Here is a 70,878-nt window from a genome sequence, read left to right on the forward strand (position 1 = left end):
CTACCAAGAGAACTCTTTTCTGGCACCTTCCCCGGTGGAGTTGTGCATGGGGTGTGTTTGGAATATTTTGTCACCAGCCGAGTCCAAAATTCAGCAGTACCCCATCTCAGCCCAGAAAGCAGGAAGAACAACTTTTGTGGTGCCTTTCAGCTGCCTACCGGAGCAATGTAAAAACTACCAAGAGAACTCTTGTCTGGCACCTTCCCCGGTGGAGTTGTGCATGGGGTGTGTTTGGAACATATTGTCACCGGCCGAGTCCAAAATTCAGCCGTTCCCCATCTCAGCCCAGAAAGCAGGTAGAACAACTTTTTTTGTGCTTTTCAGCTGCCTACCAAGGTAGTGTAAAAACTACCAACAGAACTCCTTTCTGGCACCTTCCCCGGTGGAGTTGTGCATGGGGTGTCTTTGGCACATTTTGTCACCGGCCGAGTCCAAAATTCAGCGGTTCCCCATCTCAGCCCAGAAAGCAGGAAGAACAACTTTTGCAGTGCCTTTCAGCTGCCTACCAGAGCACTGTAAAAAGGACCAACAGAACTCTTGTCTGGCACCTTCCCCGGTGGAGTTGTGCATGTGGTGTGTTTGGAACATTTTGTCACCGGCCGAGTCCAAAATTCAGCTGTTCCCCATCTCAGCCCAGAAAGCAGGAAGAACACCTTTTGTGGTGCCTTTCAGCTGCCTACCAAGGTAGTGTAAAAACTACCAAAAGAACTCTTGTCTGGCACCTTCCCCGGTGGAGTTGTGCATGGGGTGTTTTTGGAACATATTGTCTACCGGCCGACTCCAAAATTCAGCAGTTCCCCATCTCAGCCCAGAAAGCAGGAAGAACAACTTTTGTGGTGCTTTTCAGCTGCCTACCAAGGTAGTGTAAAAACTACCAAAAGAACTCTTGTCTGGCACCTTCCGCGGTGGAGTTGTGCATGGGCTGTGTTTGGAATATTTTGTCACCGGCCGAGTCCAAAATTCAGCAGTTCCCCATCTCAACCCAGAAAGCAGGAAGAACAACTTTTGTGGTGCCTTTCAGCTGCCTACCAAAGCAATGTAAAAACTACCAACAGAACTCTTGTCTGGCACCTTCCCCGGTGGAGTTGTGCATGGGGTGTGTTTGGAACATTTTGTCACCGGCCGAGTCCAAAATTCAGCGGTTCCCCATCTCAGCCCAGAAAGCAGGAAGAACAACTTTTGTGGTGCCTTTCAGCTGCCTACCAAGGTAGTGTAAAAACTACCAAAAGAACTCTTGTCTGGCACCTTCCCCGGTGGAGTTGTGCATGGGGTGTGTTTGGAACATTTTGTCACCGGCCGACTCCAAAATTCAGAGGTTCCCCATCTCAGCCCAGAAAGCAGGAAGAACAACATTTGTGGTGCCTTTCAGCTGCCTACCGGAGCAATATAAAAACTACCAACAGAACTCTTGTCTGGCACCTTCCCCGGTGGAGTTGTGCATGGGGTGTGTTTGGAACACTTTGTCACCGGCCGACTCCAAAATTCAGCGGTTCCCCATCTCAGCCCAGAAAGCAGGTAGCACAACATTTGTGGTGCCTTTCAGCTGCCTACCGGAGCAATGTAAAAACAATGAAGAAAACTCTTGTCTGGCTCCTTCCCCGGTGGAGTTGTGCATGGGGTGTGTTTGGAACATTTTGTCACCGGCCGACTCCAAAATTCAGAGGTTCCCCATCACAGCCCAGAAAGCAGGTAGAACAACTTTTGTGGTGCCTTTCAGCTGCCTACCGGAGCAATGTAAAAACTACCAAGAGAACTCTTGTCTGGCACCTTCCCCGGTGGAGTTGTGCATGGGGTGTGTTTGGAACATATTGTCACCGGCCGAGTCCAAAATTCAGCCGTTCCCCATCTCAGCCCAGAAAGCAGGTAGAACAACTTTTTTTGTGCTTTTCAGCTGCCTACCAAGGTAGTGTAAAAACTACCAACAGAACTCTTTTCTGGCACCTTCCCCGGTGGAGTTGTGCATGGGGTGTTTTTGGAAAATTTGTCACCATCCGAGTCCAAAATTCAGGGATTCCCCATCTCAGCCCAGAAAGCAGGAAGAACAACTTTTGTGGTGCCTTTCAGCTGCCTACCAAAGCAATGTAAAAACTACCAAGAGAACTCTTTTCTGGCACCTTCCCCGGTGGAGTTGTGCATGGGGTGTGTTTGGAATATTTTGTCACCAGCCGAGTCCAAAATTCAGCAGTACCCCATCCCAGCCCAGAAAGCAGGAAGAACAACATTTGTGGTGCCTTTCAGCTGCCTACCGGAGCAATGTAAAAACTATGAAGAGAACTCTTGTCTGGCACCTTCCCCGGTGGAGTTGTGCATGGGGTGTGTTTGGAACATATTGTCACCGGCCGAGTCCAAAATTCAGCGGTTCCCCATCTCAGCCCAGAAAGCAGGAAGAACAACTTTTTTTGTGCTTTTCAGCTGCCTACCAAGGTAGTGTAAAAACTACCAAAAGCACTCCTTTCTGACACCTTCCCCGGTGGAGTTGTGCATGGGGTGTGTTTGGAACATATTGTCTACCGGCCGACTCCAAAATTCAGCGGTTCCCCATCTCAGCCCAGAAAGCAGGAAGAACAACTTTTGTGGTGCCTTTCAGCTGCCTACCAAGGTAGTGTAAAAACTACCAAAAGAACTCTTGTCTGGCACCTTCCCCGGTGGAGTTGTGCATGGGGTGTGTTTGGAACATTTTGTCACCGGCTGACTCCAAAATTCAGAGGTTCCCCATCACAGCCCAGAAAGCAGGTAGGACTACTTTTATGGTGCCTTTCAGCTGCCTACCGGAGCAATGTAAAAACTACCAACAGAACTCTTGTCTGGCACCTTCCCCGGTGGAGTTGTGCATGGGGTGTGTTTGGAACATTTTGTCACCGGCCGAGTCCAAAATTCAGCCGTTCCCCATCTCAGCCCAGAAAGCAGGTAGAACAACTTTTGTGGTGCCTTTCAGCTGCCTACCAAAGCAATGTAAAAACTACCAACAGAACTCCTTTCTGGCACCTTCCCCGGTGGAGTTGTGCATGGGGTGTGTTTGGCACATTTTGTCACCGGCCGAGTCCAAAATTCAGCGGTTCCCCATCTCAGCCCAGAAATCAGGAAGAACAACATTTGTGGTGCCTTTCAGCTGTCTACCGGAGCATTGTAAAAACTACCAAAAGAACTCTTGTCTGGCACCTTCCCCGGTGGAGTTGTGCATGGGGTGTGTTTGGAACACTTTGTCACCGGCCGACTCCAAAATTCAGCGGTTCCCCATCTCAGCCCAGAAAGCAGGAAGAACAACTTTTGTGGTGCCTTTCAGCTGCCTACCAAAGCAATGTAAAAACTACCAACAGAACTCTTGTCTGGCACCTTCCCCGGTGGAGTTGTGCATGGGGTGTGTTTGGAACATTTTGTCACCGGCCGAGTCCAAAATTCAGCAGTTCCCCATCTCAGCCCAGAAAGCAGGAAGAACAACTTTTGCGGTGCCTTTCAGCTGCCTACCAGAGCACTGTAAAAAGGACCAAAAGAACTCTTGTCTGGCACCTTCCCCGGTGGAGTTGTGCATGGGGTGTGTTTGGAACATTTTGTCACCGGCCGACTCCAAAATTCAGCGGTTCCCCATCTCAGCCCAGAAAGCAGGAAGAACAACTTTTGTGGTGCCTTTCAGCTGCCTACCGGAGCAATGTAAAAACTACCAAGAGAACTCTTGTCTGGCACCTTCCCCGGTGGAGTTGTGCATGGGGTGTGTTTGGAACATATTGTCACCGGCCGAGTCCAAAATTCAGCCGTTCCCCATCTCAGCCCAGAAAGCAGGTAGAACAACATTTGTGGTGCCTTTCAGCTGCCTACCGGAGCAATGTAAAAACAATGAAGAGAACTCTTGTCTGGCACCTTCCCCGGTGGAGTTGTGCATGGGGTGTGTTTGGAACATTTTGTCACCGGCCGACTCCAAAATTCAGAGGTTCCCCATCACAGCCCAGAAAGCAGGTAGGACAAGTTTTGTGGTGCCTTTCAGCTGCCTACCGGAGCAATGTAAAAACTACCAAGAGAACTCGTTTCTGGCACCTTCCCCGGTGGAGTTGTGCATGGGGTGTGTTTGGAACATTTTGTCACCGGCCGAGTCCAAAATTCAGCGGTTCCCCATCTCAGCCCAGAAAGCAGGTAGAACAACTTTTTTTGTGCCTTTCAGCTGCCTACCAAGGTAGTATAAAAACTACCAAGAGAACTCTTGTCTGGCACCTTCCCCGGTGGAGTTGTGCATGGGGTGTGTTTGGAACATTTTGTCACCGGCCGACTCCAAAATTCAGCCGTTCCCCATCTCAGCCCAGAAAGCAGGTAGAACAACTTTTTTTGTGCTTTTCAGCTGCCTACCAAGGTAGTGTAAAAACTACCAACAGAACTCCTTTCTGACACCTTCCCCGGTGGAGTTGTGCATGGGGTGTGTTTGGCACATTTTGTCACCGGCCGAGTCCAAAATTCAGAGGTTTCCCATCTCAGCCCAGAAAGCAGGAAGAACAACATTTGTGGTGCCTTTCAGCTGCCTACAGGAGCAATGTAAAAACTACCAACAGAACTCTTGTCTGGCACCTTCCCCGGTGGAGTTGTGCATGGGGTGTGTTTGGAACACTTTGTCACCGGCCGACTCCAAAATTCAGCGGTTCCCCATCTCAGCCCAGAAAGCAGGAAGAACAACTTTTGTGGTGCCTTTCAGCTGCCTACCAAAGCAATGTAAAAACTACCAACAGAACTCTTGTCTGGCACCTTCCCCGGTGGAGTTGTGCATGGGGTGTGTTTGGAACATATTGTCACCAGCCGACTCCAAAATTCAGCCGTTCCCCATCTCAGCCCAGAAAGCAGGTAGAACAACTTTTTTTGTGCTTTTCAGCTGCCTACCAAGGTAGTGTAAAAACTACCAACAGAACTCCTTTCTGACACCTTCCCCGGTGGAGTTGTGCATGGGGTGTGTTTGGCACATTTTGTCACCGGCCGAGTCCAAAATTCAGAGGTTCCCCATCTCAGCCCAGAAAGCAGGAAGAACAACATTTGTGGTGCCTTTCAGCTGCCTACAGGAGCAATGTAAAAACTACCAACAGAACTCTTGTCTGGCACCTTCCCCGGTGGAGTTGTGCATGGGGTGTGTTTGGAACACTTTGTCACCGGCCGACTCCAAAATTCAGCGGTTCCCCATCTCAGCCCAGAAAGCAGGAAGAACAACATTTGTGGTGCCTTTCAGCTGCCTACCAAAGTGATGTAAAAACTACCAACAGAACTCTTGTCTGGCACCTTCCCCGGTGCAGTTGTGCATGGGGTGTGTTTGGAACATTTTGTCACCAGCCGACTCCAAAATTCAGCAGTTCCCCATCTCAGCCCAGAAAGCAGGTAGAACAACTTTTGTGGTGCCTTTCAGCTGCCTACCGGAGCAATGTAAAAACTACCAACAGAACTCTTGTCTGGCACCTTCCCCGGTGGAGTTGTGCATGGGGTGTGTTTGGAACATATTGTCACCAGCCGACTCCAAAATTCAGCCGTTCCCCATCTCAGCCCAGAAAGCAGGTAGCACAACATTTGTGGTGCCTTTCAGCTGCCTACCGGAGCAATGTAAAAACAATGAAGAAAACTCTTGTCTGGCTCCTTCCCCGGTGGAGTTGTGCATGGGGTGTGTTTGGAACATTTTGTCACCGGCCGACTCCAAAATTCAGAGGTTCCCCATCTCAGCCCAGAAAGCAGGAAGAACAAGTTTTGTGGTGTCTTTCAGGTGCCTACCAGGTTAGTGTAAAAACTATCACCAGAACTCCTTTCTGGCACTTTCCCTATTGGAGTTGTGCATGGGGTGTGTTTGGAATATTTAGTCACCGGCCGAGTCCAAAATTCAGCGGTTCCCCATCTCAGCCCAGAAAGCAGGAAGAACAAGTTTTGTGGTGCCTTTCAGCTGCCTACCAAAGCAATGTAAAAACTACCAACAGAACTCTTGTCTGGCACCTTCCCCGGTGGAGTTGTGCATGGGGTGTGTTTGGAACATTTTGTCACAGCCGAGTCCAAAATTCAGCTGTTCCCCATCTCAGCCCGGAAAGCAGGTAGAAAAAGTTTTCTCCTGCCTTTCAGCTGCCTACCAGAGCAATGTAAACAGTATCAAGAAAACTTCTTTCTGGCACCTTCCCTAGTGGAGTTGTGCATGGGCTGTATTTGGAACATTTTGTCACCAGCCGAGTCCAAAATTCAGCGGTTCCCCATCTCAGCCCAGGAAGCAGGTAGAACAACTTTTGCGGTGTCTTTCAGGTGCCTACCAAGGTAGTGTAAAAATTATCAACAGAACTCCTTTCTGGCACCTTCCCCGGTGGAGTTGTGCATGGGGTGTGTTTGGAACATTTTGTCACCGGCCGAGTCCAAAATTCAGCAGTTCCCCATCTCAGCCCAGAAAGCAGGTAGAACAACTTTTGTGGTGCCTTTCAGCTGCCTACCAAAGCAATGTAAAAACTACCAACAGAACTCCTTTCTGACACCTTCCCCGGTGGAGTTGTGCATGGGGTGTGTTTGGAACATTTTGTCACCGGCCGAGTCCAAAATTCAGCGGTTCCCCATCTCAGCCCAGAAAGCAGGTAGAACAACTTTTTTTGTGCCTTTCAGCTGCCTACCAAGGTAGTATAAAAACTACCAAAAGAACTCCTTTCTGGCACCTTCCCCGGTGGAGTTGTGCATGGGGTGTGTTTGGAACATTTTGTCACCGGCCGAGTCCAAAATTCAGCGGTTCCCCATCTCAGCCCAGAAAGCAGGAAGAACAACTTTTGTGGTGCCTTTCAGCTGCCTACCGGAGCAATGTAAAAACTACCAAGAGAACTCTTGTCTGGCACCTTCCCCGGTGGAGTTGTGCATGGGGTGTGTTTGGAACATATTGTCACCGGCCGAGTCCAAAATTCAGCCGTTCCCCATCTCAGCCCAGAAAGCAGGTAGAACAACATTTGTGGTGCCTTTCAGCTGCCTACCGGAGCAATGTAAAAACAATGAAGAGAACTCTTGTCTGGCACCTTCCCCGGTGGAGTTGTGCATGGGGTGTGTTTGGAACATTTTGTCACCGGCCGAGTCCAAAATTCAGCGGTTCCCCATCTCAGCCCGGAAAGCAGGTAGAACAAGTTTTCTCCTGCCTTTCAGCTGTTTACCAGAGCAATGTAAACAGTATCAAGAAAACTTCTTTCTGGCACCTTCCCTAGTGGAGTTGTGCATGGGGTGTGTTTGGAACATATTGTCTACCGGCCGACTCCAAAATTCAGCAGTTCCCCATCTCAGCCCAGAAAGCAGGTAGAACAACTATTGTGGTGCCTTTCAGCTGCCTACCGGAGCAATGTAAAAACTACCAAGAGAACTCTTGTCTGGCACCTTCCCCGGTGGAGTTGTGCATGGGGTGTGTTTGGAACATTTTGTCACCGGCCGAGTCCAAAATTCAGCGGTTCCCCATCTCAGCCCAGAAAGCAGGTAGAACAACTTTTTTTGTGCCTTTCAGCTGTCTACCGGAGCATTGTAAAAACTACCAACAGAACTCTTGTCTGGCACCTTCCCCGGTGGAGTTGTGCATAGGGTGTTTTTTGAAAATTTGTCACCAGGCGAGTCCAAAATTCAGCAGTTCCCCATCTCAGCCCAGAAAGCAGGAAGAACAACTTTTGCGGTGCCTTTCAGCTGCCTACCAGAGCACTGTAAAAAGGACCAACAGAACTCTTGTCTGGCACCTTCCCCGGTGGAGTTGTGCATGGGGTGTGTTTGGAACATTTTGTCACCGGCCGAGTCCAAAATTCACCAGTTCCCCATCTCAGCCCAGAAAGCAGGAAGAACAACTTTTGCGGTGCCTTTCAGCTGCCTACCAGAGCACTGTAAAAAGGACCAACAGAACTCTTGTCTGGCACCTTCCCCGGTGCAGTTGTGCATGGGGTGTGTTTGGAACATTTTGTCACCAGCCGACTCCAAAATTCAGCAGTTCCCCATCTCAGCTCAGAAAGCAGGTAGAACAACTTTTGTGGTGCCTTTCAGCTGCCTACCGGAGCAATGTAAAAACTACCAACAGAACTCTTGTCTGGCACCTTCCCCGGTGGAGTTGTGCATGGGGTGTGTTTGGAACATATTGTCACCATCCTAGTCCAAAATTCAGCCGTTCCCCATCTCAGCCCAGAAAGCAGGTAGAACAACATTTGTGGTGCCTTTCAGCTGCCTACCGGAGCAATGTAAAAACAATGAAGAAAACTCTTGTCTGGCTCCTTCCCCGGTGGAGTTGTGCATGGGGTGTGTTTGGAACATTTTGTCACCGGCCGACTCCAAAATTCAGAGGTTCCCCATCACAGCCCAGAAAGCAGGAAGAACAACTTTTGTGGTGCCTTTCAGCTGCCTACCGGAGCAATGTAAAAACAATGAAGAGAACTCTTGTCTGGCACCTTCCCCGGTGGAGTTGTGCATGGGGTGTGTTTGGAACATTTTGTCACCGGCCGACTCCAAAATTCAGAGGTTCCCCATCTCAGCCCAGAAAGCAGGAAGAACAACATTTGTGGTGCCTTTCAGCTGCCTACCGGAGCAATATAAAAACTACCAACAGAACTCTTGTCTGGCACCTTCCCCGGTGGAGTTGTGCATGGGGTGTGTTTGGAACACTTTGTCACCGGCCGACTCCAAAATTCAGCCGTTCCCCATCTCAGCCCAGAAAGCAGGTAGAACAACTTTTGTGGTGCCTTTCAGCTGCCTACCAAAGCAATGTAAAAACTACCAACAGAACTCCTTTCTGACACCTTCCCCGGTGGAGTTGTGCATGGGGTGTGTTTGGAACATTTTGTCACCGGCCGAGTCCAAAATTCAGCGGTTCCCCATCTCAGCCCAGAAAGCAGGTAGAACAACTTTTTTTGTGCCTTTCAGCTGCCTACCAAGGTAGTATAAAAACTACCAAAAGAACTCCTTTCTGGCACCTTCCCCGGTGGAGTTGTGCATGGCGTGTGTTTGGAACATTTTGTCACCGGCCGACTCCAAAATTCAGCCGTTCCCCATCTCAGCCCAGAAAGCAGGTAGAACAACTTTTTTTGTGCTTTTCAGCTGCCTACCAAGGTAGTGTAAAAACTACCAACAGAACTCCTTTCTGACACCTTCCCCGGTGGAGTTGTGCATGGGGTGTGTTTGGAACATTTTGTCACCGGCCGAGTCCAAAATTCAGAGGTTCCCCATCTCAGCCCAGAAAGCAGGAAGAACAACATTTGTGGTGCCTTTCAGCTGCCTACAGGAGCATTGTAAAAACTACCAACAGAACTCTTGTCTGGCACCTTCCCCGGTGGAGTTGTGCATGGGGTGTGTTTGGAACACTTTGTCACCGGCCGACTCCAAAATTCAGCGGTTCCCCATCTCAGCCCAGAAAGCAGGAAGAACAACATTTGTGGTGCCTTTCAGCTGCCTACCAAAGTAATGTAAAAACTACCAACAGAACTCTTGTCTGGCACCTTCCCCGGTGCAGTTGTGCATGGGGTGTGTTTGGAACATTTTGTCACCAGCCGACTCCAAAATTCAGCAGTTCCCCATCTCAGCCCAGAAAGCAGGTAGAACAACTTTTGTGGTGCCTTTCAGCTGCCTACCGGAGCAATGTAAAAACTACCAACAGAACTCTTGTCTGGCACCTTCCCCGGTGGAGTTGTGCATGGGGTGTGTTTGGAACATATTGTCACCATCCGAGTCCAAAATTCAGCCGTTCCCCATCTCAGCCCAGAAAGCAGGTAGAACAACATTTGTGGTGCCTTTCAGCTGCCTACCGGAGCAATGTAAAAACAATGAAGAAAACTCTTGTCTGGCTCCTTCCCCGGTGGAGTTGTGCATGGGGTGTGTTTGGAACATTTTGTCACCGGCCGACTCCAAAATTCAGAGGTTCCCCATCACAGCCCAGAAAGCAGGAAGAACAACTTTTGTGGTGCCTTTCAGCTGCCTACCGGAGCAATGTAAAAACAATGAAGAGAACTCTTGTCTGGCACCTTCCCCGGTGGAGTTGTGCATGGGGTGTGTTTGGAACATTTTGTCACCGGCCGACTCCAAAATTCAGAGGTTCCCCATCACAGCCCAGAAAGCAGGTAGGACAAGTTTTGTGGTGCCTTTCAGCTGCCTACCGGAGCAATATAAAAACTACCAAGAGAACTCTTGTCTGGCACCTTCCCCGGTGGAGTTGTGCATGGGGTGTGTTTGGAACATATTGTCACCGGCCGACTCCAAAATTCAGCAGTTCCCCATCTCAGCCCAGAAAGCAGGTAGAACAACTTTTGTGGTGCCTTTCAGCTGCCTACCAAAGCAATGTAAAAACTACCAACAGAACTCCTTTCTGACACCTTCCCCGGTGGAGTTGTGCATGGGGTGTGTTTGGAACATTTTGTCACCGGCCGAGTCCAAAATTCAGCGGTTCCCCATCTCAGCCCAGAAAGCAGGTAGAACAACTTTTTTTGTGCCTTTCAGCTGCCTACCAAGGTAGAATAAAAACTACCAAAAGAACTCCTTTCTGGCACCTTCCCCGGTGGAGTTGTGCATGGCGTGTGTTTGGAACATTTTGTCACCGGCCGACTCCAAAATTCAGCCGTTCCCCATCTCAGCCCAGAAAGCAGGTAGAACAACTTTTTTTGTGCTTTTCAGCTGCCTACCAAGGTAGTGTAAAAACTACCAACAGAACTCCTTTCTGACACCTTCCCCGGTGGAGTTGTGCATGGGGTGTGTTTGGAACATTTTGTCACCGGCCGACTCCAAAATTCAGCCGTTCCCCATCTCAGCCCAGAAAGCAGGTAGAACAACTTTTTTTGTGCTTTTCAGCTGCCTACCAAGGTAGTGTAAAAACTACCAACAGAACTCCTTTCTGACACCTTCCCCGGTGGAGTTGTGCATGGGGTGTGTTTGGAACATTTTGTCACCGGCCGACTCCAAAATTCAGCAGTTCCCCATCTCAGCCCAGAAAGCAGGTAGAACAACTTTTGTGGTGCCTTTCAGCTGCCTACCGGAGCAATGTAAAAACTACCAACAGAACTCTTGTCTGGCACCTTCCCCGGTGGAGTTGTGCATGGGGTGTGTTTGGAACATATTGTCACCATCCGAGTCCAAAATTCAGCCGTTCCCCATCTCAGCCCAGAAAGCAGGTAGAACAACATTTGTGGTGCCTTTCAGCTGCCTACCGGAGCAATGTAAAAACTACCAAGAGAACTCTTGTCTGGCACCTTCCCCGGTGGAGTTGTGCATGGGGTGTTTTTGGAACATATTGTCTACCGGCCGACTCCAAAATTCAGCAGTTCCCCATCTCAGCCCAGAAAGCAGGAAGAACAACTTTTGTGGTGCTTTTCAGCTGCCTACCAAGGTAGTGTAAAAACTACCAAAAGAACTCTTGTCTGGCACCTTCCGCGGTGGAGTTGTGCATGGGCTGTGTTTGGAATATTTTGTCACCGGCCGAGTCCAAAATTCAGAAGTTCCCCATCTCAACCCAGAAAGCAGGAAGAACAACTTTTGTGGTGCCTTTCAGCTGCCTACCAAAGCAATGTAAAAACTACCAACAGAACTCTTGTCTGGCACCTTCCCCGGTGGAGTTGTGCATGGGGTGTGTTTGGAACATTTTGTCACCGGCCGAGTCCAAAATTCAGCGGTTCCCCATCTCAGCCCAGAAAGCAGGAAGAACAACTTTTGTGGTGCCTTTCAGCTGCCTACCAAGGTAGTGTAAAAACTACCAAAAGAACTCTTGTCTGGCACCTTCCCCGGTGGAGTTGTGCATGGGGTGTGTTTGGAACATTTTGTCACCGGCCGACTCCAAAATTCAGAGGTTCCCCATCTCAGCCCAGAAAGCAGGAAGAACAACATTTGTGGTGCCTTTCAGCTGCCTACCGGAGCAATATAAAAACTACCAACAGAACTCTTGTCTGGCACCTTCCCCGGTGGAGTTGTGCATGGGGTGTGTTTGGAACACTTTGTCACCGGCCGACTCCAAAATTCAGCCGTTCCCCATCTCAGCCCAGAAAGCAGGTAGAACAACTTTTGTGGTGCCTTTCAGCTGCCTACCAAAGCAATGTAAAAACTACCAACAGAACTCCTTTCTGACACCTTCCCCGGTGGAGTTGTGCATGGGGTGTGTTTGGAACATTTTGTCACCGGCCGAGTCCAAAATTCAGCGGTTCCCCATCTCAGCCCAGAAAGCAGGTAGAACAACTTTTTTTGTGCCTTTCAGCTGCCTACCAAGGTAGTATAAAAACTACCAAAAGAACTCCTTTCTGGCACCTTCCCCGGTGGAGTTGTGCATGGCGTGTGTTTGGAACATTTTGTCACCGGCCGACTCCAAAATTCAGCCGTTCCCCATCTCAGCCCAGAAAGCAGGTAGAACAACTTTTTTTGTGCTTTTCAGCTGCCTACCAAGGTAGTGTAAAAACTACCAACAGAACTCCTTTCTGACACCTTCCCCGGTGGAGTTGTGCATGGGGTGTGTTTGGAACATTTTGTCACCGGCCGAGTCCAAAATTCAGAGGTTCCCCATCTCAGCCCAGAAAGCAGGAAGAACAACATTTGTGGTGCCTTTCAGCTGCCTACAGGAGCATTGTAAAAACTACCAACAGAACTCTTGTCTGGCACCTTCCCCGGTGGAGTTGTGCATGGGGTGTGTTTGGAACACTTTGTCACCGGCCGACTCCAAAATTCAGCGGTTCCCCATCTCAGCCCAGAAAGCAGGAAGAACAACATTTGTGGTGCCTTTCAGCTGCCTACCAAAGTAATGTAAAAACTACCAACAGAACTCTTGTCTGGCACCTTCCCCGGTGCAGTTGTGCATGGGGTGTGTTTGGAACATTTTGTCACCAGCCGACTCCAAAATTCAGCAGTTCCCCATCTCAGCCCAGAAAGCAGGTAGAACAACTTTTGTGGTGCCTTTCAGCTGCCTACCGGAGCAATGTAAAAACTACCAACAGAACTCTTGTCTGGCACCTTCCCCGGTGGAGTTGTGCATGGGGTGTGTTTGGAACATATTGTCACCATCCGAGTCCAAAATTCAGCCGTTCCCCATCTCAGCCCAGAAAGCAGGTAGAACAACATTTGTGGTGCCTTTCAGCTGCCTACCGGAGCAATGTAAAAACAATGAAGAAAACTCTTGTCTGGCTCCTTCCCCGGTGGAGTTGTGCATGGGGTGTGTTTGGAACATTTTGTCACCGGCCGACTCCAAAATTCAGAGGTTCCCCATCACAGCCCAGAAAGCAGGAAGAACAACTTTTGTGGTGCCTTTCAGCTGCCTACCGGAGCAATGTAAAAACAATGAAGAGAACTCTTGTCTGGCACCTTCCCCGGTGGAGTTGTGCATGGGGTGTGTTTGGAACATTTTGTCACCGGCCGACTCCAAAATTCAGAGGTTCCCCATCACAGCCCAGAAAGCAGGTAGGACAAGTTTTGTGGTGCCTTTCAGCTGCCTACCGGAGCAATATAAAAACTACCAAGAGAACTCTTGTCTGGCACCTTCCCCGGTGGAGTTGTGCATGGGGTGTGTTTGGAACATATTGTCACCGGCCGACTCCAAAATTCAGCAGTTCCCCATCTCAGCCCAGAAAGCAGGTAGAACAACTTTTGTGGTGCCTTTCAGCTGCCTACCAAAGCAATGTAAAAACTACCAACAGAACTCCTTTCTGACACCTTCCCCGGTGGAGTTGTGCATGGGGTGTGTTTGGAACACTTTGTCACCGGCCGACTCCAAAATTCAGCCGTTCCCCATCTCAGCCCAGAAAGCAGGTAGAACAACTTTTTTTGTGCTTTTCAGCTGCCTACCAAGGTAGTGTAAAAACTACCAACAGAACTCCTTTCTGACACCTTCCCCGGTGGAGTTGTGCATGGGGTGTGTTTGGCACATTTTGTCACCGGCCGAGTCCAAAATTCAGAGGTTCCCCATCTCAGCCCAGAAAGCAGGAAGAACAACTTTTGTGGTGCCTTTCAGCTGCCTACAGGAGCAATGTAAAAACTACCAACAGAACTCTTGTCTGGCACCTTCCCCGGTGGAGTTGTGCATGGGGTGTGTTTGGAACACTTTGTCACCGGCCGACTCCAAAATTCAGCGGTTCCCCATCTCAGCCCAGAAAGCAGGAAGAACAACTTTTGTGGTGCCTTTCAGCTGCCTACCAAAGAAATGTAAAAACTACCAACAGAACTCTTGTCTGGCACCTTCCCCGGTGGAGTTGTGCATGGGGTGTGTTTGGAACATATTGTCACCAGCCGACTCCAAAATTCAGCCGTTCCCCATCTCAGCCCAGAAAGCAGGTAGAACAAGTTTTTTTGTGCTTTTCAGCTGCCTACCAAGGTAGTGTAAAAACTACCAACAGAACTCCTTTCTGACACCTTCCCCGGTGGAGTTGTGCATGGGGTGTGTTTGGAACATTTTGTCACCAGCCGAGTCCAAAATTCAGAGGTTCCCCATCTCAGCCCAGAAAGCAGGAAGAACAACATATGTGGTGCCTTTCAGCTGCCTACAGGAGCAATGTAAAAACTACCAACAGAACTCTTGTCTGGCACCTTCCCCGGTGGAGTTGTGCATGGGGTGTGTTTGGAACACTTTGTCACCGGCCGACTCCAAAATTCAGCGGTTCCCCATCTCAGCCCAGAAAGCAGGAAGAACAACATTTGTGGTGCCTTTCAGCTGCCTACAGGAGCAATGTAAAAACTACCAAGAGAACTCTTGTCTGGCACCTTCCCCGGTGGAGTTGTGCATGGGGTGTGTTTGGAACACTTTGTCACCATCCGAGTCCAAAATTCAGGGATTCCCCATCTCAGCCCAGAAAGCAGGAAGAACAACTTTTGTGGTGCCTTTCAGCTGCCTACCAGAGTAATGTAAAAACTACCAACAGAACTCTTGTCTGGCACCTTCCCCGGTGCAGTTGTGCATGGGGTGTGTTTGGAACATTTTGTCACCAGCCGACTCCAAAATTCAGCAGTTCTCCATCTCAGCCCAGAAAGCAGGTAGAACAACTTTTGTGGTGCCTTTCAGCTGCCTACCGGAGCAATGTAAAAACTACCCGAAGAACTCCTGTCTGGAACCTTCCCCGGTGGAGTTGTGCATGGGGTGTGTTTGGAACATATTGTCACCAGCCGACTCCAAAATTCAGCCGTTCCCCATCTCAGCCCAGAAAGCAGGTAGCACAACATTTGTGCTGCCTTTCAGCTGCCTACCGGAGCAATGTAAAAACAATGAAGAAAACTCTTGTCTGGCTCCTTCCCCGGTGGAGTTGTGCATGGGGTGTGTTTGGAACATTTTGTCACCGGCCGACTCCAAAATTCAGAGGTTCCCCATCACAGCCCAGAAAGCAGGTAGAACAACTTTTGTGGTGCCTTTCAGCTGCCTACCGGAGCAATGTAAAAACTACCAAGAGAACTCTTGTCTGGCACCTTCCCCGGTGGAGTTGTGCATGGGGTGTGTTTGGAACATATTGTCACCGGCCGAGTCCAAAATTCAGCCGTTCCCCATCTCAGCCCAGAAAGCAGGTAGAACAACTTTTTTTGTGCTTTTCAGCTGCCTACCAAGGTAGTGTAAAAACTACCAACAGAACTCTTTTCTGGCACCTTCCCCGGTGGAGTTGTGCATGGGGTGTTTTTGGAAAATTTGTCACCATCCGAGTCCAAAATTCAGGGATTCCCCATCTCAGCCCAGAAAGCAGGAAGAACAACTTTTGTGGTGCCTTTCAGCTGCCTACCAAAGCAATGTAAAAACTACCAAGAGAACTCTTTTCTGGCACCTTCCCCGGTGGAGTTGTGCATGGGGTGTGTTTGGAATATTTTGTCACCAGCCGAGTCCAAAATTCAGCAGTACCCCATCTCATCCCAGAAAGCAGGAAGAACAACATTTGTGGTGCCTTTCAGCTGCCTACCGGAGCAATGTAAAAACTATGAAGAGAACTCTTGTCTGGCACCTTCCCCGGTGGAGTTGTGCATGGGGTGTGTTTGGAACATATTGTCACCGGCCGAGTCCAAAATTCAGCGGTTCCCCATCTCAGCCCAGAAAGCAGGAAGAACAACTTTTTTTGTGCTTTTCAGCTGCCTACCAAGGTAGTGTAAAAACTACCAAAAGAACTCCTTTCTGACACCTTCTTCGGTGGAGTTGTGCATGGGGTGTGTTTGGAACATATTGTCTACCGGCCGACTCCAAAATTCAGCGGTTCCCCATCTCAGCCCAGAAAGCAGGAAGAACAACTTTTGTGGTGCCTTTCAGCTGCCTACCAAGGTAGTGTAAAAACTACCAAAAGAACTCTTGTCTGGCACCTTCCCCGGTGGAGTTGTGCATGGGGTGTGTTTGGAACATTTTGTCACCGGCTGACTCCAAAATTCAGAGGTTCCCCATCACAGCCCAGAAAGCAGGTAGGACTACTTTTATGGTGCCTTTCAGCTGCCTACCGGAGCAATGTAAAAACTACCAACAGAACTCTTGTCTGGCACCTTCCCCGGTGGAGTTGTGCATGGGGTGTGTTTGGAACATTTTGTCACCGGCCGAGTCCAAAATTCAGCCGTTCCCCATCTCAGCCCAGAAAGCAGGTAGAACAACTTTTGTGGTGCCTTTCAGCTGCCTACCAAAGCAATGTAAAAACTACCAACAGAACTCCTTTCTGGCACCTTCCCCGGTGGAGTTGTGCATGGGGTGTGTTTGGCACATTTTGTCACCGGCCGAGTCCAAAATTCAGCGGTTCCCCATCTCAGCCCAGAAATCAGGAAGAACAACATTTGTGGTGCCTTTCAGCTGTCTACCGGAGCATTGTAAAAACTACCAAAAGAACTCTTGTCTGGCACCTTCCCCGGTGGAGTTGTGCATGGGGTGTGTTTGGAACACTTTGTCACCGGCCGACTCCAAAATTCAGCGGTTCCCCATCTCAGCCCAGAAAGCAGGAAGAACAACTTTTGTGGTGCCTTTCAGCTGCCTACCAAAGCAATGTAAAAACTACCAACAGAACTCTTGTCTGGCACCTTCCCCGGTGGAGTTGTGCATGGGGTGTGTTTGGAACATTTTGTCACCGGCCGAGTCCAAAATTCAGCAGTTCCCCATCTCAGCCCAGAAAGCAGGAAGAACAACTTTTGCGGTGCCTTTCAGCTGCCTACCAGAGCACTGTAAAAAGGACCAACAGAACTCTTGTCTGGCACCTTCCCCGGTGGAGTTGTGCATGGGGTGTGTTTGGAACATTTTGTCACCGGCCGACTCCAAAATTCAGCGGTTCCCCATCTCAGCCCAGAAAGCAGGAAGAACAACTTTTGTGGTGCCTTTCAGCTGCCTACCGGAGCAATGTAAAAACTACCAAGAGAACTCTTGTCTGGCACCTTCCCCGGTGGAGTTGTGCATGGGGTGTGTTTGGAACATATTGTCACCGGCCGAGTCCAAAATTCAGCCGTTCCCCATCTCAGCCCAGAAAGCAGGTAGAACAACATTTGTGGTGCCTTTCAGCTGCCTACCGGAGCAATGTAAAAACAATGAAGAGAACTCTTGTCTGGCACCTTCCCCGGTGGAGTTGTGCATGGGGTGTGTTTGGAACATTTTGTCACCGGCCGACTCCAAAATTCAGAGGTTCCCCATCACAGCCCAGAAAGCAGGTAGGAAAAGTTTTGTGGTGCCTTTCAGCTGCCTACCGGAGCAATGTAAAAACTACCAAGAGAACTCGTTTCTGGCACCTTCCCCGGTGGAGTTGTGCATGGGGTGTGTTTGGAACATTTTGTCACCGGCCGAGTCCAAAATTCAGCGGTTCCCCATCTCAGCCCAGAAAGCAGGTAGAACAACTTTTTTTGTGCCTTTCAGCTGCCTACCAAGGTAGTATAAAAACTACCAAGAGAACTCTTGTCTGGCACCTTCCCCGGTGGAGTTGTGCATGGGGTGTGTTTGGAACATTTTGTCACCGGCCGACTCCAAAATTCAGCCGTTCCCCATCTCAGCCCAGAAAGCAGGTAGAACAACTTTTTTTGTGCTTTTCAGCTGCCTACCAAGGTAGTGTAAAAACTACCAACAGAACTCCTTTCTGACACCTTCCCCGGTGGAGTTGTGCATGGGGTGTGTTTGGCACATTTTGTCACCGGCCGAGTCCAAAATTCAGAGGTTTCCCATCTCAGCCCAGAAAGCAGGAAGAACAACATTTGTGGTGCCTTTCAGCTGCCTACAGGAGCAATGTAAAAACTACCAACAGAACTCTTGTCTGGCACCTTCCCCGGTGGAGTTGTGCATGGGGTGTGTTTGGAACACTTTGTCACCGGCCGACTCCAAAATTCAGCGGTTCCCCATCTCAGCCCAGAAAGCAGGAAGAACAACTTTTGTGGTGCCTTTCAGCTGCCTACCAAAGCAATGTAAAAACTACCAACAGAACTCTTGTCTGGCACCTTCCCCGGTGGAGTTGTGCATGGGGTGTGTTTGGAACATATTGTCACCAGCCGACTCCAAAATTCAGCCGTTCCCCATCTCAGCCCAGAAAGCAGGTAGAACAACTTTTTTTGTGCTTTTCAGCTGCCTACCAAGGTAGTGTAAAAACTACCAACAGAACTCCTTTCTGACACCTTCCCCGGTGGAGTTGTGCATGGGGTGTGTTTGGCACATTTTGTCACCGGCCGAGTCCAAAATTCAGAGGTTCCCCATCTCAGCCCAGAAAGCAGGAAGAACAACATTTGTGGTGCCTTTCAGCTGCCTACAGGAGCAATGTAAAAACTACCAACAGAACTCTTGTCTGGCACCTTCCCCGGTGGAGTTGTGCATGGGGTGTGTTTGGAACACTTTGTCACCGGCCGACTCCAAAATTCAGCGGTTCCCCATCTCAGCCCAGAAAGCAGGAAGAACAACATTTGTGGTGCCTTTCAGCTGCCTACCAAAGTGATGTAAAAACTACCAACAGAACTCTTGTCTGGCACCTTCCCCGGTGCAGTTGTGCATGGGGTGTGTTTGGAACATTTTGTCACCAGCCGACTCCAAAATTCAGCAGTTCCCCATCTCAGCCCAGAAAGCAGGTAGAACAACTTTTTTTGTGCCTTTCAGCTGCCTACCAAGGTAGTATAAAAACTACCAACAGAACTCTTGTCTGGCACCTTCCCCGGTGGAGTTGTGCATGGGGTGTGTTTGGAACATTTTGTCACCGGCCGACTCCAAAATTCAGCCGTTCCCCATCTCAGCCCAGAAAGCAGGTAGCACAACATTTGTGGTGCCTTTCAGCTGCCTACCGGAGCAATGTAAAAACAATGAAGAAAACTCTTGTCTGGCTCCTTCTCCGGTGGAGTTGTGCATGGGGTGTGTTTGGAACATTTTGTCACCGGCCGACTCCAAAATTCAGAGGTTCCCCATCTCAGCCCAGAAAGCAGGAAGAACAAGTTTTGTGGTGTCTTTCAGGTGCCTACCAGGTTAGTGTAAAAACTATCACCAGAACTCCTTTCTGGCACTTTCCCTATTGGAGTTGTGCATGGGGTGTGTTTGGAATATTTAGTCACCGGCCGAGTCCAAAATTCAGCGGTTCCCCATCTCAGCCCAGAAAGCAGGAAGAACAAGTTTTGTGGTGCCTTTCAGCTGCCTACCAAAGCAATGTAAAAACTACCAACAGAACTCTTGTCTGGCACCTTCCCCGGTGGAGTTGTGCATGGGGTGTGTTTGGAACATTTTGTCACAGCCGAGTCCAAAATTCAGCTGTTCCCCATCTCAGCCCGGAAAGCAGGTAGAAAAAGTTTTCTCCTGCCTTTCAGCTGCCTACCAGAGCAATGTAAACAGTATCAAGAAAACTTCTTTCTGGCACCTTCCCTAGTGGAGTTGTGCATGGGCTGTATTTGGAACATTTTGTCACCAGCCGAGTCCAAAATTCAGCGGTTCCCCATCTCAGCCCAGGAAGCAGGTAGAACAACTTTTGCGGTGTCTTTCAGGTGCCTACCAAGGTAGTGTAAAAATTATCAACAGAACTCCTTTCTGGCACCTTCCCCGGTGGAGTTGTGCATGGGGTGTGTTTGGAACATTTTGTCACCGGCCGAGTCCAAAATTCAGCAGTTCCCCATCTCAGCCCAGAAAGCAGGTAGAACAACTTTTGTGGTGCCTTTCAGCTGCCTACCAAAGCAATGTAAAAACTACCAACAGAACTCCTTTCTGACACCTTCCCCGGTGGAGTTGTGCATGGGGTGTGTTTGGAACATTTTGTCACCGGCCGAGTCCAAAATTCAGCGGTTCCCCATCTCAGCCCAGAAAGCAGGTAGAACAACTTTTTTTGTGCCTTTCAGCTGCCTACCAAGGTAGTATAAAAACTACCAAAAGAACTCCTTTCTGGCACCTTCCCCGGTGGAGTTGTGCATGGGGTGTGTTTGGAACATTTTGTCACCGGCCGAGTCCAAAATTCAGCGGTTCCCCATCTCAGCCCAGAAAGCAGGAAGAACAACTTTTGTGGTGCCTTTCAGCTGCCTACCGGAGCAATGTAAAAACTACCAAGAGAACTCTTGTCTGGCACCTTCCCCGGTGGAGTTGTGCATGGGGTGTGTTTGGAACATATTGTCACCGGCCGAGTCCAAAATTCAGCCGTTCCCCATCTCAGCCCAGAAAGCAGGTAGAACAACATTTGTGGTGCCTTTCAGCTGCCTACCGGAGCAATGTAAAAACAATGAAGAGAACTCTTGTCTGGCACCTTCCCCGGTGGAGTTGTGCATGGGGTGTGTTTGGAACATTTTGTCACCGGCCGAGTCCAAAATTCAGCGGTTCCCCATCTCAGCCCGGAAAGCAGGTAGAACAAGTTTTCTCCTGCCTTTCAGCTGTTTACCAGAGCAATGTAAACAGTATCAAGAAAACTTCTTTCTGGCACCTTCCCTAGTGGAGTTGTGCATGGGGTGTGTTTGGAACATATTGTCTACCGGCCGACTCCAAAATTCAGCAGTTCCCCATCTCAGCCCAGAAAGCAGGTAGAACAACTATTGTGGTGCCTTTCAGCTGCCTACCGGAGCAATGTAAAAACTACCAAGAGAACTCTTGTCTGGCACCTTCCCCGGTGGAGTTGTGCATGGGGTGTGTTTGGAACATTTTGTCACCGGCCGAGTCCAAAATTCAGCGGTTCCCCATCTCAGCCCAGAAAGCAGGTAGAACAACTTTTTTTGTGCCTTTCAGCTGTCTACCGGAGCATTGTAAAAACTACCAACAGAACTCTTGTCTGGCACCTTCCCCGGTGGAGTTGTGCATAGGGTGTTTTTTGAAAATTTGTCACCAGGCGAGTCCAAAATTCAGCAGTTCCCCATCTCAGCCCAGAAAGCAGGAAGAACAACTTTTGCGGTGCCTTTCAGCTGCCTACCAGAGCACTGTAAAAAGGACCAACAGAACTCTTGTCTGGCACCTTCCCCGGTGGAGTTGTGCATGGGGTGTGTTTGGAACATTTTGTCACCGGCCGAGTCCAAAATTCACCAGTTCCCCATCTCAGCCCAGAAAGCAGGAAGAACAACTTTTGCGGTGCCTTTCAGCTGCCTACCAGAGCACTGTAAAAAGGACCAACAGAACTCTTGTCTGGCACCTTCCCCGGTGGAGTTGTGCATGGGGTGTGTTTGGAACATTTTGTCACCAGCCGACTCCAAAATTCAGCAGTTCCCCATCTCAGCTCAGAAAGCAGGTAGAACAACTTTTGTGGTGCCTTTCAGCTGCCTACCGGAGCAATGTAAAAACTACCAACAGAACTCTTGTCTGGCACCTTCCCCGGTGGAGTTGTGCATGGGGTGTGTTTGGAACATATTGTCACCATCCTAGTCCAAAATTCAGCCGTTCCCCATCTCAGCCCAGAAAGCAGGTAGAACAACATTTGTGGTGCCTTTCAGCTGCCTACCGGAGCAATGTAAAAACAATGAAGAAAACTCTTGTCTGGCTCCTTCCCCGGTGGAGTTGTGCATGGGGTGTGTTTGGAACATTTTGTCACCGGCCGACTCCAAAATTCAGAGGTTCCCCATCACAGCCCAGAAAGCAGGAAGAACAACTTTTGTGGTGCCTTTCAGCTGCCTACCGGAGCAATGTAAAAACAATGAAGAGAACTCTTGTCTGGCACCTTCCCCGGTGGAGTTGTGCATGGGGTGTGTTTGGAACATTTTGTCACCGGCCGAGTCCAAAATTCAGCGGTTCCCCATCTCAGCCCAGAAAGCAGGAAGAACAACATTTGTGGTGCCTTTCAGCTGCCTACCGGAGCAATATAAAAACTACCAACAGAACTCTTGTCTGGCACCTTCCCCGGTGGAGTTGTGCATGGGGTGTGTTTGGAACACTTTGTCACCGGCCGACTCCAAAATTCAGCCGTTCCCCATCTCAGCCCAGAAAGCAGGTAGAACAACTTTTGTGGTGCCTTTCAGCTGCCTACCAAAGCAATGTAAAAACTACCAACAGAACTCCTTTCTGACACCTTCCCCGGTGGAGTTGTGCATGGGGTGTGTTTGGAACATTTTGTCACCGGCCGAGTCCAAAATTCAGCGGTTCCCCATCTCAGCCCAGAAAGCAGGTAGAACAACTTTTTTTGTGCCTTTCAGCTGCCTACCAAGGTAGTATAAAAACTACCAAAAGAACTCCTTTCTGGCACCTTCCCCGGTGGAGTTGTGCATGGCGTGTGTTTGGAACATTTTGTCACCGGCCGACTCCAAAATTCAGCCGTTCCCCATCTCAGCCCAGAAAGCAGGTAGAACAACTTTTTTTGTGCTTTTCAGCTGCCTACCAAGGTAGTGTAAAAACTACCAACAGAACTCCTTTCTGACACCTTCCCCGGTGGAGTTGTGCATGGGGTGTGTTTGGAACATTTTGTCACCGGCCGAGTCCAAAATTCAGAGGTTCCCCATCTCAGCCCAGAAAGCAGGAAGAACAACATTTGTGGTGCCTTTCAGCTGCCTACAGGAGCATTGTAAAAACTACCAACAGAACTCTTGTCTGGCACCTTCCCCGGTGGAGTTGTGCATGGGGTGTGTTTGGAACACTTTGTCACCGGCCGACTCCAAAATTCAGCGGTTCCCCATCTCAGCCCAGAAAACAGGAAGAACAACATTTGTGGTGCCTTTCAGCTGCCTACCAAAGTAATGTAAAAACTACCAACAGAACTCTTGTCTGGCACCTTCCCCGGTGCAGTTGTGCATGGGGTGTGTTTGGAACATTTTGTCACCAGCCGACTCCAAAATTCAGCAGTTCCCCATCTCAGCCCAGAAAGCAGGTAGAACAACTTTTGTGGTGCCTTTCAGCTGCCTACCGGAGCAATGTAAAAACTACCAACAGAACTCTTGTCTGGCACCTTCCCCGGTGGAGTTGTGCATGGGGTGTGTTTGGAACATATTGTCACCATCCGAGTCCAAAATTCAGCCGTTCCCCATCTCAGCCCAGAAAGCAGGTAGAACAACATTTGTGGTGCCTTTCAGCTGCCTACCGGAGCAATGTAAAAACAATGAAGAAAACTCTTGTCTGGCTCCTTCCCCGGTGGAGTTGTGCATGGGGTGTGTTTGGAACATTTTGTCACCGGCCGACTCCAAAATTCAGAGGTTCCCCATCACAGCCCAGAAAGCAGGAAGAACAACTTTTGTGGTGCCTTTCAGCTGCCTACCGGAGCAATGTAAAAACAATGAAGAGAACTCTTGTCTGGCACCTTCCCCGGTGGAGTTGTGCATGGGGTGTGTTTGGAACATTTTGTCACCGGCCGACTCCAAAATTCAGAGGTTCCCCATCACAGCCCAGAAAGCAGGTAGGACAAGTTTTGTGGTGCCTTTCAGCTGCCTACCGGAGCAATATAAAAACTACCAAGAGAACTCTTGTCTGGCACCTTCCCCGGTGGAGTTGTGCATGGGGTGTGTTTGGAACATATTGTCACCGGCCGACTCCAAAATTCAGCAGTTCCCCATCTCAGCCCAGAAAGCAGGTAGAACAACTTTTGTGGTGCCTTTCAGCTGCCTACCAAAGCAATGTAAAAACTACCAACAGAACTCCTTTCTGACACCTTCCCCGGTGGAGTTGTGCATGGGGTGTGTTTGGAACATTTTGTCACCGGCCGAGTCCAAAATTCAGCGGTTCCCCATCTCAGCCCAGAAAGCAGGTAGAACAACTTTTTTTGTGCCTTTCAGCTGCCTACCAAGGTAGAATAAAAACTACCAAAAGAACTCCTTTCTGGCACCTTCCCCGGTGGAGTTGTGCATGGCGTGTGTTTGGAACATTTTGTCACCGGCCGACTCCAAAATTCAGCCGTTCCCCATCTCAGCCCAGAAAGCAGGTAGAACAACTTTTTTTGTGCTTTTCAGCTGCCTACCAAGGTAGTGTAAAAACTACCAAAAGAACTCCTTTCTGACACCTTCCCCGGTGGAGTTGTGCATGGGGTGTGTTTGGAACATTTTGTCACCGGCCGACTCCAAAATTCAGCCGTTCCCCATCTCAGCCCAGAAAGCAGGTAGAACAACTTTTTTTGTGCTTTTCAGCTGCCTACCAAGGTAGTGTAAAAACTACCAACAGAACTCCTTTCTGACACCTTCCCCGGTGGAGTTGTGCATGGGGTGTGTTTGGAACATTTTGTCACCGGCCGACTCCAAAATTCAGCAGTTCCCCATCTCAGCCCAGAAAGCAGGTAGAACAACTTTTGTGGTGCCTTTCAGCTGCCTACCGGAGCAATGTAAAAACTACCAACAGAACTCTTGTCTGGCACCTTCCCGGGTGGAGTTGTGCATGGGGTGTGTTTGGAACATATTGTCACCATCCGAGTCCAAAATTCAGCCGTTCCCCATCTCAGCCCAGAAAGCAGGTAGAACAACATTTGTGGTGCCTTTCAGCTGCCTACCGGAGCAATGTAAAAACAATGAAGAAAACTCTTGTCTGGCTCCTTCCCCGGTGGAGTTGTGCATGGGGTGTGTTTGGAACATTTTGTCACCGGCCGACTCCAAAATTCAGAGGTTCCCCATCACAGCCCAGAAAGCAGGTAGAACAACTTTTGTGGTGCCTTTCAGCAGCCTACCGGAGCAATGTAAAAACAATGAAGAGAACTCTTGTCTGGCACCTTCCCCGGTGGAGTTGTGCATGGGGTGTGTTTGGAACATATTGTCACCGGCCGAGTCCAAAATTCAGCCGTTCCCCATCTCAGCCCAGAAAGCAGGTAGAACAACTTTTTTTGTGCTTTTCAGCTGTCTACCAAGGTAGTGTAAAAACTACCAACAGAACTCTTTTCTGGCACCTTCCCCGGTGGAGTTGTGCATGGGGTGTTTTTGGAAAATTTGTCACCAGGCGAGTCCAAAATTCAGCAGTTCCCCATCTCAGCCCAGAAAGCAGGAAGAACAACTTTTGTGGTGCCTTTCAGCTGCCTACCAAAGCAATGTAAAAACTACCAACAGAACTCTTGTCTGGCACCTTCCCCGGTGGAGTTGTGCATGGGGTGTGTTTGGAATATTTTGTCACCAGCCGAGTCCAAAATTCAGCAGTACCCCATCTCAGCCCAGAAAGCAGGAAGAACAACATTTGTGGTGCCTTTCAGCTGCCTACCGGAGCAATGTAAAAACTATGAAGAGAACTCTTGTCTGCCACCTTCCCCGGTGGAGTTGTGCATGGGGTGTGTTTGGAACATTTTGTCACCGGCCGAGTCCAAAATTCAGCGGTTCCCCATCTCAGCCCAGAAAGCAGGTAGAACAACTTTTGTGGTGCCTTTCAGCTGCCTACCAAGGTAGTATAAAAACTACCAAAAGAACTCCTTTCTGGCACCTTCCCCGGTGGAGTTGTGCATGGGGTGTGTTTGGAACATTTTGTCACCGGCCGAGTCCAAAATTCAGCGGTTCCCCATCTCAGCCCAGAAAGCAGGTAGAACAACTTTTTTGGTGCTTTTCAGCTGCCTACCAAGGTAGTGTAAAAACTACCAAAAGAACTCCTTTCTGACACCTTCCCCGGTGGAGTTGTGCATGGGGTGTGTTTGGAACATTTTGTCACCGGCCGAGTCCAAAATTCAGCGGTTCCCCATCTCAGCCCAGAAAGCAGGAAGAACAACTTTTGTGGTGCCTTTCAGCTGCCTACCAAGGTAGTGTAAAAACTACCAAAAGAACTCCTTTCTGACACCTTCCCCGGTGGAGTTGTGCATGGGGTGTGTTTGGAACATATTGTCTACCGGCCGAGTCCAAAATTCAGCGGTTCCCCATCTCAGCCCAGAAAGCAGGAAGAACAACTTTTGTGGTGCCTTTCAGCTGCCTACCAAGGTAGTGTAAAAACTACCAAGAGAACTCTTGTCTGGCACCTTCCCCGGTGGAGTTGTGCATGGGGTGTGTTTGGAACATTTTGTCACCGGCTGACTCCAAAATTCAGAGGTTCCCCATCACAGCCCAGAAAGCAGGTAGGACTACTTTTATGGTGCCTTTCAGCTGCCTACCGGAGCAATGTAAAAACTACCAAGAGAACTCTTGTCTGGCACCTTCCCCGGTGGAGTTGTGCATGGGGTGTGTTTGGAACATTTTGTCACCGGCCGAGTCCAAAATTCAGCAGTTCCCCATCTCAGCCCAGAAAGCAGGTAGAACAACTTTTGTGGTGCCTTTCAGCTGCCTACCAAAGCAATGTAAAAACTACCAACAGAACTCCTTTCTGGCACCTTCCCCGGTGGAGTTGTGCATGGGGTGTGTTTGGCACATTTTGTCACCGGCCGAGTCCAAAATTCAGCGGTTCCCCATCTCAGCCCAGAAATCAGGAAGAACAACATTTGTGGTGCCTTTCAGCTGTCTACCGGAGCATTGTAAAAACTACCAAAAGAACTCTTGTCTGGCACCTTCCCCGGTGGAGTTGTGCATGGGGTGTGTTTGGAACACTTTGTCACCGGCCGACTCCAAAATTCAGCGGTTCCCCATCTCAGCCCAGAAAGCAGGAAGAACAACTTTTGTGGTGCCTTTCAGCTGCCTACCAAAGCAATGTAAAAACTACCAACAGAACTCTTGTCTGGCACCTTCCCCGGTGGAGTTGTGCATGGGGTGTGTTTGGAACATTTTGTCACCGGCCGAGTCCAAAATTCAGCAGTTCCCCATCTCAGCCCAGAAAGCAGGAAGAACAACTTTTGCGGTGCCTTTCAGCTGCCTACCAGAGCACTGTAAAAAGGACCAACAGAACTCTTGTCTGGCACCTTCCCCGGTGGAGTTGTGCATGGGGTGTGTTTGGAACATTTTGTCACCGGCCGACTCCAAAATTCAGCGGTTCCCCATCTCAGCCCAGAAAGCAGGAAGAACAACTTTTGTGGTGCCTTTCAGCTGCCTACCGGAGCAATGTAAAAACTACCAACAGAACTCTTGTCTGGCACCTTCCCCGGTGGAGTTGTGCATGGGGTGTGTTTGGAACATATTGTCACCGGCCGAGTCCAAAATTCAGCCGTTCCCCATCTCAGCCCAGAAAGCAGGTAGAACAACATTTGTGGTGCCTTTCAGCTGCCTACCGGAGCAATGTAAAAACAATGAAGAGAACTCTTGTCTGGCACCTTCCCCGGTGGAGTTGTGCATGGGGTGTGTTTGGAACATTTTGTCACCGGCCGACTCCAAAATTCAGAGGTTCCCCATCACAGCCCAGAAAGCAGGTAGGACAAGTTTTGTGGTGCCTTTCAGCTGCCTACCGGAGCAATGTAAAAACTACCAAGAGAACTCGTTTCTGGCACCTTCCCCGGTGGAGTTGTGCATGGGGTGTGTTTGGAACATTTTGTCACCGTCCGAGTCCAAAATTCAGCGGTTCCCCATCTCAGCCCAGAAAGCAGGTAGAACAACTTTTTTTGTGCCTTTCAGCTGCCTACCAAGGTAGTATAAAAACTACCAAGAGAACTCTTGTCTGGCACCTTCCCCGGTGGAGTTGTGCATGGGGTGTGTTTGGAACATTTTGTCACCGGCCGACTCCAAAATTCAGCCGTTCCCCATCTCAGCCCAGAAAGCAGGTAGAACAACTTTTTTTATGCTTTTCAGCTACCTACCAAGGTAGTGTAAAAACTACCAACAGAACTCCTTTCTGACACCTTCCCCGGTGGAGTTGTGCATGGGGTGTGTTTGGCACATTTTGTCACCGGCCGAGTCCAAAATTCAGAGGTTTCCCATCTCAGCCCAGAAAGCAGGAAGAACAACATTTGTGGTGCCTTTCAGCTGCCTACAGGAGCAATGTAAAAACTACCAACAGAACTCTTGTCTGGCACCTTCCCCGGTGGAGTTGTGCATGGGGTGTGTTTGGAACATTTTGTCACCGGCCGAGTCCAAAATTCAGCGGTTCCCCATCTCAGCCCAGAAAGCAGGTAGAACAACTTTTGTGGTGCCTTTCAGCTGCCTACCAAGGTAGTATAAAAACTACCAAAAGAACTCCTTTCTGGCACCTTCCCCGGTGGAGTTGTGCATGGGGTGTGTTTGGAACATTTTGTCACCGGCCGAGTCCAAAATTCAGCGGTTCCCCATCTCAGCCCAGAAAGCAGGTAGAACAACTTTTTTGGTGCTTTTCAGCTGCCTACCAAGGTAGTGTAAAAACTACCAACAGAACTCCTTTCTGACACCTTCCCCGGTGGAGTTGTGCATGGGGTGTGTTTGGAACATTTTGTCACCGGCCGAGTCCAAAATTCAGCGGTTCCCCATCTCAGCCCAGAAAGCAGGAAGAACAACTTTTGTGGTGCCTTTCAGCTGCCTACCAAGGTAGTGTAAAAACTACCAAAAGAACTCCTTTCTGACACCTTCCCCGGTGGAGTTGTGCATGGGGTGTGTTTGGAACATATTGTCTACCGGCCGAGTCCAAAATTCAGCGGTTCCCCATCTCAGCCCAGAAAGCAGGAAGAACAACTTTTGTGGTGCCTTTCAGCTGCCTACCAAGGTAGTGTAAAAACTACCAAAAGAACTCTTGTCTGGCACCTTCCCCGGTGGAGTTGTGCATGGGGTGTGTTTGGAACATTTTGTCACCGGCTGACTCCAAAATTCAGAGGTTCCCCATCACAGCCCAGAAAGCAGGTAGGACTACTTTTATGGTGCCTTTCAGCTGCCTACCGGAGCAATGTAAAAACTACCAAGAGAACTCTTGTCTGGCACCTTCCCCGGTGGAGTTGTGCATGGGGTGTGTTTGGAACATTTTGTCACCGGCCGAGTCCAAAATTCAGCAGTTCCCCATCTCAGCCCAGAAAGCAGGTAGAACAACTTTTGTGGTGCCTTTCAGCTGCCTACCAAAGCAATGTAAAAACTACCAACAGAACTCCTTTCTGGCACCTTCCCCGGTGGAGTTGTGCATGGGGTGTGTTTGGCACATTTTGTCACCGGCCGAGTCCAAAATTCAGCGGTTCCCCATCTCAGCCCAGAAATCAGGAAGAACAACATTTGTGGTGCCTTTCAGCTGTCTACCGGAGCATTGTAAAAACTACCAAAAGAACTCTTGTCTGGCACCTTCCCCGGTGGAGTTGTGCATGGGGTGTGTTTGGAACACTTTGTCACCGGCCGACTCCAAAATTCAGCGGTTCCCCATCTCAGCCCAGAAAGCAGGAAGAACAACTTTTGTGGTGCCTTTCAGCTGCCTACCAAAGCAATGTAAAAACTACCAACAGAACTCTTGTCTGGCACCTTCCCCGGTGGAGTTGTGCATGGGGTGTGTTTGGAACATTTTGTCACCGGCCGAGTCCAAAATTCAGCAGTTCCCCATCTCAGCCCAGAAAGCAGGAAGAACAACTTTTGCGGTGCCTTTCAGCTGCCTACCAGAGCACTGTAAAAAGGACCAACAGAACTCTTGTCTGGCAACTTCCCCGGTGGAGTTGTGCATGGGGTGTGTTTGGAACATTTTGTCACCGGCCGACTCCAAAATTCAGCAGTTCCCCATCTCAGCCCAGAAAGCAGGAAGAACAACTTTTGTGGTGCCTTTCAGCTGCCTACCGGAGCAATGTAAAAACTACCAACAGAACTCTTGTCTGGCACCTTCCCCGGTGGAGTTGTGCATGGGGTGTGTTTGGAACATATTGTCACCGGCCGAGTCCAAAATTCAGCCGTTCCCCATCTCAGCCCAGAAAGCAGGTAGAACAACATTTGTGGTGCCTTTCAGCTGCCTACCGGAGCAATGTAAAAACAATGAAGAGAACTCTTGTCTGGCACCTTCCCCGGTGGAGTTGTGCATGGGGTGTGTTTGGAACATTTTGTCACCGGCCGACTCCAAAATTCAGAGGTTCCCCATCACAGCCCAGAAAGCAGGTAGGACAAGTTTTGTGGTGCCTTTCAGCTGCCTACCGGAGCAATGTAAAAACTACCAAGAGAACTCGTTTCTGGCACCTTCCCCGGTGGAGTTGTGCATGGGGTGTGTTTGGAACATTTTGTCACCGGCCGAGTCCAAAATTCAGCGGTTCCCCATCTCAGCCCAGAAAGCAGGTAGAACAACTTTTTTTGTGCCTTTCAGCTGCCTACCAAGGTAGTATAAAAACTACCAAGAGAACTCTTGTCTGGCACCTTCCCCGGTGGAGTTGTGCATGGGGTGTGTTTGGAACATTTTGTCACCGGCCGACTCCAAAATTCAGCCGTTCCCCATCTCAGCCCAGAAAGCAGGTAGAACAACTTTTTTTGTGCTTTTCAGCTGCCTACCAAGGTAGTGTAAAAACTACCAACAGAACTCCTTTCTGACACCTTCCCCGGTGGAGTTGTGCATGGGGTGTGTTTGGCACATTTTGTCACCGGCCGAGTCCAAAATTCAGAGGTTTCCCATCTCAGCCCAGAAAGCAGGAAGAACAACATTTGTGGTGCCTTTCAGCTGCCTACAGGAGCAATGTAAAAACTACCAAGAGAACTCTTGTCTGGCACCTTCCCCGGTGGAGTTGTGCATGGGGTGTGTTTGGAACACTTTGTCACCGGCCGACTCCAAAATTCAGCGGTTCCCCATCTCAGCCCAGAAAGCAGGAAGAACAACTTTTGTGGTGCCTTTCAGCTGCCTACCAAAGCAATGTAAAAACTACCAACAGAACTCTTGTCTGGCACCTTCCCCGGTGGAGTTGTGCATGGGGTGTGTTTGGAACATATTGTCACCAGCCGACTCCAAAATTCAGCCGTTCCCCATCTCAGCCCAGAAAGCAGGTAGAACAACTTTTTTTGTGCTTTTCAGCTGCCTACCAAGGTAGTGTAAAAACTACCAACAGAACTCCTTTCTGACACCTTCCCCGGTGGAGTTGTGCATGGGGTGTGTTTGGCACATTTTGTCACCGGCCGAGTCCAAAATTCAGAGGTTCCCCATCTCAGCCCAGAAAGCAGGAAGAACAACATTTGTGGTGCCTTTCAGCTGCCTACAGGAGCAATGTAAAAACTACCAACAGAACTCTTGTCTGGCACCTTCCCCGGTGGAGTTGTGCATGGGGTGTGTTTGGAACACTTTGTCACCGGCCGACTCCAAAATTCAGCGGTTCCCCATCTCAGCCCAGAAAGCAGGAAGAACAACATTTGTGGTGCCTTTCAGCTGCCTACCAAAGTGATGTAAAAACTACCAACAGAACTCTTGTCTGGCACCTTCCCCGGTGCAGTTGTGCATGGGGTGTGTTTGGAACATTTTGTCACCAGCCGACTCCAAAATTCAGCAGTTCCCCATCTCAGCCCAGAAAGCAGGTAGAACAACTTTTGTGGTGCCTTTCAGCTGCCTACCGGAGCAATGTAAAAACTACCAACAGAACTCTTGTCTGGCACCTTCCCCGGTGGAGTTGTGCATGGGGTGTGTTTGGAACATATTGTCACCAGCCGACTCCAAAATTCAGCCGTTCCCCATCTCAGCCCAGAAAGCAGGTAGCACAACATTTGTGGTGCCTTTCAGCTGCCTACCGGAGCAATGTAAAAACAATGAAGAAAACTCTTGTCTGGCTCCTTCCCCGGTGGAGTTGTGCATGGGGTGTGTTTGGAACATTTTGTCACCGGCCGACTCCAAAATTCAGAGGTTCCCCATCTCAGCCCAGAAAGCAGGAAGAACAAGTTTTGTGGTGTCTTTCAGGTGCCTACCAGGTTAGTGTAAAAACTATCACCAGAACTCCTTTCTGGCACTTTCCCTATTGGAGTTGTGCATGGGGTGTGTTTGGAATATTTAGTCACCGGCCGAGTCCAAAATTCAGCGGTTCCCCATCTCAGCCCAGAAAGCAGGAAGAACAAGTTTTGTGGTGCCTTTCAGCTGCCTACCAAAGCAATGTAAAAACTACCAACAGAACTCTTGTCTGGCACCTTCCCCGGTGGAGTTGTGCATGGGGTGTGTTTGGAACATTTTGTCACAGCCGAGTCCAAAATTCAGCTGTTCCCCATCTCAGCCCGGAAAGCAGGTAGAAAAAGTTTTCTCCTGCCTTTCAGCTGCCTACCAGAGCAATGTAAACAGTATCAAGAAAACTTCTTTCTGGCACCTTCCCTAGTGGAGTTGTGCATGGGCTGTATTTGGAACATTTTGTCACCAGCCGAGTCCAAAATTCAGCGGTTCCCCATCTCAGCCCAGGAAGCAGGTAGAACAACTTTTGCGGTGTCTTTCAGGTGCCTACCAAGGTAGTGTAAAAATTATCAACAGAACTCCTTTCTGGCACCTTCCCCGGTGGAGTTGTGCATGGGGTGTGTTTGGAACATTTTGTCACCGGCCGAGTCCAAAATTCAGCAGTTCCCCATCTCAGCCCAGAAAGCAGGTAGAACAACTTTTGTGGTGCCTTTCAGCTGCCTACCAAAGCAATGTAAAAACTACCAACAGAACTCCTTTCTGACACCTTCCCCGGTGGAGTTGTGCATGGGGTGTGTTTGGAACATTTTGTCACCGGCCGAGTCCAAAATTCAGCGGTTCCCCATCTCAGCCCAGAAAGCAGGTAGAACAACTTTTTTTGTGCCTTTCAGCTGCCTACCAAGGTAGTATAAAAACTACCAAAAGAACTCCTTTCTGGCACCTTCCCCGGTGGAGTTGTGCATGGGGTGTGTTTGGAACATTTTGTCACCGGCCGAGTCCAAAATTCAGCGGTTCCCCATCTCAGCCCAGAAAGCAGGAAGAACAACTTTTGTGGTGCCTTTCAGCTGCCTACCGGAGCAATGTAAAAACTACCAAGAGAACTCTTGTCTGGCACCTTCCCCGGTGGAGTTGTGCATGGGGTGTGTTTGGAACATATTGTCACCGGCCGAGTCCAAAATTCAGCCGTTCCCCATCTCAGCCCAGAAAGCAGGTAGAACAACATTTGTGGTGCCTTTCAGCTGCCTACCGGAGCAATGTAAAAACAATGAAGAGAACTCTTGTCTGGCACCTTCCCCGGTGGAGTTGTGCATGGGGTGTGTTTGGAACATTTTGTCACCGGCCGAGTCCAAAATTCAGCGGTTCCCCATCTCAGCCCGGAAAGCAGGTAGAACAAGTTTTCTCCTGCCTTTCAGCTGTTTACCAGAGCAATGTAAACAGTATCAAGAAAACTTCTTTCTGGCACCTTCCCTAGTGGAGTTGTGCATGGGGTGTGTTTGGAACATATTGTCTACCGGCCGACTCCAAAATTCAGCAGTTCCCCATCTCAGCCCAGAAAGCAGGTAGAACAACTATTGTGGTGCCTTTCAGCTGCCTACCGGAGCAATGTAAAAACTACCAAGAGAACTCTTGTCTGGCACCTTCCCCGGTGGAGTTGTGCATGGGGTGTGTTTGGAACATTTTGTCACCGGCCGAGTCCAAAATTCAGCGGTTCCCCATCTCAGCCCAGAAAGCAGGTAGAACAACTTTTTTTGTGCCTTTCAGCTGTCTACCGGAGCATTGTAAAAACTACCAACAGAACTCTTGTCTGGCACCTTCCCCGGTGGAGTTGTGCATAGGGTGTTTTTTGAAAATTTGTCACCAGGCGAGTCCAAAATTCAGCAGTTCCCCATCTCAGCCCAGAAAGCAGGAAGAACAACTTTTGCGGTGCCTTTCAGCTGCCTACCAGAGCACTGTAAAAAGGACCAACAGAACTCTTGTCTGGCACCTTCCCCGGTGGAGTTGTGCATGGGGTGTGTTTGGAACATTTTGTCACCGGCCGAGTCCAAAATTCACCAGTTCCCCATCTCAGCCCAGAAAGCAGGAAGAACAACTTTTGCGGTGCCTTTCAGCTGCCTACCAGAGCACTGTAAAAAGGACCAACAGAACTCTTGTCTGGCACCTTCCCCGGTGGAGTTGTGCATGGGGTGTGTTTGGAACATTTTGTCACCAGCCGACTCCAAAATTCAGCAGTTCCCCATCTCAGCTCAGAAAGCAGGTAGAACAACTTTTGTGGTGCCTTTCAGCTGCCTACCGGAGCAATGTAAAAACTACCAACAGAACTCTTGTCTGGCACCTTCCCCGGTGGAGTTGTGCATGGGGTGTGTTTGGAACATATTGTCACCATCCTAGTCCAAAATTCAGCCGTTCCCCATCTCAGCCCAGAAAGCAGGTAGAACAACATTTGTGGTGCCTTTCAGCTGCCTACCGGAGCAATGTAAAAACAATGAAGAAAACTCTTGTCTGGCTCCTTCCCCGGTGGAGTTGTGCATGGGGTGTGTTTGGAACATTTTGTCACCGGCCGACTCCAAAATTCAGAGGTTCCCCATCACAGCCCAGAAAGCAGGAAGAACAACTTTTGTGGTGCCTTTCAGCTGCCTACCGGAGCAATGTAAAAACAATGAAGAGAACTCTTGTCTGGCACCTTGCCCGGTGGAGTTGTGCATGGGGTGTGTTTGGAACATTTTGTCACCGGCCGACTCCAAAATTCAGAGGTTCCCCATCTCAGCCCAGAAAGCAGGAAGAACAACATTTGTGGTGCCTTTCAGCTGCCTACCGGAGCAATATAAAAACTACCAACAGAACTCTTGTCTGGCACCTTCCCCGGTGGAGTTGTGCATGGGGTGTGTTTGGAACACTTTGTCACCGGCCGACTCCAAAATTCAGCCGTTCCCCATCTCAGCCCAGAAAGCAGGTAGAACAACTTTTGTGGTGCCTTTCAGCTGCCTACCAAAGCAATGTAAAAACTACCAACAGAACTCCTTTCTGACACCTTCCCCGGTGGAGTTGTGCATGGGGTGTGTTTGGAACATTTTGTCACCGGCCGAGTCCAAAATTCAGCGGTTCCCCATCTCAGCCCAGAAAGCAGGTAGAACAACTTTTTTTGTGCCTTTCAGCTGCCTACCAAGGTAGTATAAAAACTACCAAAAGAACTCCTTTCTGGCACCTTCCCCGGTGGAGTTGTGCATGGCGTGTGTTTGGAACATTTTGTCACCGGCCGACTCCAAAATTCAGCCGTTCCCCATCTCAGCCCAGAAAGCAGGTAGAACAACTTTTTTTGTGCTTTTCAGCTGCCTACCAAGGTAGTGTAAAAACTACCAACAGAACTCCTTTCTGACACCTTCCCCGGTGGAGTTGTGCATGGGGTGTGTTTGGAACATTTTGTCACCGGCCGAGTCCAAAATTCAGAGGTTCCCCATCTCAGCCCAGAAAGCAGGAAGAACAACATTTGTGGTGCCTTTCAGCTGCCTACAGGAGCATTGTAAAAACTACCAACAGAACTCTTGTCTGGCACCTTCCCCGGTGGAGTTGTGCATGGGGTGTGTTTGGAACACTTTGTCACCGGCCGACTCCAAAATTCAGCGGTTCCCCATCTCAGCCCAGAAAACAGGAAGAACAACATTTGTGGTGCCTTTCAGCTGCCTACCAAAGTAATGTAAAAACTACCAACAGAACTCTTGTCTGGCACCTTCCCCGGTGCAGTTGTGCATGGGGTGTGTTTGGAACATTTTGTCACCAGCCGACTCCAAAATTCAGCAGTTCCCCATCTCAGCCCAGAAAGCAGGTAGAACAACTTTTGTGGTGCCTTTCAGCTGCCTACCGGAGCAATGTAAAAACTACCAACAGAACTCTTGTCTGGCACCTTCCCCGGTGGAGTTGTGCATGGGGTGTGTTTGGAACATATTGTCACCATCCGAGTCCAAAATTCAGCCGTTCCCCATCTCAGCCCAGAAAGCAGGTAGAACAACATTTGTGGTGCCTTTCAGCTGCCTACCGGAGCAATGTAAAAACAATGAAGAAAACTCTTGTCTGGCACCTTCCCCGGTGGAGTTGTGCATGGGGTGTGTTTGGAACATTTTGTCACCGGCCGACTCCAAAATTCAGAGGTTCCCCATCACAGCCCAGAAAGCAGGAAGAACAACTTTTGTGGTGCCTTTCAGCTGCCTACCGGAGCAATGTAAAAACAATGAAGAGAACTCTTGTCTGGCACCTTCCCCGGTGGAGTTGTGCATGGGGTGTGTTTGGAACATTTTGTCACCGGCCGACTCCAAAATTCAGAGGTTCCCCATCACAGCCCAGAAAGCAGGTAGGACAAGTTTTGTGGTGCCTTTCAGCTGCCTACCGGAGCAATATAAAAACTACCAAGAGAACTCTTGTCTGGCACCTTCCCCGGTGGAGTTGTGCATGGGGTGTGTTTGGAACATATTGTCACCGGCCGACTCCAAAATTCAGCAGTTCCCCATCTCAGCCCAGAAAGCAGGTAGAACAACTTTTGTGGTGCCTTTCAGCTGCCTACCAAAGCAATGTAAAAACTACCAACAGAACTCCTTTCTGACACCTTCCCCGGTGGAGTTGTGCATGGGGTGTGTTTGGAACATTTTGTCACCGGCCGAGTCCAAAATTCAGCGGTTCCCCATCTCAGCCCAGAAAGCAGGTAGAACAACTTTTTTTGTGCCTTTCAGCTGCCTACCAAGGTAGAATAAAAACTACCAAAAGAACTCCTTTCTGGCACCTTCCCCGGTGGAGTTGTGCATGGCGTGTGTTTGGAACATTTTGTCACCGGCCGACTCCAAAATTCAGCCGTTCCCCATCTCAGCCCAGAAAGCAGGTAGAACAACTTTTTTTGTGCTTTTCAGCTGCCTACCAAGGTAGTGTAAAAACTACCAACAGAACTCCTTTCTGACACCTTCCCCGGTGGAGTTGTGCATGGGGTGTGTTTGGAACATTTTGTCACCGGCCGACTCCAAAATTCAGCGGTTCCCCATCTCAGCCCAGAAAGCAGGTAGAACAACTTTTTTTGTGCTTTTCAGCTGCCTACCAAGGTAGTGTAAAAACTACCAACAGAACTCGTTTCTGGCACCTTCCCCGGTGGAGTTGTGCATGGGGTGTGTTTGGAACATTTTGTCACCGGCCGAGTCCAAAATTCAGCAGTTCCCCATCTCAGCCCAGAAAGCAGGTAGAACAACTTTTGTGGTGCCTTTCAGCTGCCTACCAGAGCAATGTAAAAACTACCAACAGAACTCTTGTCTGGCACCTTCCCGGGTGGAGTTGTGCATGGGGTGTGTTTGGAACATATTGTCACCATCCGAGTCCAAAATTCAGCCGTTCCCCATCTCAGCCCAGAAAGCAGGTAGAACAACATTTGTGGTGCCTTTCAGCTGCCTACCGGAGCAATGTAAAAACAATGAAGAAAACTCTTGTCTGGCTCCTTCCCCGGTGGAGTTGTGCATGGGGTGTGTTTGGAACATTTTGTCACCGGCCGACTCCAAAATTCAGAGGTTCCCCATCACAGCCCAGAAAGCAGGTAGAACAACTTTTGTGGTGCCTTTCAGCAGCCTACCGGAGCAATGTAAAAACAATGAAGAGAACTCTTGTCTGGCACCTTCCCCGGTGGAGTTGTGCATGGGGTGTGTTTGGAACATATTGTCACCGGCCGAGTCCAAAATTCAGCCGTTCCCCATCTCAGCCCAGAAAGCAGGTAGAACAACTTTTTTTGTGCTTTTCAGCTGTCTACCAAGGTAGTGTAAAAACTACCAACAGAACTCTTTTCTGGCACCTTCCCCGGTGGAGTTGTGCATGGGGTGTTTTTGGAAAATTTGTCACCAGGCGAGTCCAAAATTCAGCAGTTCCCCATCTCAGCCCAGAAAGCAGGAAGAACAACTTTTGTGGTGCCTTTCAGCTGCCTACCAAAGCAATGTAAAAACTACCAACAGAACTCTTGTCTGGCACCTTCCCCGGTGGAGTTGTGCATGGGGTGTGTTTGGAATATTTTGTCACCAGCCGAGTCCAAAATTCAGCAGTACCCCATCTCAGCCCAGAAAGCAGGAAGAACAACATTTGTGGTGCCTTTCAGCTGCCTACCGGAGCAATGTAAAAACTATGAAGAGAACTCTTGTCTGCCACCTTCCCCGGTGGAGTTGTGCATGGGGTGTGTTTGGAACATTTTGTCACCGGCCGAGTCCAAAATTCAGCGGTTCCCCATCTCAGCCCAGAAAGCAGGTAGAACAACTTTTGTGGTGCCTTTCAGCTGCCTACCAAGGTAGTATAAAAACTACCAAAAGAACTCTTGTCTGGCACCTTCCCCGGTGGAGTTGTGCATGGGGTGTGTTTGGAACATTTTGTCACCGGCTGACTCCAAAATTCAGAGGTTCCCCATCACAGCCCAGAAAGCAGGTAGGACTACTTTTATGGTGCCTTTCAGCTGCCTACCGGAGCAATGTAAAAACTACCAAGAGAACTCTTGTCTGGCACCTTCCCCGGTGGAGTTGTGCATGGGGTGTGTTTGGAACATTTTGTCACCGGCCGAGTCCAAAATTCAGCAGTTCCCCATCTCAGCCCAGAAAGCAGGTAGAACAACTTTTGTGGTGCCTTTCAGCTGCCTACCAAAGCAATGTAAAAACTACCAACAGAACTCCTTTCTGGCACCTTCCCCGGTGGAGTTGTGCATGGGGTGTGTTTGGCACATTTTGTCACCGGCCGAGTCCAAAATTCAGCGGTTCCCCATCTCAGCCCAGAAATCAGGAAGAACAACATTTGTGGTGCCTTTCAGCTGTCTACCGGAGCATTGTAAAAACTACCAAAAGAACTCTTGTCTGGCACCTTCCCCGGTGGAGTTGTGCATGGGGTGTGTTTGGAACACTTTGTCACCGGCCGACTCCAAAATTCAGCGGTTCCCCATCTCAGCCCAGAAAGCAGGAAGAACAACATTTGTGGTGCCTTTCAGCTGCCTACCAAAGCAATGTAAAAACTACCAACAGAACTCTTGTCTGGCACCTTCCCCGGTGGAGTTGTGCATGGGGTGTGTTTGGAACATTTTGTCACCGGCCGAGTCCAAAATTCAGCAGTTCCCCATCTCAGCCCAGAAAGCAGGAAGAACAACTTTTGCGGTGCCTTTCAGCTGCCTACCAGAGCACTGTAAAAAGGACCAACAGAACTCTTGTCTGGCACCTTCCCCGGTGGAGTTGTGCATGGGGTGTGTTTGGAACACTTTGTCACCGGCCGACTCCAAAATTCAGCCGTTCCCCATCTCAGCCCAGAAAGCAGGTAGAACAACTTTTTTTGTGCTTTTCAGCTGCCTACCAAGGTAGTGTAAAAACTACCAACAGAACTCCTTTCTGACACCTTCCCCGGTGGAGTTGTGCATGGGGTGTGTTTGGCACATTTTGTCACCGGCCGAGTCCAAAATTCAGAGGTTCCCCATCTCAGCCCAGAAAGCAGGAAGAACAACATTTGTGGTGCCTTTCAGCTGCCTACAGGAGCAATGTAAAAACTACCAACAGAACTCTTGTCTGGCACCTTCCCCGGTGGAGTTGTGCATGGGGTGTGTTTGGAACACTTTGTCACCGGCCGACTCCAAAATTCAGCGGTTCCCCATCTCAGCCCAGAAAGCAGGAAGAACAACTTTTGTGGTGCCTTTCAGCTGCCTACCAAAGCAATGTAAAAACTACCAACAGAACTCTTGTCTGGCACCTTCCCCGGTGGAGTTGTGCATGGGGTGTGTTTGGAACATATTGTCACCAGCCGACTCCAAAATTCAGCCGTTCCCCATCTCAGCCCAGAAAGCAGGTAGAACAAGTTTTTTTGTGCTTTTCAGCTGCCTACCAAGGTAGTGTAAAAACTACCAACAGAACTCCTTTCTGACACCTTCCCCGGTGGAGTTGTGCATGGGGTGTGTTTGGAACATTTTGTCACCAGCCGAGTCCAAAATTCAGAGGTTCCCCATCTCAGCCCAGAAAGCAGGAAGAACAACATTTGTGGTGCCTTTCAGCTGCCTACAGGAGCAATGTAAAAACTACCAACAGAACTCTTGTCTGGCACCTTCCCCGGTGGAGTTGTGCATGGGGTGTGTTTGGAACACTTTGTCACCGGCCGACTCCAAAATTCAGCGGTTCCCCATCTCAGCCCAGAAAGCAGGAAGAACAACATTTGTGGTGCCTTTCAGCTGCCTACAGGAGCAATGTAAAAACTACCAAGAGAACTCTTGTCTGGCACCTTCCCCGGTGGAGTTGTGCATGGGGTGTGTTTGGAACACTTTGTCACCATCCGAGTCCAAAATTCAGGGATTCCCCATCTCAGCCCAGAAAGCAGGAAGAACAACTTTTGTGGTGCCTTTCAGCTGCCTACCAGAGTAATGTAAAAACTACCAACAGAACTCTTGTCTGGCACCTTCCCCGGTGCAGTTGTGCATGGGGTGTGTTTGGAACATTTTGTCACCAGCCGACTCCAAAATTCAGCAGTTCCCCATCTCAGCCCAGAAAGCAGGTAGAACAACTTTTGTGGTGCCTTTCAGCTGCCTACCGGAGCAATGTAAAAACTACCCGAAGAACTCCTGTCTGGAACCTTCCCCGGTGGAGTTGTGCATGGGGTGTGTTTGGAACATATTGTCACCAGCCGACTCCAAAATTCAGCCGTTCCCCATCTCAGCCCAGAAAGCAGGTAGCACAACATTTGTGCAGCCTTTCAGCTGCCTACCGGAGCAATGTAAAAACAATGAAGAAAACTCTTGTCTGGCTCCTTCCCCGGTGGAGTTGTGCATGGGGTGTGTTTGGAACATATTGTCACCGGCCGAGTCCAAAATTCAGCCGTTCCCCATCTCAGCCCAGAAAGCAGGTAGAACAACTTTTGTGGTGCCTTTCAGCTGCCTACCAAAGCAATGTAAAAACTACCAACAGAACTCCTTTCTGGCACCTTCCCCGGTGGAGTTGTGCATGGGGTGTGTTTGGCACATTTTGTCACCGGCCGAGTCCAAAATTCAGCGGTTCCCCATCTCAGCCCAGAAATCAGGAAGAACAACATTTGTGGTGCCTTTCAGCTGTCTACCGGAGCATTGTAAAAACTACCAAAAGAACTCTTGTCTGGCACCTTCCCCGGTGGAGTTGTGCATGGGGTGTGTTTGGAACACTTTGTCACCGGCCGACTCCAAAATTCAGCGGTTCCCCATCTCAGCCCAGAAAGCAGGAAGAACAACTTTTGTGGTGCCTTTCAGCTGCCTACCAAAGCAATGTAAAAACTACCAACAGAACTCTTGTCTGGCACCTTCCCCGGTGGAGTTGTGCATGGGGTGTGTTTGGAACATTTTGTCACCGGCCGAGTCCAAAATTCAGCAGTTCCCCATCTCAGCCCAGAAAGCAGGAAGAACAACTTTTGCGGTGCCTTTCAGCTGCCTACCAGAGCACTGTAAAAAGGACCAACAGAACTCTTGTCTGGCACCTTCCCCGGTGGAGTTGTGCATGGGGTGTGTTTGGAACACTTTGTCACCGGCCGACTCCAAAATTCAGCCGTTCCCCATCTCAGCCCAGAAAGCAGGTAGAACAACTTTTTTTGTGCTTTTCAGCTGCCTACCAAGGTAGTGTAAAAACTACCAACAGAACTCCTTTCTGACACCTTCCCCGGTGGAGTTGTGCATGGGGTGTGTTTGGCACATTTTGTCACCGGCCGAGTCCAAAATTCAGCTGTTCCCCATCTCAGCCCAGAAATCAGGAAGAACAACATTTGTGGTGCCTTTCAGCTGTCTACCGGAGCATTGTAAAAACTACCAAAAGAACTCTTGTCTGGCACCTTCCCCGGTGGAGTTGTGCATGGGGTGTGTTTGGAACACTTTGTCACCGGCCGACTCCAAAATTCAGCGGTTCCCCATCTCAGCCCAGAAAGCAGGAAGAACAACTTTTGTGGTGCCTTTCAGCTGCCTACCAAAGCAATGTAAAAACTACCAACAGAACTCTTGTCTGGCACCTTCCCCGGTGGAGTTGTGCATGGGGTGTGTTTGGAACATTTTGTCACCGGCCGAGTCCAAAATTCAGCAGTTCCCCATCTCAGCCCAGAAAGCAGGAAGAACAACTTTTGCGGTGCCTTTCAGCTGCCTACCAGAGCACTGTAAAAAGGACCAACAGAACTCTTGTCTGGCACCTTCCCCGGTGGAGTTGTGCATGGGGTGTGTTTGGAACATTTTGTCACCAGCCGAGTCCAAAATTCAGCGGTTCCCCATCTCAGCCCAGAAAGCAGGAAGAACAACTTTTGTGGTGCCTTTCAGCTGCCTACAGGAGCAATGTAAAAACTACCAACAGAACTCTTGTCTGGCACCTTCCCCGGTGGAGTTGTGCATGGGGTGTGTTTGGAACACTTTGTCACCGGCCGACTCCAAAATTCAGCGGTTCCCCATCTCAGCCCAGAAAGCAGGAAGAACAACATTTGTGGTGCCTTTCAGCTGCCTACAGGAGCAATGTAAAAACTACCAAGAGAACTCTTGTCTGGCACCTTCCCCGGTGGAGTTGTGCATGGGGTGTGTTTGGAACACTTTGTCACCATCCGAGTCCAAAATTCAGGGATTCCCCATCTCAGCCCAGAAAGCAGGAAGAACAACTTTTGTGGTGCCTTTCAGCTGCCTACCAGAGTAATGTAAAAACTACCAACAGAACTCTTGTCTGGCACCTTCCCCGGTGCAGTTGTGCATGGGGTGTGTTTGGAACATTTTGTCACCAGCCGACTCCAAAATTCAGCAGTTCCCCATCTCAGCCCAGAAAGCAGGTAGAACAACTTTTGTGGTGCCTTTCAGCTGCCTACCGGAGCAATGTAAAAACTACCCGAAGAACTCCTGTCTGGAACCTTCCCCGGTGGAGTTGTGCATGGGGTGTGTTTGGAACATATTGTCACCAGCCGACTCCAAAATTCAGCCGTTCCCCATCTCAGCCCAGAAAGCAGGTAGCACAACATTTGTGCAGCCTTTCAGCTGCCTACCGGAGCAATGTAAAAACAATGAAGAAAACTCTTGTCTGGCTCCTTCCCCGGTGGAGTTGTGCATGGGGTGTGTTTGGAACATATTGTCACCGGCCGAGTCCAAAATTCAGCCGTTCCCCATCTCAGCCCAGAAAGCAGGTAGAACAACTTTTGTGGTGCCTTTCAGCTGCCTACCAAGGTAGTATAAAAACTACCAAAAGAACTCTTGTCTGGCACCTTCCCCGGTGGAGTTGTGCATGGGGTGTGTTTGGAACATTTTGTCACCGGCTGACTCCAAAATTCAGAGGTTCCCCATCACAGCCCAGAAAGCAGGTAGGACTACTTTTATGGTGCCTTTCAGCTGCCTACCGGAGCAATGTAAAAACTACCAAGAGAACTCTTGTCTGGCACCTTCCCCGGTGGAGTTGTGCATGGGGTGTGTTTGGAACATTTTGTCACCGGCCGAGTCCAAAATTCAGCAGTTCCCCATCTCAGCCCAGAAAGCAGGTAGAACAACTTTTGTGGTGCCTTTCAGCTGCCTACCAAAGCAATGTAAAAACTACCAACAGAACTCCTTTCTGGCACCTTCCCCGGTGGAGTTGTGCATGGGGTGTGTTTGGCACATTTTGTCACCGGCCGAGTCCAAAATTCAGCGGTTCCCCATCTCAGCCCAGAAATCAGGAAGAACAACATTTGTGGTGCCTTTCAGCTGTCTACCGGAGCATTGTAAAAACTACCAAAAGAACTCTTGTCTGGCACCTTCCCCGGTGGAGTTGTGCATGGGGTGTGTTTGGAACACTTTGTCACCGGCCGACTCCAAAATTCAGCGGTTCCCCATCTCAGCCCAGAAAGCAGGAAGAACAACTTTTGTGGTGCCTTTCAGCTGCCTACCAAAGCAATGTAAAAACTACCAACAGAACTCTTGTCTGGCACCTTCCCCGGTGGAGTTGTGCATGGGGTGTGTTTGGAACATTTTGTCACCGGCCGAGTCCAAAATTCAGCAGTTCCCCATCTCAGCCCAGAAAGCAGGAAGAACAACTTTTGCGGTGCCTTTCAGCTGCCTACCAGAGCACTGTAAAAAGGACCAACAGAACTCTTGTCTGGCACCTTCCCCGGTGGAGTTGTGCATGGGGTGTGTTTGGAACACTTTGTCACCGGCCGACTCCAAAATTCAGCCGTTCCCCATCTCAGCCCAGAAAGCAGGTAGAACAACTTTTTTTGTGCTTTTCAGCTGCCTACCAAGGTAGTGTAAAAACTACCAACAGAACTCCTTTCTGACACCTTCCCCGGTGGAGTTGTGCATGGGGTGTGTTTGGCACATTTTGTCACCGGCCGAGTCCAAAATTCAGCTGTTCCCCATCTCAGCCCAGAAATCAGGAAGAACAACATTTGTGGTGCCTTTCAGCTGTCTACCGGAGCATTGTAAAAACTACCAAAAGAACTCTTGTCTGGCACCTTCCCCGGTGGAGTTGTGCATGGGGTGTGTTTGGAACACTTTGTCACCGGCCGACTCCAAAATTCAGCGGTTCCCCATCTCAGCCCAGAAAGCAGGAAGAACAACTTTTGTGGTGCCTTTCAGCTGCCTACCAAAGCAATGTAAAAACTACCAACAGAACTCTTGTCTGGCACCTTCCCCGGTGGAGTTGTGCATGGGGTGTGTTTGGAACATTTTGTCACCAGCCGAGTCCAAAATTCAGCAGTTCCCCATCTCAGCCCAGAAAGCAGGAAGAACAACTTTTGCGGTGCCTTTCAGCTGCCTACCAGAGCACTGTAAAAAGGACCAACAGAACTCTTGTCTGGCACCTTCCCCGGTGGAGTTGTGCATGGGGTGTGTTTGGAACATTTTGTCACCAGCCGAGTCCAAAATTCAGCGGTTCCCCATCTCAGCCCAGAAAGCAGGAAGAACAACTTTTGTGGTGCCTTTCAGCTGCCTACAGGAGCAATGTAAAAACTACCAAAAGAACTCTTGTCTGGCACCTTCCCCGGTGGAGTTGTGCATGGGGTGTGTTTGGAACACTTTGTCACCGGCCGACTCCAAAATTCAGCGGTTCCCCATCTCAGCCCAGAAAGCAGGAAGAACAACATTTGTGGTGCCTTTCAGCTGCCTACAGGAGCAATGTAAAAACTACCAAGAGAACTCTTGTCTGGCACCTTCCCCGGTGGAGTTGTGCATGGGGTGTGTTTGGAACACTTTGTCACCATCCGAGTCCAAAATTCAGGGATTCCCCATCTCAGCCCAGAAAGCAGGAAGAACAACTTTTGTGGTGCCTTTCAGCTGCCTACCAGAGTAATGTAAAAACTACCAACAGAACTCTTGTCTGGCACCTTCCCCGGTGCAGTTGTGCATGGGGTGTGTTTGGAACATTTTGTCACCAGCCGACTCCAAAATTCAGCAGTTCCCCATCTCAGCCCAGAAAGCAGGTAGAACAACTTTTGTGGTGCCTTTCAGCTGCCTACCGGAGCAATGTAAAAACTACCCGAAGAACTCCTGTCTGGAACCTTCCCCGGTGGAGTTGTGCATGGGGTGTGTTTGGAACATATTGTCACCAGCCGACTCCAAAATTCAGCCGTTCCCCATCTCAGCCCAGAAAGCAGGTAGCACAACATTTGTGCAGCCTTTCAGCTGCCTACCGGAGCAATGTAAAAACAATGAAGAAAACTCTTGTCTGGCTCCTTCCCCGGTGGAGTTGTGCATGGGGTGTGTTTGGAACATATTGTCACCGGCCGAGTCCAAAATTCAGCCGTTCCCCATCACAGCCCAGAAAGCAGGTAGAACAACTTTTTTTGTGCTTTTCAGCTGCCTACCAAGGTAGTGTAAAAACTACCAACAGAACTCTTTTCTGGCACCTTCCCCGGTGGAGTTGTGCATGGGGTGTTTTTGGAAAATTTGTCACCATCCGAGTCCAAAATTCAGGGATTCCCCATCTCAGCCCAGAAAGCAGGAAGAACAACTTTTGTGGTGCCTTTCAGCTGCCTACCAAAGCAATGTAAAAACTACCAAGAGAACTCTTTTCTGGCACCTTCCCCGGTGGAGTTGTGCATGGGGTGTGTTTGGAATATTTTGTCACCAGCCGAGTCCAAAATTCAGCAGTACCCCATCTCAGCCCAGAAAGCAGGAAGAACAACATTTGTGGTGCCTTTCAGCTGCCTACCGGAGCAATGTAAAAACTATGAAGAGAACTCTTGTCTGGCACCTTCCCCGGTGGAGTTGTGCATGGGGTGTGTTTGGAAGATATTGTCACCGGCCGAGTCCAAAATTCAGCGGTTCCCCATCTCAGCCCAGAAAGCAGGAAGAACAACTTTTTTTGTGCTTTTCAGCTGCCTACCAAGGTAGTGTAAAAACTACCAAAAGAACTCCTTTCTGACACCTTCCCCGGTGGAGTTGTGCATGGGGTGTGTTTGGAACATATTGTCTACCGGCCGACTCCAAAATTCAGCGGTTCCCCATCTCAGCCCAGAAAGCAGGAAGAACAACTTTTGTGGTGCCTTTCAGCTGCCTACCAAGGTAGTGTAAAAACTACCAAAAGAACTCTTGTCTGGCACCTTCCCCGGTGGAGTTGTGCATGGGGTGTGTTTGGAACATTTTGTCACCGGCTGACTCCAAAATTCAGAGGTTCCCCATCACAGCCCAGAAAGCAGGTAGGACTACTTTTATGGTGCCTTTCAGCTGCCTACCGGAGCAATGTAAAAACTACCAACAGAACTCTTGTCTGGCACCTTCCCCGGTGGAGTTGTGCATGGGGTGTGTTTGGAACATTTTGTCACCGGCCGAGTCCAAAATTCAGCCGTTCCCCATCTCAGCCCAGAAAGCAGGTAGAACAACTTTTGTGGTGCCTTTCAGCTGCCTACCAAAGCAATGTAAAAACTACCAACAGAACTCCTTTCTGGCACCTTCCCCGGTGGAGTTGTGCATGGGGTGTGTTTGGAACATTTTGTCACCGGCCGAGTCCAAAATTCAGCTGTTCCCCATCTCAGCCCAGAAATCAGGAAGAACAACATTTGTGGTGCCTTTCAGCTGTCTACCGGAGCATTGTAAAAACTACCAAAAGAACTCTTGTCTGGCACCTTCCCCGGTGGAGTTGTGCATGGGGTGTGTTTGGAACACTTTGTCACCGGCCGACTCCAAAATTCAGCGGTTCCCCATCTCAGCCCAGAAAGCAGGAAGAACAACTTTTGTGGTGCCTTTCAGCTGCCTACCAAAGCAATGTAAAAACTACCAACAGAACTCTTGTCTGGCACCTTCCCCGGTGGAGTTGTGCATGGGGTGTGTTTGGAACATTTTGTCACCGGCCGAGTCCAAAATTCAGCAGTTCCCCATCTCAGCCCAGAAAGCAGGAAGAACAACTTTTGCGGTGCCTTTCAGCTGCCTACCAGAGCACTGTAAAAAGGACCAACAGAACTCTTGTCTGGCACCTTCCCCGGTGGAGTTGTGCATGGGGTGTGTTTGGAACACTTTGTCACCGGCCGACTCCAAAATTCAGCCGTTCCCCATCTCAGCCCAGAAAGCAGGTAGAACAACTTTTTTTGTGCTTTTCAGCTGCCTACCAAGGTAGTGTAAAAACTACCAACAGAACTCCTTTCTGACACCTTCCCCGGTGGAGTTGTGCATGGGGTGTGTTTGGCACATTTTGTCACCGGCCGAGTCCAAAATTCAGCTGTTCCCCATCTCAGCCCAGAAATCAGGAAGAACAACATTTGTGGTGCCTTTCAGCTGTCTACCGGAGCATTGTAAAAACTACCAAAAGAACTCTTGTCTGGCACCTTCCCCGGTGGAGTTGTGCATGGGGTGTGTTTGGAACACTTTGTCACCGGCCGACTCCAAAATTCAGCGGTTCCCCATCTCAGCCCAGAAAGCAGGAAGAACAACTTTTGTGGTGCCTTTCAGCTGCCTACCAAAGCAATGTAAAAACTACCAACAGAACTCTTGTCTGGCACCTTCCCCGGTGGAGTTGTGCATGGGGTGTGTTTGGAACATTTTGTCACCAGCCGAGTCCAAAATTCAGCAGTTCCCCATCTCAGCCCAGAAAGCAGGAAGAACAACTTTTGCGGTGCCTTTCAGCTGCCTACCAGAGCACTGTAAAAAGGACCAACAGAACTCTTGTCTGGCACCTTCCCCGGTGGAGTTGTGCATGGGGTGTGTTTGGAACATTTTGTCACCAGCCGAGTCCAAAATTCAGCGGTTCCCCATCTCAGCCCAGAAAGCAGGAAGAACAACTTTTGTGGTGCCTTTCAGCTGCCTACAGGAGCAATGTAAAAACTACCAACAGAACTCTTGTCTGGCACCTTCCCCGGTGGAGTTGTGCATGGGGTGTGTTTGGAACACTTTGTCACCGGCCGACTCCAAAATTCAGCGGTTCCCCATCTCAGCCCAGAAAGCAGGAAGAACAACATTTGTGGTGCCTTTCAGCTGCCTACAGGAGCAATGTAAAAACTACCAAGAGAACTCTTGTCTGGCACCTTCCCCGGTGGAGTTGTGCATGGGGTGTGTTTGGAACACTTTGTCACCATCCGAGTCCAAAATTCAGGGATTCCCCATCTCAGCCCAGAAAGCAGGAAGAACAACTTTTGTGGTGCCTTTCAGCTGCCTACCAGAGTAATGTAAAAACTACCAACAGAACTCTTGTCTGGCACCTTCCCCGGTGCAGTTGTGCATGGGGTGTGTTTGGAACATTTTGTCACCAGCCGACTCCAAAATTCAGCAGTTCCCCATCTCAGCCCAGAAAGCAGGTAGAACAACTTTTGTGGTGCCTTTCAGCTGCCTACCGGAGCAATGTAAAAACTACCCGAAGAACTCCTGTCTGGAACCTTCCCCGGTGGAGTTGTGCATGGGGTGTGTTTGGAACATATTGTCACCAGCCGACTCCAAAATTCAGCCGTTCCCCATCTCAGCCCAGAAAGCAGGTAGCACAACATTTGTGCAGCCTTTCAGCTGCCTACCGGAGCAATGTAAAAACAATGAAGAAAACTCTTGTCTGGCTCCTTCCCCGGTGGAGTTGTGCATGGGGTGTGTTTGGAACATATTGTCACCGGCCGAGTCCAAAATTCAGCCGTTCCCCATCACAGCCCAGAAAGCAGGTAGAACAACTTTTTTTGTGCTTTTCAGCTGCCTACCAAGGTAGTGTAAAAACTACCAACAGAACTCTTTTCTGGCACCTTCCCCGGTGGAGTTGTGCATGGGGTGTTTTTGGAAAATTTGTCACCATCCGAGTCCAAAATTCAGGGATTCCCCATCTCAGCCCAGAAAGCAGGAAGAACAACTTTTGTGGTGCCTTTCAGCTGCCTACCAAAGCAATGTAAAAACTACCAAGAGAACTCTTTTCTGGCACCTTCCCCGGTGGAGTTGTGCATGGGGTGTGTTTGGAATATTTTGTCACCAGCCGAGTCCAAAATTCAGCAGTACCCCATCTCAGCCCAGAAAGCAGGAAGAACAACATTTGTGGTGCCTTTCAGCTGCCTACCGGAGCAATGTAAAAACTATGAAGAGAACTCTTGTCTGGCACCTTCCCCGGTGGAGTTGTGCATGGGGTGTGTTTGGAAGATATTGTCACCGGCCGAGTCCAAAATTCAGCGGTTCCCCATCTCAGCCCAGAAAGCAGGAAGAACAACTTTTTTTGTGCTTTTCAGCTGCCTACCAAGGTAGTGTAAAAACTACCAAAAGAACTCTTGTCTGGCACCTTCCCCGGTGGAGTTGTGCATGGGGTGTGTTTGGAACATTTTGTCACCGGCTGACTCCAAAATTCAGAGGTTCCCCATCACAGCCCAGAAAGCAGGTAGGACTACTTTTATGGTGCCTTTCAGCTGCCTACCGGAGCAATGTAAAAACTACCAACAGAACTCTTGTCTGGCACCTTCCCCGGTGGAGTTGTGCATGGGGTGTGTTTGGAACATTTTGTCACCGGCCGAGTCCAAAATTCAGCCGTTCCCCATCTCAGCCCAGAAAGCAGGTAGAACAACTTTTGTGGTGCCTTTCAGCTGCCTACCAAAGCAATGTAAAAACTACCAACAGAACTCCTTTCTGGCACCTTCCCCGGTGGAGTTGTGCATGGGGTGTGTTTGGAACATTTTGTCACCGGCCGAGTCCAAAATTCAGCTGTTCCCCATCTCAGCCCAGAAATCAGGAAGAACAACATTTGTGGTGCCTTTCAGCTGTCTACCGGAGCATTGTAAAAACTACCAAAAGAACTCTTGTCTGGCACCTTCCCCGGTGGAGTTGTGCATGGGGTGTGTTTGGAACACTTTGTCACCGGCCGACTCCAAAATTCAGCGGTTCCCCATCTCAGCCCAGAAAGCAGGAAGAACAACTTTTGTGGTGCCTTTCAGCTGCCTACCAAAGCAATGTAAAAACTACCAACAGAACTCTTGTCTGGCACCTTCCCCGGTGGAGTTGTGCATGGGGTGTGTTTGGAACATTTTGTCACCGGCCGAGTCCAAAATTCAGCAGTTCCCCATCTCAGCCCAGAAAGCAGGAAGAACAACTTTTGCGGTGCCTTTCAGCTGCCTACCAGAGCACTGTAAAAAGGACCAACAGAACTCTTGTCTGGCACCTTCCCCGGTGGAGTTGTGCATGGGGTGTGTTTGGAACATTTTGTCACCGGCCGACTCCAAAATTCAGCGGTTCCCCATCTCAGCCCAGAAAGCAGGAAGAACAACTTTTGTGGTGCCTTTCAGCTGCCTACCGGAGCAATGTAAAAACTACCAAGAGAACTCTTGTCTGGCACCTTCCCCGGTGGAGTTGTGCATGGGGTGTGTTTGGAACATATTGTCACCGGCCGAGTCCAAAATTCAGCCGTTCCCCATCTCAGCCCAGAAAGCAGGTAGAACAACATTTGTGGTGCCTTTCAGCTGCCTACCGGAGCAATGTAAAAACAATGAAGAGAACTCTTGTCTGGCACCTTCCCCGGTGGAGTTGTGCATGGGGTGTGTTTGGAACATTTTGTCACCGGCCGACTCCAAAATTCAGAGGTTCCCCATCACAGCCCAGAAAGCAGGTAGGACAAGTTTTGTGGTGCCTTTCAGCTGCCTACCGGAGCAATGTAAAAACTACCAAGAGAACTCGTTTCTGGCACCTTCCCCGGTGGAGTTGTGCATGGGGTGTGTTTGGAACATTTTGTCACCGGCCGAGTCCAAAATTCAGCGGTTCCCCATCTCAGCCCAGAAAGCAGGTAGAACAACTTTTTTTGTGCCTTTCAGCTGCCTACCAAGGTAGTATAAAAACTACCAAGAGAACTCTTGTCTGGCACCTTCCCCGGTGGAGTTGTGCATGGGGTGTGTTTGGAACATTTTGTCACCGGCCGACTCCAAAATTCAGCCGTTCCCCATCTCAGCCCAGAAAGCAGGTAGCACAACATTTGTGGTGCCTTTCAGCTGCCTACCGGAGCAATGTAAAAACAATGAAGAAAACTCTTGTCTGGCTCCTTCTCCGGTGGAGTTGTGCATGGGGTGTGTTTGGAACATTTTGTCACCGGCCGACTCCAAAATTCAGAGGTTCCCCATCTCAGCCCAGAAAGCAGGAAGAACGAGTTTTGTGGTGTCTTTCAGGTGCCTACCAGGTTAGTGTAAAAACTATCACCAGAACTCCTTTCTGGCACTTTCCCTATTGGAGTTGTGCATGGGGTGTGTTTGGAATATTTAGTCACCGGCCGAGTCCAAAATTCAGCGGTTCCCCATCTCAGCCCAGAAAGCAGGAAGAACAAGTTTTGTGGTGCCTTTCAGCTGCCTACCAAAGCAATGTAAAAACTACCAACAGAACTCTTGTCTGGCACCTTCCCCGGTGGAGTTGTGCATGGGGTGTGTTTGGAACATTTTGTCACAGCCGAGTCCAAAATTCAGCTGTTCCCCATCTCAGCCCGGAAAGCAGGTAGAAAAAGTTTTCTCCTGCCTTTCAGCTGCCTACCAGAGCAATGTAAACAGTATCAAGAAAACTTCTTTCTGGCACCTTCCCTAGTGGAGTTGTGCATGGGCTGTATTTGGAACATTTTGTCACCAGCCGAGTCCAAAATTCAGCGGTTCCCCATCTCAGCCCAGGAAGCAGGTAGAACAACTTTTGCGGTGTCTTTCAGGTGCCTACCAAGGTAGTGTAAAAATTATCAACAGAACTCCTTTCTGGCACCTTCCCCGGTGGAGTTGTGCATGGGGTGTGTTTGGAACATTTTGTCACCGGCCGAGTCCAAAATTCAGCAGTTCCCCATCTCAGCCCAGAAAGCAGGTAGAACAACTTTTGTGGTGCCTTTCAGCTGCCTACCAAAGCAATGTAAAAACTACCAACAGAACTCCTTTCTGACACCTTCCCCGGTGGAGTTGTGCATGGGGTGTGTTTGGAACATTTTGTCACCGGCCGAGTCCAAAATTCAGCGGTTCCCCATCTCAGCCCAGAAAGCAGGTAGAACAACTTTTTTTGTGCCTTTCAGCTGCCTACCAAGGTAGTATAAAAACTACCAAAAGAACTCCTTTCTGGCACCTTCCCCGGTGGAGTTGTGCATGGGGTGTGTTTGGAACATTTTGTCACCGGCCGAGTCCAAAATTCAGCGGTTCCCCATCTCAGCCCAGAAAGCAGGAAGAACAACTTTTGTGGTGCCTTTCAGCTGCCTACCGGAGCAATGTAAAAACTACCAAGAGAACTCTTGTCTGGCACCTTCCCCGGTGGAGTTGTGCATGGGGTGTGTTTGGAACATATTGTCACCGGCCGAGTCCAAAATTCAGCCGTTCCCCATCTCAGCCCAGAAAGCAGGTAGAACAACATTTGTGGTGCCTTTCAGCTGCCTACCGGAGCAATGTAAAAACAATGAAGAGAACTCTTGTCTGGCACCTTCCCCGGTGGAGTTGTGCATGGGGTGTGTTTGGAACATTTTGTCACCGGCCGAGTCCAAAATTCAGCGGTTCCCCATCTCAGCCCGGAAAGCAGGTAGAACAAGTTTTCTCCTGCCTTTCAGCTGTTTACCAGAGCAATGTAAACAGTATCAAGAAAACTTCTTTCTGGCACCTTCCCTAGTGGAGTTGTGCATGGGGTGTGTTTGGAACATATTGTCTACCGGCCGACTCCAAAATTCAGCAGTTCCCCATCTCAGCCCAGAAAGCAGGTAGAACAACTATTGTGGTGCCTTTCAGCTGCCTACCGGAGCAATGTAAAAACTACCAAGAGAACTCTTGTCTGGCACCTTCCCCGGTGGAGTTGTGCATGGGGTGTGTTTGGAACATTTTGTCACCGGCCGAGTCCAAAATTCAGCGGTTCCCCATCTCAGCCCAGAAAGCAGGTAGAACAACTTTTTTTGTGCCTTTCAGCTGTCTACCGGAGCATTGTAAAAACTACCAACAGAACTCTTGTCTGGCACCTTCCCCGGTGGAGTTGTGCATAGGGTGTTTTTTGAAAATTTGTCACCAGGCGAGTCCAAAATTCAGCAGTTCCCCATCTCAGCCCAGAAAGCAGGAAGAACAACTTTTGCGGTGCCTTTCAGCTGCCTACCAGAGCACTGTAAAAAGGACCAACAGAACTCTTGTCTGGCACCTTCCCCGGTGGAGTTGTGCATGGGGTGTGTTTGGAACATTTTGTCACCGGCCGAGTCCAAAATTCACCAGTTCCCCATCTCAGCCCAGAAAGCAGGAAGAACAACTTTTGCGGTGCCTTTCAGCTGCCTACCAGAGCACTGTAAAAAGGACCAACAGAACTCTTGTCTGGCACCTTCCCCGGTGCAGTTGTGCATGGGGTGTGTTTGGAACATTTTGTCACCAGCCGACTCCAAAATTCAGCAGTTCCCCATCTCAGCTCAGAAAGCAGGTAGAACAACTTTTGTGGTGCCTTTCAGCTGCCTACCGGAGCAATGTAAAAACTACCAACAGAACTCTTGTCTGGCACCTTCCCCGGTGGAGTTGTGCATGGGGTGTGTTTGGAACATATTGTCACCATCCTAGTCCAAAATTCAGCCGTTCCCCATCTCAGCCCAGAAAGCAGGTAGAACAACATTTGTGGTGCCTTTCAGCTGCCTACCGGAGCAATGTAAAAACAATGAAGAAAACTCTTGTCTGGCTCCTTCCCCGGTGGAGTTGTGCATGGGGTGTGTTTGGAACATTTTGTCACCGGCCGACTCCAAAATTCAGAGGTTCCCCATCACAGCCCAGAAAGCAGGAAGAACAACTTTTGTGGTGCCTTTCAGCTGCCTACCGGAGCAATGTAAAAACAATGAAGAGAACTCTTGTCTGGCACCTTCCCCGGTGGAGTTGTGCATGGGGTGTGTTTGGAACATTTTGTCACCGGCCGACTCCAAAATTCAGAGGTTCCCCATCTCAGCCCAGAAAGCAGGAAGAACAACATTTGTGGTGCCTTTCAGCTGCCTACCGGAGCAATATAAAAACTACCAACAGAACTCTTGTCTGGCACCTTCCCCGGTGGAGTTGTGCATGGGGTGTGTTTGGAACACTTTGTCACCGGCCGACTCCAAAATTCAGCCGTTCCCCATCTCAGCCCAGAAAGCAGGTAGAACAACTTTTGTGGTGCCTTTCAGCTGCCTACCAAAGCAATGTAAAAACTACCAACAGAACTCCTTTCTGACACCTTCCCCGGTGGAGTTGTGCATGGGGTGTGTTTGGAACATTTTGTCACCGGCCGAGTCCAAAATTCAGCGGTTCCCCATCTCAGCCCAGAAAGCAGGTAGAACAACTTTTTTTGTGCCTTTCAGCTGCCTACCAAGGTAGTATAAAAACTACCAAAAGAACTCCTTTCTGGCACCTTCCCCGGTGGAGTTGTGCATGGCGTGTGTTTGGAACATTTTGTCACCGGCCGACTCCAAAATTCAGCCGTTCCCCATCTCAGCCCAGAAAGCAGGTAGAACAACTTTTTTTGTGCTTTTCAGCTGCCTACCAAGGTAGTGTAAAAACTACCAACAGAACTCCTTTCTGACACCTTCCCCGGTGGAGTTGTGCATGGGGTGTGTTTGGAACATTTTGTCACCGGCCGAGTCCAAAATTCAGAGGTTCCCCATCTCAGCCCAGAAAGCAGGAAGAACAACATTTGTGGTGCCTTTCAGCTGCCTACAGGAGCATTGTAAAAACTACCAACAGAACTCTTGTCTGGCACCTTCCCCGGTGGAGTTGTGCATGGGGTGTGTTTGGAACACTTTGTCACCGGCCGACTCCAAAATTCAGCGGTTCCCCATCTCAGCCCAGAAAGCAGGAAGAACAACATTTGTGGTGCCTTTCAGCTGCCTACCAAAGTAATGTAAAAACTACCAACAGAACTCTTGTCTGGCACCTTCCCCGGTGCAGTTGTGCATGGGGTGTGTTTGGAACATTTTGTCACCAGCCGACTCCAAAATTCAGCAGTTCCCCATCTCAGCCCAGAAAGCAGGTAGAACAACTTTTGTGGTGCCTTTCAGCTGCCTACCGGAGCAATGTAAAAACTACCAACAGAACTCTTGTCTGGCACCTTCCCCGGTGGAGTTGTGCATGGGGTGTGTTTGGAACATATTGTCACCATCCGAGTCCAAAATTCAGCCGTTCCCCATCTCAGCCCAGAAAGCAGGTAGAACAACATTTGTGGTGCCTTTCAGCTGCCTACCGGAGCAATGTAAAAACAATGAAGAAAACTCTTGTCTGGCTCCTTCCCCGGTGGAGTTGTGCATGGGGTGTGTTTGGAACATTTTGTCACCGGCCGACTCCAAAATTCAGAGGTTCCCCATCACAGCCCAGAAAGCAGGAAGAACAACTTTTGTGGTGCCTTTCAGCTGCCTACCGGAGCAATGTAAAAACAATGAAGAGAACTCTTGTCTGGCACCTTCCCCGGTGGAGTTGTGCATGGGGTGTGTTTGGAACATTTTGTCACCGGCCGACTCCAAAATTCAGAGGTTCCCCATCACAGCCCAGAAAGCAGGTAGGACAAGTTTTGTGGTGCCTTTCAGCTGCCTACCGGAGCAATATAAAAACTACCAAGAGAACTCTTGTCTGGCACCTTCCCCGGTGGAGTTGTGCATGGGGTGTGTTTGGAACATATTGTCACCGGCCGACTCCAAAATTCAGCAGTTCCCCATCTCAGCCCAGAAAGCAGGTAGAACAACTTTTGTGGTGCCTTTCAGCTGCCTACCAAAGCAATGTAAAAACTACCAACAGAACTCCTTTCTGACACCTTCCCCGGTGGAGTTGTGCATGGGGTGTGTTTGGAACATTTTGTCACCGGCCGAGTCCAAAATTCAGCGGTTCCCCATCTCAGCCCAGAAAGCAGGTAGAACAACTTTTTTTGTGCCTTTCAGCTGCCTACCAAGGTAGAATAAAAACTACCAAAAGAACTCCTTTCTGGCACCTTCCCCGGTGGAGTTGTGCATGGCGTGTGTTTGGAACATTTTGTCACCGGCCGACTCCAAAATTCAGCCGTTCCCCATCTCAGCCCAGAAAGCAGGTAGAACAACTTTTTTTGTGCTTTTCAGCTGCCTACCAAGGTAGTGTAAAAACTACCAACAGAACTCCTTTCTGACACCTTCCCCGGTGGAGTTGTGCATGGGGTGTGTTTGGAACATTTTGTCACCGGCCGACTCCAAAATTCAGCCGTTCCCCATCTCAGCCCAGAAAGCAGGTAGAACAACTTTTTTTGTGCTTTTCAGCTGCCTACCAAGGTAGTGTAAAAACTACCAACAGAACTCCTTTCTGACACCTTCCCCGGTGGAGTTGTGCATGGGGTGTGTTTGGAACATTTTGTCACCGGCCGACTCCAAAATTCAGCAGTTCCCCATCTCAGCCCAGAAAGCAGGTAGAACAACTTTTGTGGTGCCTTTCAGCTGCCTACCGGAGCAATGTAAAAACTACCAACAGAACTCTTGTCTGGCACCTTCCCCGGTGGAGTTGTGCATGGGGTGTGTTTGGAACATATTGTCACCATCCGAGTCCAAAATTCAGCCGTTCCCCATCTCAGCCCAGAAAGCAGGTAGAACAACATTTGTGGTGCCTTTCAGCTGCCTACCGGAGCAATGTAAAAACTACCAACAGAACTCTTGTCTGGCACCTTCCCCGGTGGAGTTGTGCATGGGGTGTTTTTGGAACATATTGTCTACCGGCCGACTCCAAAATTCAGCAGTTCCCCATCTCAGCCCAGAAAGCAGGAAGAACAACTTTTGTGGTGCTTTTCAGCTGCCTACCAAGGTAGTGTAAAAACTACCAAAAGAACTCTTGTCTGGCACCTTCCGCGGTGGAGTTGTGCATGGGCTGTGTTTGGAATATTTTGTCACCGGCCGAGTCCAAAATTCAGCAGTTCCCCATCTCAACCCAGAAAGCAGGAAGAACAACTTTTGTGGTGCCTTTCAGCTGCCTACCAAAGCAATGTAAAAACTACCAACAGAACTCTTGTCTGGCACCTTCCCCGGTGGAGTTGTGCATGGGGTGTGTTTGGAACATTTTGTCACCGGCCGAGTCCAAAATTCAGCGGTTCCCCATCTCAGCCCAGAAAGCAGGAAGAACAACTTTTGTGGTGCCTTTCAGCTGCCTACCAAGGTAGTGTAAAAACTACCAAAAGAACTCTTGTCTGGCACCTTCCCCGGTGGAGTTGTGCATGGGGTGTGTTTGGAACACTTTGTCACCGGCCGACTCCAAAATTCAGCGGTTCCCCATCTCAGCCCAGAAAGCAGGAAGAACAACATTTGTGGTGCCTTTCAGCTGCCTACCAAAGTAATGTAAAAACTACCAACAGAACTCTTGTCTGGCACCTTCCCCGGTGCAGTTGTGCATGGGGTGTGTTTGGAACATTTTGTCACCAGCCGACTCCAAAATTCAGCAGTTCCCCATCTCAGCCCAGAAAGCAGGTAGAACAACTTTTGTGGTGCCTTTCAGCTGCCTACCGGAGCAATGTAAAAACTACCAACAGAACTCTTGTCTGGCACCTTCCCCGGTGGAGTTGTGCATGGGGTGTGTTTGGAACATATTGTCACCATCCGAGTCCAAAATTCAGCCGTTCCCCATCTCAGCCCAGAAAGCAGGTAGAACAACATTTGTGGTGCCTTTCAGCTGCCTACCGGAGCAATGTAAAAACAATGAAGAAAACTCTTGTCTGGCTCCTTCCCCGGTGGAGTTGTGCATGGGGTGTGTTTGGAACATTTTGTCACCGGCCGAGTCCAAAATTCAGCGGTTCCCCATCTCAGCCCAGAAAGCAGGTAGAACAACTTTTTTTGTGCCTTTCAGCTGCCTACCAAGGTAGAATAAAAACTACCAAAAGAACTCCTTTCTGGCACCTTCCCCGGTGGAGTTGTGCATGGCGTGTGTTTGGAACATTTTGTCACCGGCCGACTCCAAAATTCAGCCGTTCCCCATCTCAGCCCAGAAAGCAGGTAGAACAACTTTTTTTGTGCTTTTCAGCTGCCTACCAAGGTAGTGTAAAAACTACCAACAGAACTCCTTTCTGACACCTTCCCCGGTGGAGTTGTGCATGGGGTGTGTTTGGAACATTTTGTCACCGGCCGACTCCAAAATTCAGCCGTTCCCCATCTCAGCCCAGAAAGCAGGTAGAACAACTTTTTTTGTGCTTTTCAGCTGCCTACCAAGGTAGTGTAAAAACTACCAACAGAACTCCTTTCTGACACCTTCCCCGGTGGAGTTGTGCATGGGGTGTGTTTGGAACATTTTGTCACCGGCCGACTCCAAAATTCAGCAGTTCCCCATCTCAGCCCAGAAAGCAGGTAGAACAACTTTTGTGGTGCCTTTCAGCTGCCTACCGGAGCAATGTAAAAACTACCAACAGAACTCTTGTCTGGCACCTTCCCCGGTGGAGTTGTGCATGGGGTGTGTTTGGAACACTTTGTCACCGGCCGACTCCAAAATTCAGCCGTTCCCCATCTCAGCCCAGAAAGCAGGTAGAACAACTTTTGTGGTGCCTTTCAGCTGCCTACCAAAGCAATGTAAAAACTACCAACAGAACTCCTTTCTGACACCTTCCCCGGTGGAGTTGTGCATGGGGTGTGTTTGGAACATTTTGTCACCGGCCGAGTCCAAAATTCAGCGGTTCCCCATCTCAGCCCAGAAAGCAGGTAGAACAACTTTTTTTGTGCCTTTCAGCTGCCTACCAAGGTAGTATAAAAACTACCAAAAGAACTCCTTTCTGGCACCTTCCCCGGTGGAGTTGTGCATGGCGTGTGTTTGGAACATTTTGTCACCGGCCGACTCCAAAATTCAGCCGTTCCCCATCTCAGCCCAGAAAGCAGGTAGAACAACTTTTTTTGTGCTTTTCAGCTGCCTACCAAGGTAGTGTAAAAACTACCAACAGAACTCCTTTCTGACACCTTCCCCGGTGGAGTTGTGCATGGGGTGTGTTTGGAACATTTTGTCACCGGCCGAGTCCAAAATTCAGAGGTTCCCCATCTCAGCCCAGAAAGCAGGAAGAACAACATTTGTGGTGCCTTTCAGCTGCCTACAGGAGCATTGTAAAAACTACCAACAGAACTCTTGTCTGGCACCTTCCCCGGTGGAGTTGTGCATGGGGTGTGTTTGGAACACTTTGTCACCGGCCGACTCCAAAATTCAGCGGTTCCCCATCTCAGCCCAGAAAACAGGAAGAACAACATTTGTGGTGCCTTTCAGCTGCCTACCAAAGTAATGTAAAAACTACCAACAGAACTCTTGTCTGGCACCTTCCCCGGTGCAGTTGTGCATGGGGTGTGTTTGGAACATTTTGTCACCAGCCGACTCCAAAATTCAGCAGTTCCCCATCTCAGCCCAGAAAGCAGGTAGAACAACTTTTGTGGTGCCTTTCAGCTGCCTACCGGAGCAATGTAAAAACTACCAACAGAACTCTTGTCTGGCACCTTCCCCGGTGGAGTTGTGCATGGGGTGTGTTTGGAACATATTGTCACCATCCGAGTCCAAAATTCAGCCGTTCCCCATCTCAGCCCAGAAAGCAGGTAGAACAACATTTGTGGTGCCTTTCAGCTGCCTACCGGAGCAATGTAAAAACAATGAAGAAAACTCTTGTCTGGCACCTTCCCCGGTGGAGTTGTGCATGGGGTGTGTTTGGAACATTTTGTCACCGGCCGACTCCAAAATTCAGAGGTTCCCCATCACAGCCCAGAAAGCAGGAAGAACAACTTTTGTGGTGCCTTTCAGCTGCCTACCGGAGCAATGTAAAAACAATGAAGAGAACTCTTGTCTGGCACCTTCCCCGGTGGAGTTGTGCATGGGGTGTGTTTGGAACATTTTGTCACCGGCCGACTCCAAAATTCAGAGGTTCCCCATCACAGCCCAGAAAGCAGGTAGGACAAGTTTTGTGGTGCCTTTCAGCTGCCTACCGGAGCAATATAAAAACTACCAAGAGAACTCTTGTCTGGCACCTTCCCCGGTGGAGTTGTGCATGGGGTGTGTTTGGAACATATTGTCACCGGCCGACTCCAAAATTCAGCAGTTCCCCATCTCAGCCCAGAAAGCAGGTAGAACAACTTTTGTGGTGCCTTTCAGCTGCCTACCAAAGCAATGTAAAAACTACCAACAGAACTCCTTTCTGACACCTTCCCCGGTGGAGTTGTGCATGGGGTGTGTTTGGAACATTTTGTCACCGGCCGAGTCCAAAATTCAGCGGTTCCCCATCTCAGCCCAGAAAGCAGGTAGAACAACTTTTTTTGTGCCTTTCAGCTGCCTACCAAGGTAGAATAAAAACTACCAAAAGAACTCCTTTCTGGCACCTTCCCCGGTGGAGTTGTGCATGGCGTGTGTTTGGAACATTTTGTCACCGGCCGACTCCAAAATTCAGCCGTTCCCCATCTCAGCCCAGAAAGCAGGTAGAACAACTTTTTTTGTGCTTTTCAGCTGCCTACCAAGGTAGTGTAAAAACTACCAACAGAACTCCTTTCTGACACCTTCCCCGGTGGAGTTGTGCATGGGGTGTGTTTGGAACATTTTGTCACCGGCCGACTCCAAAATTCAGCGGTTCCCCATCTCAGCCCAGAAAGCAGGTAGAACAACTTTTTTTGTGCTTTTCAGCTGCCTACCAAGGTAGTGTAAAAACTACCAACAGAACTCGTTTCTGGCACCTTCCCCGGTGGAGTTGTGCATGGGGTGTGTTTGGAACATTTTGTCACCGGCCGAGTCCAAAATTCAGCAGTTCCCCATCTCAGCCCAGAAAGCAGGTAGAACAACTTTTGTGGTGCCTTTCAGCTGCCTACCAGAGCAATGTAAAAACTACCAACAGAACTCTTGTCTGGCACCTTCCCGGGTGGAGTTGTGCATGGGGTGTGTTTGGAACATATTGTCACCATCCGAGTCCAAAATTCAGCCGTTCCCCATCTCAGCCCAGAAAGCAGGTAGAACAACATTTGTGGTGCCTTTCAGCTGCCTACCGGAGCAATGTAAAAACAATGAAGAAAACTCTTGTCTGGCTCCTTCCCCGGTGGAGTTGTGCATGGGGTGTGTTTGGAACATTTTGTCACCGGCCGACTCCAAAATTCAGAGGTTCCCCATCACAGCCCAGAAAGCAGGTAGAACAACTTTTGTGGTGCCTTTCAGCAGCCTACCGGAGCAATGTAAAAACAATGAAGAGAACTCTTGTCTGGCACCTTCCCCGGTGGAGTTGTGCATGGGGTGTGTTTGGAACATATTGTCACCGGCCGAGTCCAAAATTCAGCCGTTCCCCATCTCAGCCCAGAAAGCAGGTAGAACAACTTTTTTTGTGCTTTTCAGCTGTCTACCAAGGTAGTGTAAAAACTACCAACAGAACTCTTTTCTGGCACCTTCCCCGGTGGAGTTGTGCATGGGGTGTTTTTGGAAAATTTGTCACCAGGCGAGTCCAAAATTCAGCAGTTCCCCATCTCAGCCCAGAAAGCAGGAAGAACAACTTTTGTGGTGCCTTTCAGCTGCCTACCAAAGCAATGTAAAAACTACCAACAGAACTCTTGTCTGGCACCTTCCCCGGTGGAGTTGTGCATGGGGTGTGTTTGGAATATTTTGTCACCAGCCGAGTCCAAAATTCAGCAGTACCCCATCTCAGCCCAGAAAGCAGGAAGAACAACATTTGTGGTGCCTTTCAGCTGCCTACCGGAGCAATGTAAAAACTATGAAGAGAACTCTTGTCTGCCACCTTCCCCGGTGGAGTTGTGCATGGGGTGTGTTTGGAACATTTTGTCACCGGCCGAGTCCAAAATTCAGCGGTTCCCCATCTCAGCCCAGAAAGCAGGTAGAACAACTTTTGTGGTGCCTTTCAGCTGCCTACCAAGGTAGTATAAAAACTACCAAAAGAACTCTTGTCTGGCACCTTCCCCGGTGGAGTTGTGCATGGGGTGTGTTTGGAACATTTTGTCACCGGCTGACTCCAAAATTCAGAGGTTCCCCATCACAGCCCAGAAAGCAGGTAGGACTACTTTTATGGTGCCTTTCAGCTGCCTACCGGAGCAATGTAAAAACTACCAAGAGAACTCTTGTCTGGCACCTTCCCCGGTGGAGTTGTGCATGGGGTGTGTTTGGAACATTTTGTCACCGGCCGAGTCCAAAATTCAGCAGTTCCCCATCTCAGCCCAGAAAGCAGGTAGAACAACTTTTGTGGTGCCTTTCAGCTGCCTACCAAAGCAATGTAAAAACTACCAACAGAACTCCTTTCTGGCACCTTCCCCGGTGGAGTTGTGCATGGGGTGTGTTTGGCACATTTTGTCACCGGCCGAGTCCAAAATTCAGCGGTTCCCCATCTCAGCCCAGAAATCAGGAAGAACAACATTTGTGGTGCCTTTCAGCTGTCTACCGGAGCATTGTAAAAACTACCAAAAGAACTCTTGTCTGGCACCTTCCCCGGTGGAGTTGTGCATGGGGTGTGTTTGGAACACTTTGTCACCGGCCGACTCCAAAATTCAGCGGTTCCCCATCTCAGCCCAGAAAGCAGGAAGAACAACATTTGTGGTGCCTTTCAGCTGCCTACCAAAGCAATGTAAAAACTACCAACAGAACTCTTGTCTGGCACCTTCCCCGGTGGAGTTGTGCATGGGGTGTGTTTGGAACATTTTGTCACCGGCCGAGTCCAAAATTCAGCAGTTCCCCATCTCAGCCCAGAAAGCAGGAAGAACAACTTTTGCGGTGCCTTTCAGCTGCCTACCAGAGCACTGTAAAAAGGACCAACAGAACTCTTGTCTGGCACCTTCCCCGGTGGAGTTGTGCATGGGGTGTGTTTGGAACACTTTGTCACCGGCCGACTCCAAAATTCAGCCGTTCCCCATCTCAGCCCAGAAAGCAGGTAGAACAACTTTTTTTGTGCTTTTCAGCTGCCTACCAAGGTAGTGTAAAAACTACCAACAGAACTCCTTTCTGACACCTTCCCCGGTGGAGTTGTGCATGGGGTGTGTTTGGCACATTTTGTCACCGGCCGAGTCCAAAATTCAGAGGTTCCCCATCTCAGCCCAGAAAGCAGGAAGAACAACATTTGTGGTGCCTTTCAGCTGCCTACAGGAGCAATGTAAAAACTACCAACAGAACTCTTGTCTGGCACCTTCCCCGGTGGAGTTGTGCATGGGGTGTGTTTGGAACACTTTGTCACCGGCCGACTCCAAAATTCAGCGGTTCCCCATCTCAGCCCAGAAAGCAGGAAGAACAACTTTTGTGGTGCCTTTCAGCTGCCTACCAAAGCAATGTAAAAACTACCAACAGAACTCTTGTCTGGCACCTTCCCCGGTGGAGTTGTGCATGGGGTGTGTTTGGAACATATTGTCACCAGCCGACTCCAAAATTCAGCCGTTCCCCATCTCAGCCCAGAAAGCAGGTAGAACAAGTTTTTTTGTGCTTTTCAGCTGCCTACCAAGGTAGTGTAAAAACTACCAACAGAACTCCTTTCTGACACCTTCCCCGGTGGAGTTGTGCATGGGGTGTGTTTGGAACATTTTGTCACCAGCCGAGTCCAAAATTCAGAGGTTCCCCATCTCAGCCCAGAAAGCAGGAAGAACAACATTTGTGGTGCCTTTCAGCTGCCTACAGGAGCAATGTAAAAACTACCAACAGAACTCTTGTCTGGCACCTTCCCCGGTGGAGTTGTGCATGGGGTGTGTTTGGAACACTTTGTCACCGGCCGACTCCAAAATTCAGCGGTTCCCCATCTCAGCCCAGAAAGCAGGAAGAACAACATTTGTGGTGCCTTTCAGCTGCCTACAGGAGCAATGTAAAAACTACCAAGAGAACTCTTGTCTGGCACCTTCCCCGGTGGAGTTGTGCATGGGGTGTGTTTGGAACACTTTGTCACCATCCGAGTCCAAAATTCAGGGATTCCCCATCTCAGCCCAGAAAGCAGGAAGAACAACTTTTGTGGTGCCTTTCAGCTGCCTACCAGAGTAATGTAAAAACTACCAACAGAACTCTTGTCTGGCACCTTCCCCGGTGCAGTTGTGCATGGGGTGTGTTTGGAACATTTTGTCACCAGCCGACTCCAAAATTCAGCAGTTCCCCATCTCAGCCCAGAAAGCAGGTAGAACAACTTTTGTGGTGCCTTTCAGCTGCCTACCGGAGCAATGTAAAAACTACCCGAAGAACTCCTGTCTGGAACCTTCCCCGGTGGAGTTGTGCATGGGGTGTGTTTGGAACATATTGTCACCAGCCGACTCCAAAATTCAGCCGTTCCCCATCTCAGCCCAGAAAGCAGGTAGCACAACATTTGTGCAGCCTTTCAGCTGCCTACCGGAGCAATGTAAAAACAATGAAGAAAACTCTTGTCTGGCTCCTTCCCCGGTGGAGTTGTGCATGGGGTGTGTTTGGAACATATTGTCACCGGCCGAGTCCAAAATTCAGCCGTTCCCCATCTCAGCCCAGAAAGCAGGTAGAACAACTTTTGTGGTGCCTTTCAGCTGCCTACCAAAGCAATGTAAAAACTACCAACAGAACTCCTTTCTGGCACCTTCCCCGGTGGAGTTGTGCATGGGGTGTGTTTGGCACATTTTGTCACCGGCCGAGTCCAAAATTCAGCGGTTCCCCATCTCAGCCCAGAAATCAGGAAGAACAACATTTGTGGTGCCTTTCAGCTGTCTACCGGAGCATTGTAAAAACTACCAAAAGAACTCTTGTCTGGCACCTTCCCCGGTGGAGTTGTGCATGGGGTGTGTTTGGAACACTTTGTCACCGGCCGACTCCAAAATTCAGCGGTTCCCCATCTCAGCCCAGAAAGCAGGAAGAACAACTTTTGTGGTGCCTTTCAGCTGCCTACCAAAGCAATGTAAAAACTACCAACAGAACTCTTGTCTGGCACCTTCCCCGGTGGAGTTGTGCATGGGGTGTGTTTGGAACATTTTGTCACCGGCCGAGTCCAAAATTCAGCAGTTCCCCATCTCAGCCCAGAAAGCAGGAAGAACAACTTTTGCGGTGCCTTTCAGCTGCCTACCAGAGCACTGTAAAAAGGACCAACAGAACTCTTGTCTGGCACCTTCCCCGGTGGAGTTGTGCATGGGGTGTGTTTGGAACACTTTGTCACCGGCCGACTCCAAAATTCAGCCGTTCCCCATCTCAGCCCAGAAAGCAGGTAGAACAACTTTTTTTGTGCTTTTCAGCTGCCTACCAAGGTAGTGTAAAAACTACCAACAGAACTCCTTTCTGACACCTTCCCCGGTGGAGTTGTGCATGGGGTGTGTTTGGCACATTTTGTCACCGGCCGAGTCCAAAATTCAGCTGTTCCCCATCTCAGCCCAGAAATCAGGAAGAACAACATTTGTGGTGCCTTTCAGCTGTCTACCGGAGCATTGTAAAAACTACCAAAAGAACTCTTGTCTGGCACCTTCCCCGGTGGAGTTGTGCATGGGGTGTGTTTGGAACACTTTGTCACCGGCCGACTCCAAAATTCAGCGGTTCCCCATCTCAGCCCAGAAAGCAGGAAGAACAACTTTTGTGGTGCCTTTCAGCTGCCTACCAAAGCAATGTAAAAACTACCAACAGAACTCTTGTCTGGCACCTTCCCCGGTGGAGTTGTGCATGGGGTGTGTTTGGAACATTTTGTCACCGGCCGAGTCCAAAATTCAGCAGTTCCCCATCTCAGCCCAGAAAGCAGGAAGAACAACTTTTGCGGTGCCTTTCAGCTGCCTACCAGAGCACTGTAAAAAGGACCAACAGAACTCTTGTCTGGCACCTTCCCCGGTGGAGTTGTGCATGGGGTGTGTTTGGAACATTTTGTCACCAGCCGAGTCCAAAATTCAGCGGTTCCCCATCTCAGCCCAGAAAGCAGGAAGAACAACTTTTGTGGTGCCTTTCAGCTGCCTACAGGAGCAATGTAAAAACTACCAACAGAACTCTTGTCTGGCACCTTCCCCGGTGGAGTTGTGCATGGGGTGTGTTTGGAACACTTTGTCACCGGCCGACTCCAAAATTCAGCGGTTCCCCATCTCAGCCCAGAAAGCAGGAAGAACAACATTTGTGGTGCCTTTCAGCTGCCTACAGGAGCAATGTAAAAACTACCAAGAGAACTCTTGTCTGGCACCTTCCCCGGTGGAGTTGTGCATGGGGTGTGTTTGGAACACTTTGTCACCATCCGAGTCCAAAATTCAGGGATTCCCCATCTCAGCCCAGAAAGCAGGAAGAACAACTTTTGTGGTGCCTTTCAGCTGCCTACCAGAGTAATGTAAAAACTACCAACAGAACTCTTGTCTGGCACCTTCCCCGGTGCAGTTGTGCATGGGGTGTGTTTGGAACATTTTGTCACCAGCCGACTCCAAAATTCAGCAGTTCCCCATCTCAGCCCAGAAAGCAGGTAGAACAACTTTTGTGGTGCCTTTCAGCTGCCTACCGGAGCAATGTAAAAACTACCCGAAGAACTCCTGTCTGGAACCTTCCCCGGTGGAGTTGTGCATGGGGTGTGTTTGGAACATATTGTCACCAGCCGACTCCAAAATTCAGCCGTTCCCCATCTCAGCCCAGAAAGCAGGTAGCACAACATTTGTGCAGCCTTTCAGCTGCCTACCGGAGCAATGTAAAAACAATGAAGAAAACTCTTGTCTGGCTCCTTCCCCGGTGGAGTTGTGCATGGGGTGTGTTTGGAACATATTGTCACCGGCCGAGTCCAAAATTCAGCCGTTCCCCATCTCAGCCCAGAAAGCAGGTAGAACAACTTTTGTGGTGCCTTTCAGCTGCCTACCAAGGTAGTATAAAAACTACCAAAAGAACTCTTGTCTGGCACCTTCCCCGGTGGAGTTGTGCATGGGGTGTGTTTGGAACATTTTGTCACCGGCTGACTCCAAAATTCAGAGGTTCCCCATCACAGCCCAGAAAGCAGGTAGGACTACTTTTATGGTGCCTTTCAGCTGCCTACCGGAGCAATGTAAAAACTACCAAGAGAACTCTTGTCTGGCACCTTCCCCGGTGGAGTTGTGCATGGGGTGTGTTTGGAACATTTTGTCACCGGCCGAGTCCAAAATTCAGCAGTTCCCCATCTCAGCCCAGAAAGCAGGTAGAACAACTTTTGTGGTGCCTTTCAGCTGCCTACCAAAGCAATGTAAAAACTACCAACAGAACTCCTTTCTGGCACCTTCCCCGGTGGAGTTGTGCATGGGGTGTGTTTGGCACATTTTGTCACCGGCCGAGTCCAAAATTCAGCGGTTCCCCATCTCAGCCCAGAAATCAGGAAGAACAACATTTGTGGTGCCTTTCAGCTGTCTACCGGAGCATTGTAAAAACTACCAAAAGAACTCTTGTCTGGCACCTTCCCCGGTGGAGTTGTGCATGGGGTGTGTTTGGAACACTTTGTCACCGGCCGACTCCAAAATTCAGCGGTTCCCCATCTCAGCCCAGAAAGCAGGAAGAACAACTTTTGTGGTGCCTTTCAGCTGCCTACCAAAGCAATGTAAAAACTACCAACAGAACTCTTGTCTGGCACCTTCCCCGGTGGAGTTGTGCATGGGGTGTGTTTGGAACATTTTGTCACCGGCCGAGTCCAAAATTCAGCAGTTCCCCATCTCAGCCCAGAAAGCAGGAAGAACAACTTTTGCGGTGCCTTTCAGCTGCCTACCAGAGCACTGTAAAAAGGACCAACAGAACTCTTGTCTGGCACCTTCCCCGGTGGAGTTGTGCATGGGGTGTGTTTGGAACACTTTGTCACCGGCCGACTCCAAAATTCAGCCGTTCCCCATCTCAGCCCAGAAAGCAGGTAGAACAACTTTTTTTGTGCTTTTCAGCTGCCTACCAAGGTAGTGTAAAAACTACCAACAGAACTCCTTTCTGACACCTTCCCCGGTGGAGTTGTGCATGGGGTGTGTTTGGCACATTTTGTCACCGGCCGAGTCCAAAATTCAGCTGTTCCCCATCTCAGCCCAGAAATCAGGAAGAACAACATTTGTGGTGCCTTTCAGCTGTCTACCGGAGCATTGTAAAAACTACCAAAAGAACTCTTGTCTGGCACCTTCCCCGGTGGAGTTGTGCATGGGGTGTGTTTGGAACACTTTGTCACCGGCCGACTCCAAAATTCAGCGGTTCCCCATCTCAGCCCAGAAAGCAGGAAGAACAACTTTTGTGGTGCCTTTCAGCTGCCTACCAAAGCAATGTAAAAACTACCAACAGAACTCTTGTCTGGCACCTTCCCCGGTGGAGTTGTGCATGGGGTGTGTTTGGAACATTTTGTCACCAGCCGAGTCCAAAATTCAGCAGTTCCCCATCTCAGCCCAGAAAGCAGGAAGAACAACTTTTGCGGTGCCTTTCAGCTGCCTACCAGAGCACTGTAAAAAGGACCAACAGAACTCTTGTCTGGCACCTTCCCCGGTGGAGTTGTGCATGGGGTGTGTTTGGAACATTTTGTCACCAGCCGAGTCCAAAATTCAGCGGTTCCCCATCTCAGCCCAGAAAGCAGGAAGAACAACTTTTGTGGTGCCTTTCAGCTGCCTACAGGAGCAATGTAAAAACTACCAAAAGAACTCTTGTCTGGCACCTTCCCCGGTGGAGTTGTGCATGGGGTGTGTTTGGAACACTTTGTCACCGGCCGACTCCAAAATTCAGCGGTTCCCCATCTCAGCCCAGAAAGCAGGAAGAACAACATTTGTGGTGCCTTTCAGCTGCCTACAGGAGCAATGTAAAAACTACCAAGAGAACTCTTGTCTGGCACCTTCCCCGGTGGAGTTGTGCATGGGGTGTGTTTGGAACACTTTGTCACCATCCGAGTCCAAAATTCAGGGATTCCCCATCTCAGCCCAGAAAGCAGGAAGAACAACTTTTGTGGTGCCTTTCAGCTGCCTACCAGAGTAATGTAAAAACTACCAACAGAACTCTTGTCTGGCACCTTCCCCGGTGCAGTTGTGCATGGGGTGTGTTTGGAACATTTTGTCACCAGCCGACTCCAAAATTCAGCAGTTCCCCATCTCAGCCCAGAAAGCAGGTAGAACAACTTTTGTGGTGCCTTTCAGCTGCCTACCGGAGCAATGTAAAAACTACCCGAAGAACTCCTGTCTGGAACCTTCCCCGGTGGAGTTGTGCATGGGGTGTGTTTGGAACATATTGTCACCAGCCGACTCCAAAATTCAGCCGTTCCCCATCTCAGCCCAGAAAGCAGGTAGCACAACATTTGTGCAGCCTTTCAGCTGCCTACCGGAGCAATGTAAAAACAATGAAGAAAACTCTTGTCTGGCTCCTTCCCCGGTGGAGTTGTGCATGGGGTGTGTTTGGAACATATTGTCACCGGCCGAGTCCAAAATTCAGCCGTTCCCCATCACAGCCCAGAAAGCAGGTAGAACAACTTTTTTTGTGCTTTTCAGCTGCCTACCAAGGTAGTGTAAAAACTACCAACAGAACTCTTTTCTGGCACCTTCCCCGGTGGAGTTGTGCATGGGGTGTTTTTGGAAAATTTGTCACCATCCGAGTCCAAAATTCAGGGATTCCCCATCTCAGCCCAGAAAGCAGGAAGAACAACTTTTGTGGTGCCTTTCAGCTGCCTACCAAAGCAATGTAAAAACTACCAAGAGAACTCTTTTCTGGCACCTTCCCCGGTGGAGTTGTGCATGGGGTGTGTTTGGAATATTTTGTCACCAGCCGAGTCCAAAATTCAGCAGTACCCCATCTCAGCCCAGAAAGCAGGAAGAACAACATTTGTGGTGCCTTTCAGCTGCCTACCGGAGCAATGTAAAAACTATGAAGAGAACTCTTGTCTGGCACCTTCCCCGGTGGAGTTGTGCATGGGGTGTGTTTGGAAGATATTGTCACCGGCCGAGTCCAAAATTCAGCGGTTCCCCATCTCAGCCCAGAAAGCAGGAAGAACAACTTTTTTTGTGCTTTTCAGCTGCCTACCAAGGTAGTGTAAAAACTACCAAAAGAACTCCTTTCTGACACCTTCCCCGGTGGAGTTGTGCATGGGGTGTGTTTGGAACATATTGTCTACCGGCCGACTCCAAAATTCAGCGGTTCCCCATCTCAGCCCAGAAAGCAGGAAGAACAACATTTGTGGTGCCTTTCAGCTGCCTACCAAGGTAGTGTAAAAACTACCAAAAGAACTCTTGTCTGGCACCTTCCCCGGTGGAGTTGTGCATGGGGTGTGTTTGGAACATTTTGTCACCGGCTGACTCCAAAATTCAGAGGTTCCCCATCACAGCCCAGAAAGCAGGTAGGACTACTTTTATGGTGCCTTTCAGCTGCCTACCGGAGCAATGTAAAAACTACCAACAGAACTCTTGTCTGGCACCTTCCCCGGTGGAGTTGTGCATGGGGTGTGTTTGGAACATTTTGTCACCGGCCGAGTCCAAAATTCAGCCGTTCCCCATCTCAGCCCAGAAAGCAGGTAGAACAACTTTTGTGGTGCCTTTCAGCTGCCTACCAAAGCAATGTAAAAACTACCAACAGAACTCCTTTCTGGCACCTTCCCCGGTGGAGTTGTGCATGGGGTGTGTTTGGAACATTTTGTCACCGGCCGAGTCCAAAATTCAGCTGTTCCCCATCTCAGCCCAGAAATCAGGAAGAACAACATTTGTGGTGCCTTTCAGCTGTCTACCGGAGCATTGTAAAAACTACCAAAAGAACTCTTGTCTGGCACCTTCCCCGGTGGAGTTGTGCATGGGGTGTGTTTGGAACACTTTGTCACCGGCCGACTCCAAAATTCAGCGGTTCCCCATCTCAGCCCAGAAAGCAGGAAGAACAACTTTTGTGGTGCCTTTCAGCTGCCTACCAAAGCAATGTAAAAACTACCAACAGAACTCTTGTCTGGCACCTTCCCCGGTGGAGTTGTGCATGGGGTGTGTTTGGAA

This window comes from Falco peregrinus, chromosome 5 (assembly GCF_023634155.1).
Source record: "Falco peregrinus isolate bFalPer1 chromosome 5, bFalPer1.pri, whole genome shotgun sequence".
Lineage (NCBI taxonomy): Eukaryota > Metazoa > Chordata > Aves > Falconiformes > Falconidae > Falco > Falco peregrinus.